The sequence below is a fragment of the Chionomys nivalis genome, chromosome 21, assembly GCF_950005125.1.
Source record: "Chionomys nivalis chromosome 21, mChiNiv1.1, whole genome shotgun sequence".
In the NCBI taxonomy this organism is placed as follows: domain Eukaryota; kingdom Metazoa; phylum Chordata; class Mammalia; order Rodentia; family Cricetidae; genus Chionomys; species Chionomys nivalis.
The window spans coordinates 30,250,328-30,322,416 of NC_080106.1; positions in this window are offsets into that span (position 1 = coordinate 30,250,328).

A 72,089-nucleotide genomic window follows, 5' to 3' on the forward strand; every position below is an offset into this window, starting at 1 on the left:
GCTAGAGTCTAAAGACAAAAAAAGCTGCAACAATTACTTTCTATGGGCAGAGAAGGGATTGCAACCTAATTATGATCGGTGGCAGAGCAGCGCCCACTGACCAATGGAGAATGAGCACCACATTCTCCCACACAAAACAATGGTGAAGAATGATATCATAAATATAGTGGTGATGGTTATATCATCTATACTCTGAAAAAAAATGTAAGCTTTATGAAAAATAGTCCCTTCTCCCCAATTGATCATAGATGGCACTTATTGAGCTTCATATGGTTAATAATTACGATGGCTTTTATTGATCACTCACCGTGTCTCTATCTTAAGACTGTCACATTCATCCCTTTGGCAGCCTGATAAACTAGCCCATTAGCTCTGTTTATATATAGCATAACGGGGACTGGAAAATGACATGCGAGTCATTTGGAGAGCCAAATGGAGAGCTAGTGCCAGGCGGGCATTCTAAATCCTAGTCATGCTCACGGTAACTGCCTTATACAGCTATGGGGCTGTGAGCTTGTATTTGCCCAACCCAAAGGCGTTGCTTCCAGTCTGCTTCCTTCTGGATGAGCAAAGAATGCTGTTCAACAGTTGCCTTGTTAGAAATGAGCAGCTTTGGGGTTCCAAAGGCTGTGACGCTGAACCCACTTCCACTGGTAATCCCAAGGGAGCTTTCTCCAGTGACGAGCATTGGCTGCCAGGTTTTTTGCCAAAGTGTGTAGTCATACTGCCCGAGAGTGCCACAGTCTTTCTGTGAAACCTGCAATTCTGTACACTTATGTTGTATGGTATTACTTCTAAGCGTGCTCGATTTTAAAGCATTTTCTCCAAGAAAGGGGGGAGGAAGCAAGCTCAGTAAATCCCAGTATTTCTATTGCCTTTGCCAAATTTGACATCTTTGAAAGTAACTGTGAGAAGCGTGCAGTCTCTGCCAACTGCATATGATTTAGCAGCTATAAAATCCCTCTGAATCAAACCCATTCGAAATAAAAAGGAGCCTGCTTGAGAATTTCATTGCACTGTTGGATGCCTACTCAAAGATCAATCACCCCTCTTCATTCCGTATTCCTGGTATATTTTTAAGTTTAATCTTTTTTTGCAGCTCACCCATTTAGTTAAGGGTAGACTTTTAAAAGACGAGAGATTGAGCAAGAAGGAGGAGGACATCAAGAGCGAACAAAGGGTTTCTTTATATTCTGCACAATAGAACTGGAAAAGATGGTCTATTTTCTTTTCAGTTCTTTCCCCAATGGTACAGTACCTAGATTCTCAAAACCTGAGTGTCCTTTCCCCTCCAGGAAAATAGTCTCTCTCTGCAGGCTGCCTAGTTGGATAAAACAGCTGTGTTTCCTACTCCACGGGGAATTTCTTTAAATGAAAGTCTTTTTTTTCCTTTTTTTTTTTTTTTTTTAGGCTGAATATGATTGGGTGAGCAGAAGGCTAAATACATTGCTTATGGTTTGGCCTCCAATGACAACTGAAAAAAAAATGTATTCACGAAATGTGATACAAAAGCAATTAGCTATCTTGAAACTGAAATAACATTGTAAATCAAATGCTGGCTATAAGCAAATAAAGGTGTGAACAACACTGTGTCTCAAGAGAACAAAAATAAAAGTGCCTGAATCCGAGTTCCTGACATTCTGTGGTAAGAGGAGAGGTGCCTCTTGGATCTCGTTTGGAGTTTTGCTAATGCAAATATTTTAATTATGTCATATGCACTGGCTCTTCATTGACATAGTACATGCACACTACATGTTTAAAGGCGAAAACAAGTAGACATTTTTCCACAATAAAGATATTTATAGAGAACTAATGTATGTTCACTTATATATTTACTGAGAAAATGTTGTCATATATGAGCCAAAGTCTGCTTGTAGAAATTTCTATGTTAAAAAATATTGCCATAGCTTTTAACTTTTCTTTTCCCTCCTTATTTCTCCCAAAAGAAGCACATCTTGAAATGATTAATAGGCTCTAAGTTCCTATGATTTCTAAGTAGAGCTACAGATAGCATCTTCTCAGTAGGCCAACCTGCTCTCAACACGGTGAGTGGCTGTGTCGCTCCACTCACTGGGAAACGACATGGACCGCCCACCGGGAACAGATTTGAATTTATGTTGGTAAAAGTAAGATCATGGGAGTAACTAGCGCGTTCACCAGGTTACTGAACTGTGTTCAGTGTTGTGCAGACAAACTCCATCAATTACAACACACTAAATAAACTGGAGAGAGAGAGAGAGAGAGAGAGAGAGAGAGAGAGAGAGAGAGAGAGAGAACATGTGTTAGGGAGAGATCAGGCGCCGTGGGAAACTTTAGAAATACAAGTAATTTCGGATTGAAACATAAACTTAAATGTGAATAATATTAGTGAAGAGATCATACAGTTTATCTTCTGAGACAAATATTCATGAAAATCCAAAGACCATTATTAGTAATTACCCTGAGAGAATATGCATAAGATGGGATGGATGGCTATACTTTTATGTATTTGCAAAATACCCCGTATCTAAGCAGCATATAAATAATAGGAACAACCTGAAGGGGAGTCACTCTGAAAACAGCTGTACCTTGACTCTAATCTTGGTGGCATTCTGGTTATGTGCTGTCTCCATACCCCTCATCTTCCTGATCTGAGAAACAGGGGCATCTAACTTGGATCAAGTATTATCAGTGCACCAAAATACACAGCATGGGTATCACAGATTCTGTCAGCTTTGTGCTCCTATAACTGAATACTTGACATGGGCTACATTCATGTAACCAGAGGTTTGCATTGACTGATGGTCCTAGATGTTCTGATCCAAAATCAGGCAGCACCATTGCTTGTGCCTCTTCAGGGGGGCAGTGTACCACAGCGGAAGCATGTATTGGGATGAAGGCTCAAATCTCGAGCCAAGAAGTAGAGAAGTTAAAGCCAATATCCAACAATCCCTCTAAGGGCAGTCGCTAAGGGATTCCCTTAAGGTTCCAACTCAGAAAGGCCTGCTCTCCACAGTGGTGCTGCTGGTGGGGGGTCAGGGATGGCTCTCCCACTGTTATGACCACAGGGCCAACTCTCCCACCTGCCTCAGGCATTGGTGGGTAGGAGGAAGCGCGGAGGAAAAAGTGTTATTTTTATGTTTAAGATGCCACAATAAATGGGCTTAGGAACATAGAAGACCCATGACCAGGGCTCATAGCTCAGCTCTATCACTTGCTAAATGACCATGAGCTGTCTCACTTCATTCTCTGCTTTATGTTCAAAATAGGAAACAGTGACAGCACACCTGAATTTGGGGCTTTAAGTAAAACTCTTCAGTATTTGCAGTGGTTGGCGTGAATATGCCATGGTGGTCCCTGTGTCTTAGATGGCAGTGTGGGACAGTTTTGCCGTGTATACCATCCTTGGTTTGCAGTTTTTACCTTTGGAATTTGAAATAGATCATTGCATTCCCTCCTGGCTTTAGGGTTATTGCTGAAGGTTCTGGGGTTATTCCTGCCTTTGTATTTTTGATTTCTCAATGCCTCCTTGCTTCGATGTCTACTTCATTCTCTAGGTTTGAAAAACTTCCCGCTGTAATTCATTTAAAAATCTGTTTCTTTTTGTTTTAACTCTGCCCCTTCTGCTACACTATGAATTTTCAGTTTGGGTCTTTTCAATGTATCCCAGATTTCTTGGAAAAACGGTTTGCATCCCTTAGGTTTTTTCTTACATGTGTTTGTTTTAATTATTGACTCCACTTTGTTCTCGGTCCCTGAAATTCATCCATCTGCATGGTCTTTTCTGTTGATGATACTTTCCTATATGTGGGTTTTTTTTTCCTTTTACTTAACTATTTCTTTTATCCCTAGCAGTTTGTTGTTGTTCTTTCTCAATGTTTCAATTTCCTTGCCAAATTTTCCTTCCATACTTTATTTTTTTAAGCATCTGCTCTTTAATGGGTTGACTGTTTTTTTAATTTTTTATTTGAAAAATAACTTCATATAATACATTTTGATCATCTTTTTTCTCCCCTAACTCTTCCTAGAATTACCCTAGCCATGCATCTTTATGTTCTCTCTCTCTCTCTCTCTCTCTCTCTCTCTCTCTCTCTCTCTCTCCCTCTCTCTCTCTCTCTTTCTCTCTAAAGAAAATGGAAAATTCAAAATGAACAGGCAAAACATCAATAAGATTTAAAATGCTAAAATGAAACAAAAAGTTTACAAAAATATGAATCCATTTTGTATTGGCTTACTACTTCTGGACATAGGGCCTGCTTTGTAGTGTGGTTGATATGCCCAGTAGCACTTCATTTCAAATAGAGTCTTGGTTAGGTATGGAACCTCTCAGTGCTGGAACCCTTTCTAACTTGAAGCTGTACATGTCTTGGGTATGCTGCTGTCATTGTGAGTTCATATGTCCGTCAGTCCTGTTGCATCTGGAATACACTGCTTTTTGGAGTTACTTATCATCTCTGGCTCTTACAATATTGCCACCTCCCCTCCTCATAGATCTCTGAATCTTGATGAGAGGGGTTGATGAAGACATCCCTTTTATGACTTAGTGTTCCAAATTCTCTCACACTCTGGACACTGTCCAGTTGTAGGTCTCTGTGTTAGTTCCCATCTACTTCTAGAAGAAGCTTCTCTGAGGATGGCTGAATGAAGCACTGATCTATGGGTATAGCAGTATGTCATTAGAAGTCATTTTACTGCTAAGTTCCTTTATCAGAATAATAATATTAGGTTTTGTCCTAGGCTCATGATCTATCTAATCCCAGGTTCTTGACCACATTAGCAGTATCAGTATCCAGTATGGGTTCTGTTTCATGAAGTGGGCCTTTAACAATTAAAAACTGGTTAGTTTGGGAACCCTCTCCTCTATTGCTTAGGGTCTTGGCTGGGGTCATCCTTGTGGATTCCTGGGAGTTTTTCTAGAGCCAGGTTTCTGCTAACCCCCTAATGGCTCCCTCAATCAAGATATCTCTTTCCTTGCTCCCATAGCTGTCCTTCCTCCATCTCAACTATCCCATTCCCTCAAGTTCTCCTCAACCCTGCCCTTCTCCCCTCCTCCTCCCCTTCTCCCCTTCCTTCTACCCCACCCCCACGCTCCCAAGTTTGTCAGATCTTGTCAGTTTCCAATTTCCAGGTTGGTCTATATATGTTTTTCTTTGGGTTCACCTTATTACTTAGCTTCTTTATTGAAGTATATGTGTGTTGGAGACCATGAGAGTATACAACAGGTGACAATTCGCATTTAGATGTCAACCCACCAGAGGAATGATTCTCTGATGGAGGACAATCTTGTCCAGACAAGACACATGAAACCACCGATTCTGAAAACTGTTACTTCCTGTTTGTAATTTCACATATGCAAAAACAGCTGTGGTGTCTCCCCAATACCTGCATTGTAGTGTGTAATCTCATGTGATGTGTATATGTAATCTCAATCTTATGGGCACATATGATTGTATCTCAATGATGTTATGGTCACATATATCTGTGTGTGGCCAAGATGATGACTTTTCACTAAGTTGTATAATTTTGATATATAGAAAACATACTAAAATATGCTTCATAACTGGATCTACTGTCCCTCAAAGACTGTAAAACACTTTGTCACTCAAACACCATAACTACTTTGTTCCTTTTACTCAAACTACACACAATTAGCTCATTTTTACCACAAAACAAGTTCAAACTAGGCTGAATGTTTCTGTAAATGGATCATAAGTTAAAAACTTTACAGATATACACAAGGTCAGAGTTGCAGATTTCTAACCAAAGTTATTAGCACAAGGCAACCTCAAAAAATCATGTCAATTCTTTGCCTGCCAAGTCTGACTGAAAACAATGCATGACTCACAGCTTGTCTCGCTGGGTACTGTGCCCTCCTCCTTGGCCTCTGGTTCCAGTTTTACACTAGAAACCTTGAAACCTTGTGTTGCCATGGTATATGACTCTGTCTTTATTGCTTACCCAAGGAATGTGCTATGACCAATGACAAGTAATTCTTATAACTTTTTCTTACTGCCTCAAGCTTCCTTTTAAAAAATTGTCTAAGCTAGGTGAACAAAGAGGCAAGAGAGAATAGAAACAGAGAATTAGAACTAAAGAGAATTAGAGACAGAGCAAGGGAGTTAGAACTGCAGAATAAAAAAAGAAAATGATCCTCAAATTGTATGTGTCTTTACCCCTCAGATAGAAAACCCTTAAGTTCAGTTTTGCTATAATATGGACATTTTCTCCAAACCCTGGTTAGAGTCTTGAGAACTGGTCTTTCAGGCTACTAATAGGTGTGTCACTGAGGGAGGATTCTGAGGTCTCAGACACGCAAACCACACCCAGCGTGACAGTCTCTGCCTGCAGCCTGCCTATCTGAATGAACTCTCAGCTCCTTCTCCAGCACAATGTCTGCCTGTGTGACTCCATACTTCCCACCATGATGATAATGGACTAAACCTTTGAAATTGTAAGCCAGCCTCAGTGAAATGTCTCCTTTTACAAGAGCTGTTGTGGTCATGGTGTCTCTTCACAGCAATAGAAACCTTAACTAAAGAGAAATTGGTACTGGAGACTGGGGTATTGCTGTGATAGGCTTGATCATGCTTTTGCTTGAAGGAATGTGGACTTTGGGACTTTGGATTAGAAAAGCAGCTGAATGCTTTAATGTGGCTTAATGGGCCATATTCGTAGGATTGTGGAAGACTGTGGTGATGAAGGTAATTTGAAGTATGGGAGCATGATTTAAGAGGCTTCGGAGGAGAAGAATATTAATATGAGGCCTAGAGACTGTTATTACATTTTAGCGAAGAATGTAGATACTTTTGCCCTTGTCTAAAAAGTCTGCCTGAGGCTACAGTGAAGAGTTTTGGATTAGTTGTGTTGGCAGAGGAAATTTCAAAACAACCTTGCACTGCCTCTGTCATGTGGTTATCAGTGAAGATTTATAGTGAAAAGGAGTAATCTGAGCAAGGAAACATGTTAAAATGTACAATTTGAGGAGAAAGGGGGACACCAGAAAGTGTAATGGAGCTAAGTCCTGTGTTCAAGGAGATAAACAGATTTAAAGAAAAGCCTGATGTTAAATGGAATAAAGGAAATGGTGACCTCAGGACAAGACCCCACCCAGTTAAGCTTGTGAAAAGGAATTAAAGAAAAGCTTAGAGCATGCACTCCTTTAATCCAAGTATTCCAGAGGTAGAGGCAAGCAGATCTCTGAACTTAAGGCCATCCTGATCTACAGATTGAGTCTCAGGGCATTCAAGTTGTCTTAGTTAGGGTTTCTATTGCTGTAACGAAACACCATGACCAAAAAGCAAGTTGGGGAGGAAAGGGCTTATTAGGCTTATACTTCAGATTATTATTCATCCCTGAAGGAAGTCAGAACAGGAACTCAAAACCCTAGAAGCAGGAGCTGATGCAGAGGCCATACAGGGGAGCTGCTTACTGATTGGTCCACCCTGGCTTGCTCAACTACTTTCTTATAGAACCCAGGACCAGAAGTCCAAGGATGGCACCACCCACCATGGGCTGGGCCCTCCCCCAATGATCACTAATTGGGAAAATGCCTTACAGCTGGATCTCATCAAGGCATTTCCTCGGCTGAGGCTCCTTCCCTGATGACTCTAACTTGTGTCAACTGGACACATAAAACTAGCCAATACACAAGCTTAGGCAGTGAAGGAAATCTAAGAAAACAGAAAGCTGGTAAAGATGTAATTGAACATGGGGTCCATGTTCCAACCAAAGTAAGCAACAGAACTTGACAGCTTCAGCCACATGGGTTCTGGCTTTAGAGTCAAGGATAGAATAAAGAGATTATGGAATTTGCCTATATGTCTAAAGAAAGTCACTGAGGGCAGGCATGTGTCAGGGGTGTCCCTGAATGGAGGCCTAGTAGAGATGCCATTTTGTGAAGCTGTGAAATTAAAGCCTGATTGCCTTGGAGAACCCAAGATGTTTGAGATGCCAGAGTTGTGTGATACCTGCCAAGGAAACCTGTTAACAGGGAGCAGAATGAGGTCAAGAGAAAGAAGTGTCTTGTAGTTAACAAAGCTGAACAGAATTGGAGATCTGAAGAGTATTTTGACACCAGACATGAAGATGCAGAGTTTGGAGTTTGCTCCACTAGTTTTCAGTCTTGCTTTGGTCCAGTATTTCTTCATTATGTTCCCTTCCCTGTGTTTTGGGAGGGTAATGTATATCCTGTGCCATTATATGTTGGAAGTATGTGATCTGACTTTTCATTTTAATTTTACCGGGGATTACAACTTAGAAATTACATGAGTCTCAAAAAAGACTTGAACTTTGGACTTTTAAACAATGTTGGGACTATTACAGACTATGGGGACCTTTGAAATGCATTTTGCATTATGATATAGCTATAAGCCTATGGGGGCCAAGAAGTGGAATGTGGCAGATTGAATGAACATAGCCCTATAGACTCATAAGGATTGGCACTATTGGGGCAGGTGGCCTTGTTGGAGTATGTGTGGCATTCTGGAAGGAAGTGTGTCACTGTGCGAGGACTTCGAGGTCTCAGAAGCTCAGTCCAGGCCGATTGTGTCTCAGTTTCTTCCTGATGCCTGAGTATCAAGATGTAGATCTCTCAGCTCCTTCTTGAACACCATGTCTGCATACATACTGTCGTGCTTTCTGCCACTATAATAATGAACTAAACCTCTGAAACTGTAAGCCAGCCCCAATTAAATGGTTTCCTTTATAAGGGTTGCCATGGTAATGGTGTCTCTTCACAGCAATAGAACCTAACAAGGGTATCATGCTTTCTGTATCTGTCACCATGCACTTGCTTTCCAGTTTTAGCTTCCCCTTTTTCTAACTCTATTTGATTGTTTTGTTTTTGAGTTTTTTAAAAGGATGTCTGTGTGCAGTTAACCTATGAAAACTAAAGAATCTTGGTGTCAATTCCCAGGTGGGTCACTGAGGTAACCTGGTCTTACTTTGGTGGCAGTATGACCATGGATATGACCATGGGTGATCAAATGGAGTCAAAACCCTAGTCACACACTTATCTCTGTGAACCCTGTGGGAGTTGGAGTTAAAACACCGTTATAGCTGAACTCTGAGAATTGGGGGTGAATTCAAAACCCTAATCCTGCAATAGACTGTGAGGGAAGGGGGGAGGGGAGGAGGAAGGGAGGGAGGAAGACAATGTTCCACAAGCTTGTGTACAGACTGACCTTATGGATGTTGTCTTAGTTAACATTTCTGTTGCTGTGAAGAGACACCACGAGCATGGCAACTCTTATAAAGGAAACATTTAATCTGGGTAGCTCGCTTATAGTTTTAAAGGTTGAGTCCACTATCATCATAGCGGCATGCAAGCAGACATGGTGCTAGAGTCGTAGCTGAGAGTCCTACATCTTGCAACCAAGAGGAAGTTGACTGTCATACTGAGTGAAACTTAAGCAAAAGATCTCAAAGCCCGCCTTCACGATGACATACTTCCTTCAAGAAGACCATACTTACTCTAACAAAGTCACAACTCTCAATAGTGCCACTCCCTGTGGGAGCCATTTTTGTTGTATCGAGGAGCGGGTCATGCCCCACTGCCCAGCTAGTTTAACCCCTGAAACAACCACGTGGAAATTGTATTGATTAAATTACGGCCTGGCCCATTAGCTCTAGCCTCTTATTGGCTAACTCTCACATCTTGATTAACCCATTTCTATTAAATCTGTGTATCACCCACATGACTGTGGCTTACCGGCAAGAGTCTAACCTACATCTATCTCAGGCAGGAGATTCATGGCATCGGCCTGTCTCTGCTTTTCTTCTTCCCAGAATTCTGTTCTCTCTTCCCCACCTACCTGAGGGCTGCCCTATCAAAAGGCCAAGGCAGTATCTTTATTCAACCAATAAAGGCAACACACAAACAGAAGAACCTCCTACACCACATTTTCTTTCAAGCCACCACAAAGACATTTTCTCAGTTGAGGCTCCCTCCTTTCTGATGACTCTAGCTTATATCAAGTTGACATAAAATTAGCCAGCACAAAAGAAGTTAAGATCATACAAAATTGTGACTATACTAAAAATCCCTCGGTTGTTCATTTGGGGACACACATGTAAATATGTGCAGTGAGAAGGAACACATGCATGTGTACATGCATATAGACGCCAGACAAGCACACCACATGTCTTCCTTTATAGCTCTCCACAACAGTTCTGACATTTTTTTCTCCCTCCAAACCTTTCCATCTACTCATCCTTGCGCTCTTTCAAATTCATAGCCCCTCTTTCATTATTTTTTTTTGATTTATGAGTTGGATAAATAGTCTTCCCCAAGAAAGAACACACCAATTGGTTGTCCAATACCAAATGGTCAGCCATGAAAACATACATACTGGTAACATTAAACAGACTGACCAGATTATATTTAGGAATGTATATGTATAAACATGTTATTTGTTGAAATAAAGCCTCTCACTGAACCTGAACCTCACTGTTTCTGCTAGACTGTCTATCCAGAGAGTTCCCAGGATCCACATATCTCTCCCCACCAGCTCTGTGATATAGGAATACAAGGCGATGACCAGATTTTTATGTGGGTCCTAGGGATTTGAACTCATTTTAGCAAACACTCTTATCCACTGGATAATCTCCCCAGCCCTCAAGTTGTTCATTTTCAAATGGATAGTGTTTAATAAATCACATTTCATGAAATAATATAACCAAGTGGAGTTTATTTGGGGTATGAAAAGCATATTTAACACTTGAAAATTGATGTGATTTACCATGTTAATACAATAAGTGAGAAAAATTATACTTTCATCTCAATAGATGGAGAAAAATTGACAAAATCCAACATTCATTCTAGTTTTTCTCAATCTTTAAACAGTTATCTAAAGAAGAAATACAAATAGCCAATAAATACTTTTTAAAATGTTTAACAACCTTAGCCATCAAGAAATGTAAATTAAAAGTGCTTTAAGATTCCATTCCACCCTAGTCAGAATGACTATCACCCCCTTCCCCCCTCCAAAAAATGATGTCAGATGGTTCTGGCACACACCGTTAATCCCAGCACTTGGGAGACAGAGGCAGGGAGATCACTAAGTTCGAGGCCAGCCTGGTCTACAGAGTAAGTTAAAGAACAGCCAGGGCTACACAGGGAAACCCTGTTTCAAAAAAAAAAAAGAGAAAGAAAGAACAGAAAATAAATGACAAGTACTGTGAAGGATGTGGAGAAAGGGGAGGTTTTATTCACTGTTGATGGGAATATAAACTTGTGTAGCCACTGTAATAATCAGGTATGGAGATTCTCCAAGAAACCAGAATAGAACTACCATCTATAGCACTCTGTGCAATAAACCCAAAAGTCTAAGTGTCTAAATAAAGAGACAACATCTGAATTTGTGTATATTGCTGCATTAGTCTCATTATCCAGGACACATATTAAGAAAGAAAATATGGTACAAATACACAATAAAAGCTAATGCAGGTGGGGCTGTAGAGATGACTCAGAGGTTGAAAGCACTGGCTGCTCTTCCAGAGGTCCTGAGTTCAATTCCCAGCAACCACAGGGTGGCTCACAATCATCTGTAATGAGATCTAGTGCCCTCTTCTGGCCTGCAGGCGGACATGGAGGCAGAACACTATACATAATAAATAATTTTTTACAAAAAAAGTTAATTTTTTTGCAGCCACAAAGAAGAATGAATTCATGTTATTTTCAAGAAAATGGGTACAATTAGAAATGTGTACAATTAAGCAAAAAAAGCCAAATTCAGGAAAACAAATACTGCATATGTCTCCCACATGCAGAGCCTAAATTATATGTGTATATATATAAAATCTCTATTGGTGCATGGTACAATGGTACATACCTATAATCTTAGCTTCTTGGACGATTACAACAAGAGGATCTTGAGTTACAAGGCAGTTCGGACCACATAGCAAGCTCAAGGCCAACCTAGACAGCATAAAGAGAGCTACCATCTCAAAAGCAAAGAAAAAAAAATACATTTTAAAAATAAATAAAGTATAGAAATTTCAACCAAATAGAAATAAAAGGAATATCTCACATCAAGCAGCTCACAACCACCTGTAACTCTAGCTCCAAGAATATCAGAATATTTTCTGAACTTAACACCTGCATACATATGCACATTCACAAAGACATGCAGACACACATATACACACATATACACATTCAAATAAAATAAGTCTCTTTAAAAAGAGGAAGAAGAATGAAATCCTGTCATCTGCAGCAAAATGGATTAATTGGAAATCAGCATGCAGGTAAAAAAGATGGAACACAGACAAGTATCCTCTTATGTTCTAAAAACATAAAAGTAAAAAAACACTCACACCAGAGACTGAATAGAGTTGGAGAGGGAGATATGACTGGATTTGATTGATAGCAAGATCCATGTCTATGTGTGCATCACATCAAAGTATCACACAGAGCCTCAGCAATATGCATAACTAATGTGTTAGTAAAGATGGCAGAAGATTTGGGCAGATACTTCATCAAAGAAAATACAAGGATGGCAAATAAGTATAAGAATGATGACGGTGGTTTGAATGAGAATGACCCCCATAGCCTCTTAAGTTTGGGCAATTAGCCCCTGTTTGGTGGAACTGTTTGGGAAGGGTTGGGAGGTGTGCTTTGTAAATGTCATTAGGACCCAGCTTTGAGGTTGCAAAGATCACACTGCCATTCCCAGTGTTCTCTGTCTCCTGCTTGCAGTTTGAAATACGAGTTCTCAGCTGTTCTGCAAACATGCCTTTTTCTCCCACAATGGGCTCTAACCTTCTGGGACCATAAGCCAAATTAGATGTTATGTTTTGGTTTTGTCTTTGTTTTTATTTGCCTGGGTCATGGCATTCTACCGCAGCAACAAAAAAGTAACTGATATGAAGCCCAATACTATTATTAGTCATTATAAAAATGAATTCAGGGAATCCTGGAGAAGAGTGAGAGAGAAGATCACAGGAGCTAGGGGGGTCAAGGACACTGCAAGAAAACCAAAAGAATTAACTAACCTGGGCTCACAGGGACTCACAGAGACTGAACCGACAATCAGGGAACCTGTATGGCCCTGATCTAGGCATTCTGCATATATACTACAGTTGTGTAGCTTGGTCCTTTTTGGGGGACTCCTAACAGTGGGAGCAGGGGCTGTCTCTCACTCTCTTACTGATTTTTGGAACCCTAATGCTCATACTCAGTGGCCTTGCCCGGCCTTAATACATGGGGAGGTGCTTAGTCTTACTACACCTTATATGCCATGGTTTGTTGATATTCATGTCTGCCTTTTCCTGAGTAGAAGTAGATTAGGGAGTGGGAACAGAGATGGGATTGGGGAGAGAGACTAGGAATAGAGGAGGGAGGGGGAAACTGCAGCTGGGATGTAAAATAAATACATTATGTTTGGATTTAACTGACAGCAAGATCTATATCTATGTGTGTATAACATCAAAATATCACACGGAACCACTTGTCATGTTTCTAGTTTATATGTAGATACAAGGACGAGATACAAGGCCACTGTGCTGGGAATTCTCACGCATTGTTAAGAATTCTAAGTGATGCTGTGTTTTGGAGAAGTTTGGTGGCCTATAGACTAAACCCACATGCCATGTGACCATGTAGTTAAGCTTAAGAATTCACTCATGAGAAATCCAAACTTCTATTCATACAAAAACTTAGATTAGATGCTTGTTGGTTTTCCTTATAATCACATTTTGGGAAACAATTGAACTCTGCAATGGAGATTTCTAACTGTGGCTTTTCTGTAGACTGGGTCACTGCTCAGCACAACACCCATAAATTCTCAGTTTGCTTGTTTGTTTTGTTTTGATAAGCATAAATGCAAAGAGTATTAGGGAAATTTGAACAATAACAAAACTCTTACCTCCTTTTTAAATGGTTTTAGATTCTTTTATTTTATTTAATGTGTATAAATGTTTTGCCTGCATGTGTGTGTGTGTGTGTATATGTGTGTGTGTGTCACATGAATGCTCAGAGCCCAAGGAAGTCATAAAAAGGCATCAAGATCTCATGTAACTGGAGTTACAGATGGTATTGAGCCGCCATGTCAGTGCCAAGAACCAAACCTGGGTCCTCTATAAGAGCTCTTAACTGCTGAGCCTTCTCTCCAGCCCAAAACTCATACAAAGCTGAAATAGGGATGCTCTGCGCCACATCAGAACTCAGAATGCTACAATGAGCAGGTTTTACTGTGATCCTTTTCTGTCTCCTGTGACTTAAATGAATTACCATCTCTCAAATTCTGACTCCTCATCTTCCATTTGCATGTTTAGAAATTGTAATTAAAATCAAGAATGATGGATGCCATTAGAAGAGCTAGACAAAGAGAGAATTATTAGAAATTAACTTGTTGTTTCATTCTCTCTACATGCATAAAGCTGTCCACAGAAGACAGCCAATTAAAATAATGGATTCCACACAGCAATCGCATGACCAAGAAGCCAATAAGTTAATTAAGGTTCATTCATTCTTCCAGATTCTCTCATGAGGAAAAAGTTTACTAAACAGTATAGTAAAAGATTTGGGGATCTAATTTTATTTACCTTCTAAATAAATTTTACATATGTTTAGCTAGGTCATACGCTGACAGAAGATTTAATAACTTGAAAAACATTACAAGGTGACAGGAAGAGATTTTAATAAAAACTCCCTAATCCGACTTTTTGAACCTTGTGACTCTGATTTGAGATGCTAGCGATAGACAAAATTATTTTTCATTACCCATTTAGAATATTTGATTACTAATTTACATAGGCAAAGAATGGAATGAGTGTGTAAGTCACCTTTGAAAGAGACAACCTTTTCAGAATTGAAAGTGATGGCCTGCCACCTTCAGCTCCCGCATCCTAATGATTCAAACAGTATTTCTATCAGACAAGCCCCATGCGGCGCTCATCTTCTGGGAAGTTAGACACTGGCTGACATAAAGCCATGAGGACCAAGAATGCAATCTCTTAGTATTTGAATGGAGTGAGTACCACCTTCACCCTTGAACTTTGGTTTGGTTTGGGGTTTTTTTAAAATTATTTTTAATGACATAATTCAAATGGTTAAGAGAACTATTTTGATTTAAAACAATTCAAATGTCAGTGCCTCACTTAGAGTCTTTAAAAGTTGCAGTCTATATATAAGTACAGGAAAGCTATCTTAAAGCCCAAACACAAGCAATTCAAACGGCCACCCCAGTTTGATCTAACCGTGATTCCTGGGTATTTCTTACCTGGTGGCCAGTGTACTGGTTTCTACTGCACGCATTTTCAGACTACAAAGTAGTGTGAACGTTCAAGCCTGGTGTGCCCCCACGTCTAACACCATATGTTCTATTATTGCCTAATAAAGTCCTTTTCCTGCCAGTCCTGATCATGGCAAACACAGAAGTGTGCGATTTGATTGAGATTTCATTAAGACTACTCTAATTCCATCATTTATATGAACAAATAAATTATGATAAGCATTTGAATATTTGAACTTGTAGGGCTCTCGGCTAAGTTTTGCTATGTGATGATAGATGCTAATGTTAAAAATCTTAGTTAGTTAACTAAGATCAGTTAAAGAAAATAGTCCAGTCCCACCTCTTCCAAACTACATACTCATGAACATACAATCTAGCAAAATACCTAGGGAACTGAATCAATAGTTCGGGGACACATAAGAGCTAACAGGAGTCATGCGCTCTCTCTCTCTCTCTCTCTCTCTCTCTCTCTCTCTCTCTCTCTCTCTCTCGTGTTTTTTGTTTTTTGTTTTTTGAGACAGGGTTTCACCTTGTAGCCCTGACTGTCCTGGAACTAGCTGTGTAGACCAAGCTGGCCTCAGATTCACAGAGATCCACCTGCCTCTGCCTTCCAAGTGCAGAGATTAAAGGTGTGCACCACCACCACCGGTTTAGCTGACCTCTCTTAATGCTGTTGAGGTGAAGAGTACACAGACGTTCTTGCTTCCTGTGACCTCATGATTTCATTTCTTTCTGCTGCCCTTTGCCATAATCCTTTTCAGAAGTCTCAGATAAGAGGCAAATGTGGTGCCTCAGGCCTGTTTTTGTTGTTGTTCTTGTTGTTTTTGTTTTGTTTTGTTTTTTGAGACAGGGTTTCTCTGTAGCTTTGGAGCCTGTCCTGGAACTAGCTCTATAGACCAGACTGGCCTTGAACTCACAGAGATCAATCTTGCCTCTGCCTCTGGAGTGCTGGGATTAAAGGCGTGCGCCACTACTGCCAGGCCTGTTATTTTAGTACTTGAGCAGCAGACAGTGGAAGATCAAAGCTTCCAGACTAGCCTGGGCTAAGTAGGGAGATGCTGTCTCAACATAACAACAATGAAATCTCTGAGACTCTCTCTGTTACCTTCTACAAGCTTCTGTTACCACAGCACTCTGTGTTTTTGGCAGGTGGTACAGAGTGGCAGCAAACTCCTCCAAGAACTGTGTGGATGGCTTCCCATAAGCTACCTTTTCCTCCATGTGACTTTCTCTATCTGATGCTTTCTTTTCTGGCCAGCTCCTAGTATCAATATCACTTAAGGGAGGCAAGATTTCCATTTCAGAATGCTAAATAAACTTGTATTAGGTACTGCTAGCATATAAAGATAAATAGCAATTTTTTTAAAAAAAGGCTTTTAATATTGCAAAATCTAGGTTTTTAGCATTTGATTTGTCAAAACATCTCACACACTCATATTTTCTCATTCCTCCAGTGAGCTCAATTTCTTCTCTCACATTTTCAACTTCTAAAATGCAGTTTTGTACTTAGGAATACACTTTATTACATATTACAAGTTCACAGGAATTGGTGATTGCAATAAAGGGTATTACTTAGATCAAGATATTTTCCACATAATTGAAGAATAAGGAAACATTAGGGTACTTTTGTTCATTAATTTGATGGTTTTTTACATGTGGTTTTTGTTTATTTGGTTAGTTGATTGGTTAGTTTTTTGGCATGTGCATGCAGGACATGCCTATGTGTATGGCAAGCAGGACAAACGAGCCACCTCATTCTCATTCCTCTTGAGTGTGCTTGGGTCTCTGAAGGAGAACCTGGTTGCCCTTTTCTCAGTGGGGAGTCCGAGTTGTCGGACACTACCTGGAAAAAGAGCACTACGCTTTTAAATTCGGGGGCATTCTTTACTTTTAAAGCTTTGCATACTTCACTCAACAGTGTAGAAAAGAAAGAGACTGCTGTGGGGGACAAAAGGGGAGACTGAGAAACTGAGGCTCAAGCTGCTTCTTTCTTCCAAAGCTACCGATGGACACACATCACCTGTTTCTGGCCTCTGTAGTTTTCTCCCCAGTCCTACTGAGCTTCCTACAGCCCAGAGTGGCCTCACGACTCTAAAGTGCTGTCAAGCCTCCGAGAGTCCACACATCTGAGTGGCATGATGTCTCAGCTGGAGTTTAACTTCTATTACTAGCTTTTCTTGTGACCTTTGACAAGGCTCTTAACCTTTCTGAGAATCTCTTAACATTTCTCCGGTTCCAGGCTTTGGAAGGGGGTAACAATAGACAGGACCGCTTGCCTTTCGAAGGTGGCATGAGGATTAATTATCGAATGTTTGTTAAGAGCTATAGAAATGCTAAGTATTATGATTATTCCTTACCCATATTAGCATTATAAAATGTCAGTGTGTTGAGTGGGAAAGGACGAGGAGGTTATAGGACCGTGGTGGAATATGAGTCTCTTACAAGCTTTCCCTCTCTGGTAAAATAACTACAGCCCTGTTTAGTTAGCCTGATTCACAGCTTCGTTGTTACCAGGAGATAGCAATTAACTCATTGGCACACGCACAGCTATAATTTACGGTTCTGTATGGACCTGTAGAATCAAGGAGACCTTGTAGGGCAGTCTGCAAGTCGCTGACTTACAGGGAGCTGTGATTGCTCCTGAGGGCATCATGTCTACCTCTGACTGCTTTGAGTTCATGGTGCTCTATAGGTCCAAGAGCATTAGATTCTAAAAAACTAAAATGGATTTGTTCCACTGATTTTTTTTTCCATGCAAACAGTAAGCCCCACTAGAGGCTCTGGGTTCATTAGTCATTCATAAGTAACACTCTCTCTCCCTTGAACTTACAGTGTTCAGCTATAGACAGAAAGATTTAAACAAATAAATATATAAATAAGCACACAAAGGCAAGGGGGCCTTTTAGTCAATAATCTCTTATGGATGCATACAAATATTTGACTCTGATTGTGCATATATTTTAGTGCTTACTATCTGGGTCCTTGAAAGTCTGAAATCCTAGTTTGTATACATATTTTAATGCAAGGAAGCATTGGCTCAAAGAAAAATATCTCATCAGTTACACCCAGCTTACAGTAATGATTTTTTAATAAATAGCCCTGAGCCTGCACATGGCCTCTAATGCTAATACACTTTCCTTACACAGAATATTCTGTTATGGGCATCTGAGGGCAAGGAGTTCCCAGCTCTGGTAGGTCACTACAGGTTGCTGATATCCCCCCCCCCCCAATTGGTTTCAGTGTTTCACAGTCAAAGACGCTAGCATCTCAGTACTTTCTGATGAGTAAGTGGTCTCTTACTACCCAGCCTTCATTAAAAGATCAAGATCAGATATTCACACCAAGGTTCATACAGAGAAAGGAGGGTGAGGAGCCTTGTGCTGCCTGGCCTGTTTCCCCATCACCTTGGAGAAATTTAGACACATTATTATGCAGTAATATTTCAGTTACTCACCAGGTTATGGCCACTGAGACATGACACAGATGAAAAAATTTTCTGCAGAGATTGAAGACTATCCAGCTGCCAGCTGTGTTCTGTGATGCTCACGATCTGAACTCAGTACTACACCACTAATTGCCTTGGACCTGTATAAAACACCAGAGTAAAGAAATAGCCAACGATTAGCATATAGAGATAAGGGCTGAACAGTAGATATGCTCATAATAAAAGTTCACCATAAGTCAGATATGGAAACAAGTGGCCTCGGCCTGAAGAGTTCTTGTGTAGCTACCGTACAGCTATTTAGATGTCAACGGCTTACTATGTTTGGATAAGTGATTCTTTTGTTCTTTCTCAGAAAAGCAAATGAATCATGTTTGTTATTTCCTTCCTCTGCAAGTTTCCCCGACTGTTTTAAGAGAGCATTTTATATAGGTGAGTATGGTACACCATTTGAGACACAATTGTATCATCATTTTAAGCTCAATAGATACAAAATGTCTCTCACTTGGCAATTCCCAACTTGCTATCAGGAAATGGATACAAATCAATTGGAAAGCTGGTATTTATTCATACCTAAGAGATTTTTCTTATCAATAACTATTTATGAATTTTTCCCTACTGAATTTAAACAAAAGGAAGACACAGAAATGTTTGGGTAATTCATTTTTGTCTTCACTTATATCTCTATGGAGCAGAATTAATATTATAGGGTAGCAATACATTTTGAACAGAGTAATACTCTCAGTACAGCTATGACCTTTCCCCCTGTAATTAGCTCTAATTGAAATTAGATTCGGGGAAAGTGTGGCTCCAATTAGACCTAAATCAAAACAAAGCTCAAGACTTCATTTCATATAACAAAATTGCTTAGAAAAAAAGTGGGGGTGGAAGAAGAGAGGGTCTTGTCAAATTTAGTTCACCAGATTGAAACAGATGATAAAACCTGCCAAACTCTGACCAAAATGTACATTGATATCCATATTTCCTATGACTCATATAGATTTTGTAGTTTTAGTTAACCAGTTTCCATTGCTCTTGAAACAGTAAATCAAAAATCTTCACAGGTTTGGTGGAAGGAAAAAACTTCATTTTGTCTACAAGAAAATAAAAGTAAATCTTCAAGCCCCACTTTGCTATAGCATTCCAAATCAGAAATTGAGGTGATTGTGTTGTTGGAATGCCAGATCCTAAGTAACTCCGTACGTCTTCCTAACATGCAATGCAGCTACTGCCTTAGTCAGGCCTCTGTGACTATAATAAAATATCTGTCATTGAAAGAACTTTATTCAAATCACAATTTTAGAAGCTGAAAGACCATGTCAGAAAAAACCTGGCTGCTTGGGTCTCTAGGGCAAACCTAATAATAAATGATATCACACCATCACAAAGATGGGACCATATGCCATGGAGAATAATCACATGATGAAATAGGAAGCCGGGGCGGCGGGGAGGGGAGAAGGGGAGATAGCCGGAGCTTTTGCTTTTTTTTTTTTCAGATCGATTATTTTATTTTTTTTATTTTTCTTTTATTAAAAATTTCCGCCTCCTCCCCACCTCCCTTTTCCCTCCCCCTCCCCCCACTCCCCTCCCCTTCCCTCTCCAGTCTGAAGAGCAGTCAGGGTTCCCTGCCCTGTGGTAAGTTCAAGGTCCTCCCCCCTACATCCAGGTCTAGGAGGTGAGCATCCAAACAGGCTAGGCTCCCACAAAGCCAGTACATGCAGTAGGATCAAAACCCAGTGCCATTGTCCTTGGCTTCTCAGCAGCCCTCATTGTCCGCCTTGTTCAGAGAGTCCAGTTTTATCCCATGTTTTTCAGTCCCAGTCCAGCTGGCCTTGGTGAGTTCCCGAAAGATCATCCCCATTGTCTCAGTATGTGGGTGCACCCCTCGTGGTCCTGACTTCCTTGCTCATGTTCTCCCTCCTTCTGCTCCTCATTTGGACCTTGGGAGCTCCGTCCAGTGCTCCAATGTGGGTCTCTGTCTCTATCTCCATCCATCGTCAGATGAAGGTTCTATGGTAATATGCAAGATATTCATTAGTATGGCCGGAGCTTTTATAAAGGGCTACTCTCTGGTGACAGTAGAAATGTGTCACACTTGGCACCTGGCGGTGAGGTGGCTGCTAGCAGTACCACTGAAGATGCTCGGGTAGCCCCTGGTTCTCGGTTTACCAACACAGACTGCATCTGCTGTGGCCGGAAGGAACGCTGTAAACAGCTAAGATGAACACACCCTCCACACCTGCTCATACGCAAGAACTCATTCTCCTCGGGAACAGCTTCTCCGTCTGGTGTAGTTCTGAATGCCTCTCCATCTCTGGGCGGTTTAGAAATCATAGGCCCCACTGCCCTGTGAGGTAACATAGATGCTAAGTGCTGCTCCTCAGAACTTCAGTAAGTGGTCAGACAGCCACAGTCTTTTGCACTTGTGAAACTTCCACCATTTGACGATTCCAACTTTTTCTGCCTTTCACTCCATGACCCGCCAACCACTACAGAGGGAAATGGCTCAGATAAACCTGCCATTCTCCAATATCGGCTTGGGTCACCCCATTGAAAAAGTCCCAGTGTCCTGTTATTTCAGACAAAGAAAACTTCATTTTATTTAAGTCAATAAGGACTGGCCTGAGGAGAGACTTTCCTAGTCTCTCTCTCTCTCTCTCTCTCTCTCTCTCTCTCTCTCTCTCTCTCTCTCTCTCTCTCTCTCTCTCCTCTCCTCTCCTCTCCTCTCCTCTCCTCTCTTCTCCTCCCTTCATTTCCATTATTTTTCTGAACTTCAGTCTGTGTAGAGTATGTTAGGATTCTGCATCAAAAAGAAAGAACTGCCTTCCTTCAAAGCTTATTAACAAACGAAAGCCATCTTTTCCAGCGTGCAGCATCCCTTAGATCGAATCCTTTGGGAACAGATCCACAAGTCATATTTCATCTTTATGACGCTGGAGCGCCATCTCTTCTTCTCCGGCCGCTTGAGAGAATGAAACAAATTCCTGGAATTCTGTGCTAAAATATTACCAGGAACAAAGGCAGCCTAAGAAAAATAAATAAACGCCTGAGAGTAGACAAGGAAAGGGGTGCTTGCGGAAGCCTTTCGAAGGCAGGAATCGTGCTTCCAAAGGCTTCGAGTTGTTGGACATTTATAGGAAGCCTGAGAGATTAGTTTTCTTTTCATTGTTTCCAGGTGGGAAGCACAGGTTCAGAAAGTTTAAGCAATTTACCAACAGTCATATGGTTCGAAGATTAAAGAGAAGGGACCAAAAGCAGATCGCTACATCACTGAAGAACACCATAGCAGAGCTTCATTTCCAGTCCCCCTTCAACATGGCTCTTATCCCTAGGCGGTCATTGAGTACAGGAAAAGATTAGGAAGCAAATTTGGTACAGCCTCCATATTGAGTGGTCAGATGCTGCCTCACTGCAATGGCCAGCGGGCCAACACACCCACCCAATAAAAGAAAAGGATAGTTCAAAGGCTAAATATTGAAGATTGTGTAATGGCTACAATTGTGTATGTGTGTTTGTGTGTGTGTGTTGAAATAGAAAAGTTTATGTCCACAGGCAAGAACTAAAGTTTATTGAATTCTGCTTTGTCCTTTTCTTTCTTTTTTTTAATTGATGTTTATTGAGCTCTACATTTTTCTCTGCTCCCCTCCCTGCCTCTCTCCTCCCTTTATACCTTGCATGCTCTATGCTGTTCAGTCCTAACCATACTCATATTCCAAGTATATCGCCCTCAGTTTTGTAGATCAGCAGACTGAAGCCCGAAGAGAGTTCAACAGTTAAAGCTGCCAGGTACAAAATCAAAACACACAGTCATGGTTTGAGAAAGTAAAACATTTTTGTTCATGCAATAGACAGAGTAGGGTGTAAGAAGACGCCAGCATAGAGTGTCAACATTGCCGTCGGAAATACAGTCTCTGAAGACACCAGCCCCAGCCCATACCCTGTCCTTCATGCTGTCTTCTGGACCCCGGGGTTTGTAAATGCATTCTAAATGGGAAAACAAGAGTTTAGAAGAACAGGAAGGATGCATACTGGCCAGGTCTGTCCCTTATTCTCACCGGCACAAGATGATTTCTGGAAAGCCTACCTTGTTTGCCTATAACCACATAACATAACCACCTACATTTGTAAGGGACGCTAGTGACCTGAGCATTCCAAACTCAAGTAAACCCTGAATGAAATCCGAAGCAGCTGTGAGTTTTATTGGTAGGCAAATGGAATGATGTGACAGAGATAGATGATTTGACTGAGTTGTTTAGCTAGCAAATGTTAACGCTGAAGTTCTCTTCTAAGTTTTCTGCCTTTAAAGGTTTCCTTCTCTTCTTATTACTATGTAATGCAACAAGCATGGTTTTAAATCCCAATGTGAATGTCTATGAATAGCATAGAGTTGCCATGAGCTCAGCTTACCACAGTAGCATCACAAGAGAAGACTCCAGTTGGAGAAAGCAAGCATGCCAGCTTAAACAGTCTCATTCTCTAGCGGTCTCTTTGCCTTTGCTACATACAACTACCTGGATAAAGACAAGAGTAGCACTGGCTTTCATAGACATATGCTCATTCTTCAAGATGAAGAACTTTAGACTTTTCTTGTAATTCTAACCCTTAGCCCGGAGCCTACCTTAAAGAAACCTCACTTACAAAATTTTCTGTGCCTTATGCCACCGCTGATGTGCATGGCACAGGGCTTTTGACAAACCAACTTACTGTGCACTTAGGTAGGTAGAGCCACTGATAAAAACGGAAGTGAGAGAAGTAGGCAGCGAGAAAGGAGCTCTCTGCTGAAAAGACACCTTCTGTTAGGTGCTCCCTGGCGCTCCTGGGTATGGGTCCTGTGGTTAGTAACTGATCTTAGCAATGTGTGTCAACTATTGACAGTATCCGCATGTGTCAACCAGTGAGTAACCTTCTTTAGTTGACCTTAGAAGTCCTTAAATCTCAACTAGCATCTTCCACATACAGACATATGAGGTCGACGGGGGTTTGTCCTAGATGTCAGAAAAGGGACTCAAAGATCAGCACTTATAAAAATTCATTACTGATGAATATTGAAATATTGCTGGAAAATTAATCAGTATTCTTAAGCATCAAGAGATTAATGCCAGCTTATGCTATGAGAGACAGACACGGCCACTAGAGAAAAACTATTAAAAGTGCTGATTGAGGGTTTTAAATATATATGGATATGGATATGAAAATGACTAACTTTCTGAAGGTCAGTCAGGGAGACAAAGCAGATGGGAAACGGTGTGAGACTTCCGCCGTGCAGGGGGAAGGCTGACTGTGGCCCGCTCGATAGTCTGGCCACATGCAGAGTTCATATTGACTCTACCTGAAGTACCTCTTTACTAATCAAAGAGAAGCATTTGGCCTTTTGCTTTAGAGTAGGTCCACCGTGAAATCAGTGGATATCTCTAGACGAGGTCAAGACCTTAAGAACCAATCCAATAATGAAATCTCATGTGCTACCCAAGAAAGAAATGACTGTTTTCTTTTCATGCGAATTATGACTTGTTTAAAGCCCAGCGACTGCTCTGTTTCTGCTCACAGAAGACAAATACTTGCTAATTAAGGATAAGAATAGATAAAAGCAGAAGGTCAGTCTGCTATTCCTTGCAAGAAATCATGCGAGGGGTTGATAGCTTCTGAAAGTTGTTTCACAAGACATTTAGAAATTCTTGCCTTGCCTTCTACACGCTGTGACACTGTTACCACATTCAAGCCCGCCTTCCCAGGGAGACTGTTATTATGAGCTCCGAGGTGAGAACAAAGATTTCTGTCTTAGACACGCTTGAACTACTTCACCCAGAATCACGGCTTATCCTCCGTTTGCCCTCCACACCCAATCTGCTTGAGCACAAATGTGGGTTCCCCTACTTACTTCTAGCACAGTCTCAAACAAGGGTTTCAACCTTGGTTTTCATTTTCTCATCTGCAAACTAAATGATATTGAAGGTATGTGTACCATAGACTTATGACTATATAAAAGGTATCTTACATGAGAAACTTGTAGACTAACACCTGAGTAATTACCAAACATTATTTATATAATTGGATTTCTTACTTAAAACAAAAAAAGGAAACATATCCTAATTTTAGCACTCTGCCCTTTCAAGTCACGAATGAACTACCTAACCATGAAAATAATTATTCTTAAAGTCTCATATATATTTTAATGTAAAACCAGTTCCCTGACACTCAGTGGTCTCAGTGCCTAACAAATGGCTTACTTCCTTTCCTTTTCTTTGAAAATAGAGTGATAGCATAGAAGAAAATAAAGACCACAAAGGCTATGGTGATGGAACAGTGAGAAGAGAATTAAGGACTTTGGGGAATGTCAGATTCCTCTGCTCCTAAGCTCCAAAAGATGAGCGGGTATGTATCAAGGTGTCTCTCGTTTGCCTTAGCAAAACCTTCCTTTGAGGGACATTAATTAAAATATTTAGAATCCACAACTGGGCCTACAGTTTGAGGAGGAGCCAGGTATTGAAGAAGGTCTTACTTCTGTGTTATTTATCGTGGTATAAATGGTTCAGCTGCTGTTTGGAATGTTAAGATGAAGCTTCAAACACACCATACCTCCCATGAGGACAAGAAAAGGAGTCAAGATCTAAGAGAGTTCTCCTGAAGGCATGCTAGGCTGTCTGCGGTGGAATGTAGGGAAAGGCTTGGGCCAAGAACATACAAGGTCCCAAAGAACACAGAGACACACTGGTCCAAAGGCCAAATTATTGTGTCTACTGACCACCATCTGTGAGCTTTCTGGGTATTACTGTTCCAAATGCACCAATAACCTCTGATGAATAATTTCACTCCTAAAATTCTACGGATAAAATGATCAGATTAGATGGAGCTCTCACTCCCAAACCTCTGTTCTGTTCCTTCTCAGTCTTCTTTTAAGCTTCCCTTAGTAAACTGTCGAATCTCCAGAAAAAAGAAAAAGGAAAAACCCTCACAACTTTTCAACTGTTATACTGGGTGTTCCTCCTTGTTGCATCTCTAAGCCAACAGTATCATCACAAGTTAACCAAAAAGCATCTTTATCCATCCTTCTCCTACACATGCTAAGTTGAACTACCATGATTTTCTCCATTCTAATTCTTCTCCTGTCTAGGTCCACCTGCTATCACCCACATTTGGACTATGGAAATAACTTCCTGAGCAGCTTCCCTCCCTATTGACTTTGCTCCTAACTAATACAAGCTCTGCAGAATCTCCCACAGTCTTCGCACAAGGCATTCTCATTACGTTGCTCGCTGCTTACGCCATTTTAAGGACTTCCACTGTCTTTGGGGGAGCAAAGACCTCATGAAAGTTTTCGGAGGGTCCTATCATGATCTGGACAGTGCACCATGTATCCTTTCGATCGATTTATAGTCTTCCTATTCAAGGAGACAAGTGTATTAAAATACACTTGCAGTTTTTCAGACTTACACTCTTCCCCCTCCCTCCCCATGGGTCACTGTATTCATTAGTCAGGTTTTTTGGTTCTTTTTTATTTATTTTTGAGAAAGTCTCTCAAATGCATAGTTCAAACTACCTCGAAAGGGACAATCATCCTTCCTCAGCCTCCCAAGTACCAGGAATTTACATGCATGTGCTCCCATATCTAACAGTTCATATTTCCTAAGTGATAATAGGATTGTTTGCTTTTTCTGTTATGTTCTAGTTTATTCATTTCTAAATAATTTCAGCAATTGTTGTACTTTAATATTTTAATGTATAAAACAGGGTTTCGTTTATAATAAATCCTCAATAAAAAAAAAAAAAACCTGATGTGCCCAACGACATTCGGTTGCCCAAACAATAGAACTAATCAAAACACCTAAAAAATGAGTAAATACAGCTTTGGCACATTTATACAGTGTGTTTCCTTTACAATGTTAAAAAGTTTTGAAAATTTTATAGATAAGAGCATAGAATGATAAAATACTGAGTGACAATCACAGATATAAACTATACTAGACAGAGAATCTCAAAGTTTTATATAAATAAATTCGTAGAAGACAGAAATACTATATGGGAAAGTACACAAACATGTTAACAATGTTCATGTGTGCAATTTTCATATCACACTTTGGAGTACATTTCTGACTTCCTAGAATGAGTAAAGTAAAATAATAATAATAGAAGAGTTAGAGAGACGGTGAATCCTGGCTTCATCTTGACCAGCCACTATGAGTGAAGAAGCAAACAGCAATGAGCAGAGCTGGCGCATCAGGCCTGAACTTGCAGGACAGAGCTCATGTTTGAGGTTAGTGGGCAGCAACACTATAAACACTAGAATTCACGGCAACACAGAAAACCAGTGAACCAAGAGCAAAGCCAGAAACTATGACTTAATGAATAGTCGGGGGCCTCTTGAAATTCCTGGAATAGCTTCTAGGGTATGAATTCCACTGACAAACCTCCCATGCACCTGAGTAGACCAGGAAAGCTAAAGAGAACGTTAAATGAATTAACCTCAGAACTTAAGTAAACTACTTTATAAAGATTTAATGCATATGATAAAAACTAGGATAATTGCAGTATTTGGATGTAAATGTTAATATATCTAAAATTATTTCAATAAAACTTATATAGGACCACACTAGCTAGAAGAAATTGTTCCCCACACACACATACATACATACAAGCTTATTTTTCCCCAAAATATGCACAAGACATACAGAGTAGTTTAAATCACATAAACCATCAGATGGGGGAAGGAAAATGGAACAAAAGGAAAGTCATTTTTGTCACTATTCTTGGATAAAACAAAATTTCCAGCATTCCTGAGTGGTTTTCAAAGTGGCTTTAAATAAAAACTGTTCCTTTTAAAGAGAACAATTGCCTAGTTAAATTAGAGAAGGCTTTCTTATGAGGGCTGCAATTAGAAATAAGGGGCAAAAGAAACTGGCCTCCGATGCTCACCGTCACTCTAGGGTTTGTTGATCAACTTTACACCCCATTTATGGCTCCATAATTCACCCGCGGAACTAGAAGTGTGTGGCTGACATGAATATGGTCCACTCTGCAAATGAAAGCCAAGGAGAAGGAAAACTTTATGCAGAAGCATGCGGCTATCATGCAAAAATTCCTCCCAATTATTATCTCTGCTTCCCCACAAATGTTGAGAATACTCTCGGTGGATGTCATGGAATTGAGGCTTTGAAACGGAGATGCCAAGCTGTAAATTACATTTCTGAATCAATTATGCCTCTATCAGAAAGGCTATAAATAACATGCAGAATTACCAGATGTGTAATTTTTTGTTACACTTGAACATTTGGCATTTAGAATGCCTGAGTGAGGGACTTGGGTTAATCTGCGGATTTCACGGATTCATCTGACAAGACGACAGAAAAACGTGGGTGACAATTATGATGACCTTGCCTCAAGGAGACTTGTCAGAACAAAGTCGACTCAGAAATTTGCCTGTGTTTCCTCTTAAAAGGAACTTGGATGGGAAATGATGGCTGTAGCCTCTAGTTCCACCGGCTGAATCCTCCAGTATGTGCGGTAAAGGGCACCTTTGGTTTCAGATGGGTGAGCGGAGCAGAGCAGAATTCAATGGTGAGCCTTTCCCTTTGACATTTTAACAATGATTTTGTTTTGTCACCTTCTTGCAAAGCCTAAGTGAGACCCTGTTGAAGGGTTGATTGTAACCAGCATAAGCAGCCAACTTAAATGTCCCGCAGTAGATACAAAAAGAGACTGGAGCTTTTCAAGCAGCCTCAGGCAGTAACGCTCCCTGTGAAAACCGCTTATTCCAGGGTCTGTTATGAGGTAGAGCCTCGCCGTGTGGCAAGATAAGTGTTTATTCCCCTTATTTGTAGGTGAGCATTTGTGTTATTAAATTCAGAAGCTGTTAGTATTAGGACTAAGGGAGATAGATGAGGACTCTGCGTAAAAGAGCACCTCCATGTTTTCTTGAGAATTACTAAAGGAAGCGCCGTTACCTCTGCAGAAGCAGGGAAATGCTGCGCAGCCAATAAACAGGTCTTCTGGTTGTGCCTTAAGTTGGCTTCCACTTTTAAAATGTGTAAATTCTCCTATTGGCCCAACATAATAGAATAAGCAAGGCATTCAAAATCGGGTGACATCAAACAGATAATGTTAATTGAAGGCCACAGTGTTGAGAAGGCAATGGGGACATTCCAGCCAGGCTCAGATTTCTTGTCTGTAAAGTGAATATGACGGTTTCTAATTTCTATTATTATTTTGAAAATTAAATTGCTTAGTGCTTCCAAATTATTTAGCATAATTCCCAACTTATGATTGATAGTATACAAAATATTTCTCAGTATTATTTAGGGTTTAAGTATGTGGTAGATATACAGAGATATATAGAGATATAGATATTTAATTTTCATAATAATAATTTTGCACAATGAATATATATTAATAAAAAATACATCTTTCAAGGGCTGGAGAGATGGCCTAGCAGCTAAGAATGCTTGGTGCTCATGTAGAAGATGCAGTTTTAGTTCCCAAGTGATGACCCACAATCATCTGTTCAGTTCCAAAACATTCCAAGTCATCTTCTGGTCTCTATAGACACTGCACACACTAGGTGCACACACCATGTAAGCAAAGCACTTGCACACATAAAGTAGAAATAAGTACTTTTAAAATTTTAAATTATGCATAAGAAATAAGCCTCTCTCCACCTTCCTTTTCTTTTCCCTTTAATATCATTTCCCCAAGTCATAGCAGAGCTATTAAGAGCCTATAGTGAGTTACTTAGCTGTGGTTTGCATTCAACTTCATTCGCTCATCAACTGCATGAGCTTCAGCAAACCATAGAACTTCTGTCCCCTCGTCTGCATGAGTGTGATAGTGACCACCTCACAGGGGTGACGCTCTTCTCACCTAACTAGTATTTACACTAGGGAGAAACTACAATAAGACAGGTAAAGACTTGCAACATCACCTACCAGGAAACATTACAAAAGAAATCCATTTTAATTACGAATGTTTAAAAAAATAATAAAAACTTTGAATCCATAATTTGTATCCACTTGACTCGATCCTTTAGGTACCAGACAACTAGTGAGGTGTTACTGTTGGGTTGAAAACCTGAATAGAACAAATATGCTGGTTAATAGCTGGGCTAGAACAGTTAGAGCAAGACCTGTTCTTTTACCCTTGGAAAGTAACACACGAGCCGGGCGGTGGTAGCGCACGCCTTTAATCCCAGCATTCGGGAGGCAGAGGCAGGCGGATCTCTGGGAGTTCGAGGCCAGCCTGGTCTACAAGAGCTAGTTCCGGGACAGGCACCAAAGCTACAGAGAAACCCTGTCTCGAAAAACCAAAAAAAAAAAAAAAAAAAAAAAAAAAAAAGTAACCCACGATGGTGCTCTACGGTTTCCAGCTATTGACCTTGGCATTTCTCCACTTCCATCACAGTATGAAGCAAATTCTTTTTTTTTTTTTTAATATTTATTATGTATACAATATTCCGTCTGTGTGTATGCCTGCAGGCCAGAAGAGGGCACCAGACCTCATTACAGATGGTTGTGAGCCACCATGTGGTTGCTGGGAATTGAACTCAGGACCTTTGGAAGAGCAGGCAATGCTCTTAACTGCTGAGCCATCTCTCCAGCCCCCAGCAAATTCTTATAATGCAGAAAGGTAACTAAATAAGTAGACAGATGATGGATAGATAGATAGATAGATAGATAGATAGGATAAATGTCTTAGTTTGGGTTTTTATTGCTGTGAAAAGACACCATGACCATAGACAAGTCTTACAAATAAAACATTTCATTGGGGTAGCTCACTTACAAGTTCAGAGGTTCAGTTCATTATCATAGTGACTGGGAGCATGGCAGTGTGCAGGAGCTGGAGCTGAGCATGCTACATTGTCGGGTCCAGCCTGACTGGTCCGTACATTCCTAAAGGGGAATGTGGATTGAGTAAAGAAATAAACAAGAGACAGAAGATAGAGTTGGGAGGGCTTCTAGTGAATACGGTAACAAAAGCCCCAAATTCATTACTCACAGTCCTTATATGCCCCAATCAGAAGGGGAGGACACAAGACCTCCATGATACAAAGAACAAGCAAGCATAATTACCTCCTTATATTTTAAAATACCTAGTAACCATGCCCTAAGTCAAACATCCTGTTGTCTGGCTTTTGAGGAACAAAGTGTCTAATAGCCACACCTTTAGTCAAACATCCTGTTGTTTGTCCTTGTGGAGCAAGAATAGGTTTGAATTCTGATCTTTCTTTAGTCAAGATAGAACAGATCCAAAACTGTGAGCCTTCACACTACGTCTTGCAGGCAACAAGAAGTCGACTAACTGTCACCCTGAGGGATGCTTAAAGAAAGAAGATCTTAAAGCCTGCCCCACAGTGACACACTTCCTCTGGCAAAGCCATGCCTCCTAATAGTGTTACTCCCTTTGGGGGCAATTTTCTTTCAAACCACCACAGATTATAGATAGATAGGTAGATAGATAGATAGATAGATAGATAGATAGATAGATAGATAGATAGATAAATAGATAGATAGATGATAGATAGATAGATAGATAGATAGATAGATAGATAGATGATAGATAATCTATCTATGTAGAATCTATGTCTCTATATATCTGTATAGTGGTCATGTCTCTCTAAAGAACTGTGAAAGGTACCTCCCCTTTCAGCTTCAAGCTTCCATTGTATCTGTAGTAGTTACTCTTTTCACTGCTGTGACAAAACACCCGACAAGTAGCAGTCTAAGCGTGAGAGAGTTTATTGTGCTTTGCAGTTCCAGAGGATACAGTCTAGAAAAGTGCGAACACATGATGGCAAGAGCATGTGCTCAGATGCTCACCATCTGGAAGCAGAGGATGAACAGGAAGCCAAACCCAGCTGTCAGGCACACATAATGAGAAGACTTTAAAGTAAGAGGGGACTTGTGGGGAAGAAGGGTTTCATCAGGATGGGGTATAAAGGAGGTAGGATCTTATCTCTTAAAGGTTCCACCACCTTCACACACAGTGCTACCAGGTTCAAGTGCTACCAAGTGTTCAAACAGTTGAGCCTATAGGGGACACTTCACATTGAAACAATAACAAGGCCTAAAGTCTCTAAGGTAAGAAGCATATTTACTCTTCCCAGTTACACTTGAGTCGTGGAATAAAACCCAGATGGTCAACTCAAGTTAGAACAGTATTAACAGATTTCAAACCTAACTAGTTTTTCACAGAAGAATCAAGATGAAGTATCAAAATGAGATGTTCTGAAGTAAGGGCTACGCCAAAGAGCTGGAGCAAGTCCTCCACAAATACAAACAAGAGAAACAAGGAAAAGCACAATCACAACCATGTGTGAGCGGTTTCATAGAGAGATGCTCTTCAAAGTCTTGACCTTCAGCCTATGAGAAATGGGAACCTAGAACCCTCACCATCCCTTATCTTGATTTCCAGGTTTTGGAAAATTAATACCTGTGTATTTTCAGGAAGCCCCAGACAAACTGCTTTTGATGCCAAAACCATCATTTCTTTGTTCTCATGCACAGAAGTATTAGAGTTCAATGGATGTCACCTCAACAAGTACAAAACGACCTGGATTTAGCCTTGCGGCCTCTGAAAGAATAATCATAGGGTTGATTGTGGAAGAAAACAATACTGAAGAAGTTGTCACACTGAAACTTGTTGTGGCACTTGCTGTCATAACAAATACATGAAGACATGTCATGCTGAGAGTTAAACAAAGTTCTTAACTAAATCCTCAAGATCCTGTACTACTGGGGAGCAGCTTGCATATGGTTGCCCTCAGAGTGAAGCCTGTCTTCGCCACTTAGAGGAAAAGCAGAAAGACTTGTGTCAAGTTTCTGCATTAAAATACAGCTGTCATCCCACATCACATTTTATTGGTCATTTGCACACTGAACACTCTTATTTGCTCAAAACACAGTGTTCTGCTCCTGTCTAAATGACAGCTCTGGGATGAGAGAGGAGAAAAAAAATTAAAATCTTAGAATTTACTCTTTAAAGCAGGCAGTCATCAGAATCGAGTCATACAAAAAAAAAAATGATGGGGTCAAATCTTCTCCTATGCCACAATGATGTGTGAGCAAATAGAAAAGGAAAAGGACAGGATTCTCCAAATAAAACAGATGATACACGTTCAGTCAGTACAAATAGCTGGAACCTGAAGCCAGGAAAGGATGCCACCAAGAAATGAATTCATTTATAATTCAGTAACAGTCAGATGTGGATCAGCTAGCTAGGAAGACAAAAACAATTATTTTCACAATTTGAATATATTTAAAGATGTGGCCTATGTGGCATGAACGGTTCACACTGGTTTTGCATTTCTGAGCTAGTCTTTGGGGATTTTTTTTCTTTTATAAGATAAGGGTATTTCTTCCTGTGTTTGTTTATCTTGTCTTTTTTCCTTTCCTTTTTTCTTTGCAACCATAAGATAAGGGATTAACCCTTCATTGCAGTACTTGCACACATGCATTTTTTCAAGTTATTCAAACATTCCTTTAAAGGGCAATTTTATTGGTAATTCTGTGAAGGAGTTAGTGCTTATAGATAGTTAAGTGTATAGATTTGCCCAATCAAAAATCAATGACACAGAGCTTTAGGGCATGTGCTGAACTATTGACATTTAAAAGAATATTAATCCTGTCTATCCTCATTTATATGGCATAGTATCTCATGTTTAGTATTCTATCCAGTGAGTTTTCTAAGGTATAGCTAAATCATGATGCTAATCCACACTCTGACTGGCTTGTCTATTCCGATAAGCCTATAATATGTCTTTCACAGTTAAAGAATAATTATAATTAGGCTAATAAGCCAGCAAGGATTTTTTTTTGGGGGGGGGGGTGTTTCAAAACAGGGTTTCTCTGTAGCTTTGGTGCCCGTCCCGGAACTAGCTCTTGTAGACCAGACTGGCCTCGAACTCCCAGAGATCTGCCTGCCCCTGCCTCCCGAGTGCTGGGATTAAAGGCGTGCGCCACCACCGCCCAGCACCAGCAAGGATTTTTAAAATAATTTACATTACAAGGTATTCACCAATGCCATGCAGTGAGCTGTTTAATTTGCATTTTTTAATTGATCACATTTTCTCTCAGCAATTATCTTATGAGATATATAAGCTTTTAAAACATGCTCTGAGTTCCTCTGGTACCCATTCCCCATCCCTACATTCTCTGATCTGAACTAGACAGTCTCTAGGGAATTTAACAGAATCCCCTAGGGATTCTGGCAGACAGGGAATTTCAAAGAGAGAGGGATAAAAAACAAAGCACACCTACAGAATAATCCCTCATTGCCCATGGGCCTCAAGAATACTATCAGCCACCTGTGTCACGCATTTATGGCCCAATTTTTGAGCTGTCCTTTTTTTCCCTCAGTTTCTTACTCATGCTTAAATGGTAAGAGCTGAAATACATGGTTTGGCTGTAGTAGGATGGAGAGTATAAATTGTTCAGGTGAGAGGTGACCTTCAGGTGGAATTAGTATGCGGTTTGCCCTAAACCTCCACTGATAAGAATGTATTTTCTTCCTCTCACTACACTAGCTATTTGCAAGAAATAATTTAAAGGAGGGTGCATTTCTAGAAGTTCCTACCACTCTAATTCTTTCTGTGTGAATACAGAATTCCTAGAGATTCCTTCCCTGCTTTGTTTTCAAATAGGAGAGAGCAGCCTTCAAGGAGCTCCTTGGTTGTCTCCACATCTTGCTTTGGTAATGACGCTGTATCACAAAAGACCCCTTCCTGCCAGCTGGATTACCCAAACAATGGGTGCACACTCGTAGGATCATATTAACAGCACAGAAGCTTCCTCGCCCCCTGTTCATGGGGCTAAATTAACCACACAAATTGGTTCTCAGGGCATTCAGGAACGCCTACTCACAATTTCACAGGTTGCACACCGAATACTGGCGTAACTGAGGAAAGGAGAACAATCTCCTCCCGAAACGATTCGTGCAAATAGATTGCCATGTCTGAAAATAATTTAGACAGGAAATGGATTCCAGTCAACAAACATATAAACGAAAATCAGCAGTGACCAATTGATAATTTCACTCAGCAGCTGCTGGGACATTCTGAACTGGGGTGTGAGTGTCATTATTCCTTGACAGGCGCCTTCCCAGAGCTTGGGTACAAAGGTTTAACAAGGTAGACAAACACAAGGAATTTCTTGTTCTTCACCCTGTCTCCCAAAAATATTTGTCTATTTTTTCCTTCCTTCTTTAGTTTTGGCAAAATATAATGGAATAGCCTCTTTTAGGCTAAATAAACCTGAGCTCAGTTCTGCTTACTAAATGTTTGCGCCTCAGTAACTACATTTTAAATTTCTTCACTTATGCAATAAAATGATGCTTTCATACAAGGTTTAAGACAGTATTTTCCTAATGCATTAACAATATTGTAAGTTACTCTCTTGGAGAGCCAATAAACAACTGTAAACTTCCATTTTCTCTATATAAATTGGTGCTGATATTTTATTATCATAGCATTTTGGAGACTCAGTGTAACTAAATGAATAGTTTACTGTTCCCTGAAGGTGCTGGACAAGTGCTGGGTTCATCCTGCTTATTAAGTGAGCATTCCCATTTAAGAGATGAAAGTTTACTAACGTCTACAAAAATCATCAATACTGTTAGCATCTATATAGTTCTCATAGTTCTTCAGAGAAAGTATTGTGTAAGACATGAAATAAATCTGCAAAAATATTTAGGGAATGCTTTCTATCTTTAAATGATAAACTATAGCAACACGATGTATTCAACAAATTTAGTTTTGTTTTTTTTTTCCAGATATGACTGTCACTAAAATATGAACCTTGACTTTTGCTCTTCGGGTGTATTGACACTGGATTGCTCATGGCTACTCCCCATCTCTGAAAAGACACCCTTGTTTTTAGCCTTGCTGATTTACATCATCCTAATCTGTGTTCTGAATGTGTGTTCTCTGTTCAGTAAGAAACAAGACACTCTGAAAGAATCAACTAAACAGTAACATTTTTGAAGACAGAGCTTGTATTTTGTTGATTATTTTATCATCAGAATGTTATAGGTATGTCAATAAAGTTTAATTACATGAACAAAAATTAGATTTATTCCCAACTCCCTACTAAAAGAAATGGACCTGATGATCTCTTAGGCAACACCTCCAAATACCTTAATAGTGAACTAAGTTTGTTTGCTTTATTTGTTTTTGAGACAAGATCTCTCTGTGTAGCCCTGACTGTTCTGAAATTCCTATGTAAATTAGGACAGCTTGGAACTCACAAAGATCCTCCTGCCTCTGCCTCCTGAGTACTGGGATTAAAGGTACGTGCCACCACACGGGGCATTGACTGTGAGCTACAAAAAGCACTTTACACAGAAAATGAACAGAAGCTTTAGAAATGCTTATTGATTAGCTGACATCCTTAAAGATGGGGTTCATATTTATTTCAGATCTATGCAACCCAAATTTCCTGTGCTATCTATTTTAGCACTGTCTCTCACTGTATGAGGTGGAATTAATCACAAGTAGAAAAATTTACTGTCAATGCCTTAGTAAACTGCTTCATCATTGCCTGCTCAGAGAATAATGATGATGAACTGAGTGTCTCCACTTAGGAGATGGAGCATTTATAATAACTAACATCCACAGTCATCAGCATCAAAGGATTTTCAACTTCTAAATGGTTCCAATAATTTATACAGTGGATTTAGAAAATGTCAGGGATTTGACCAGCATCACATGACTAAAGAGATAGGGGCAGTATCCTCTGCTCCCAAACCCTTCCTGGAATGACCCCCAAAAGACCAGAAATAACAGGAAATCTGGCTGCATGTATTTGAGTTATCTTAAGACTTTCCTCCCAACCGTTCCTCTGACTACAGGAGCAGGAGGAAACCAAGCATTTCCTTCACCCCAAGGGTCACAGTGAACAGGTCTGATAAGATCCACTTCAACACTGGATTCTGTATAATCTCCACCAGCAAGTGCATCTTATAATCATTTGTCGTGTGTGTGTGTGTGTGTGTATGGTGTGTGGTGTGGTGTGTGGTAGAGTGTATTGTGTATGTGTATGTTGTGTGTGGTATGGTATGTGGTGGAGTATATGTGTGGTATGTGTGTATGTTGTGTATAAATGTGTGTGTGTATGTGTGCCTGACAATGTGAGTGCATGTGAGATTGACCTCAAGTGTTGCTTCTTGGGCGTCACTCACCTTATTTTAAGACAGGTTCTCCCATTGGACTAGAATGTGCCAAAGAGTCTAGGCTGGCTGGCCAGTGAGCTCTGGGGGAATCCACCTATTTGCAACTCTCCAGCATTAAAATTACAATACCAACACCATCCTTGGCTTTTTTTTTTTTAATGTGGACTCAGGAGACCAAATTCATGTCCTCATGCTTCTGTGGCGAGTAGTCTACTGGTCTAGAAATCCAGACCCAATTTTCTGCCTTTTGACATCAATAAATTTTCGATGGAAATATAAGATACTGGTGCTGGAAAATGTCTATAAAACATATTTCATCTAAACTGTTTCAGATTGAAAATTCTAATAGAATCATACTAACTTTCCCAACAGAAAACCAAGATCACTGGATTCAAGATTAAAGAGGGAAAGTTTCTTTCCTTCTTAAACGTCTTTGCTTGCTTGCTTTGTTTTGTTTTTATTTGATTTTGTTTTCATTTTGAGAGGTTTGAGTTCAAAGTCTCAGGCATGCTAGGTGAAAACTATATCTCTGAACTACACCCCTAAGCCCCCTACTTGCCTTCACTCTGCGATAATTAGTTGAGTGCCTGTTAAATCAATTCAGAATATTAATTATTATTATCCTATAGATCTGTGTATGCATTCAAATTGTTTCCTTGACATTGAATATGCACAGTGATCCTCCCGGAATATTTACTACCTATTGAACAACAAAATCTCAAACACACACACACGGTGAGTGTCACGATAATGACATTTTCGAGAGAGAATACTGCAGTTGAATCAAATCATCTTGTTGGTGTCTTCTATTTCTTAGTCTACAGCTTGTTTCTTCCCTCTAAATTGATTCTTATAGCCTTGTCAATTTCATATCTCCTAGGAGACCACAATGGATAACATTATACACACAGCACAGACCTTAGGGACCAGCTTCTTAGCCAGGACTCTGACACTCTCCTTCCATTAACCCTGACTGAGTACTAAAGATGGAACCGTTTGGCTTACAATTCCCTAAACACCACTTGTGTTCAGCTTGCCTCAAGTAGGACCATACATCAGAATTACATTTTTCCTGCCTCGGAGCCTTCTATTTTAGTTAGTTCCAGAGAATTCAGGTTGTAAGAATCAGACTTTATTCTTAAAAGCTGCCATTTAAAATACTCAGGAAGGTGGGCCGATTTGTTTGTTCAATCTGTGTCTACTCAGACTAAGCATGATATGTAAGAAGGAGCTAAAACGAAAATCTTATTGAAAGTCATACATTTGGTGAATAGAGAACGTCTGCTTAGGAGAATGCTGATTTCTTATGCCACCAGCCTTCCCAACTGACACTGGTCACTGCTATCCATTTTGTAGTTAGCAAATAATTTAGTAGAGATTATTTAAAAGTTTAGCCTACATAGTCTTTCCGCCTTCTCAAAATAAAAGTATCCATATTATTAAAAATATATAGATATAAATTTTAGAGACGTCAAGAATATACCATATCAGCCAGACATTAGTCAGTATTTTTAAGGAGCTGGTGGAACCTGGTACGATGGTACACCCCTGAAATCCCCAGCACTCAAGAGACTGAGACAAGGAGATCCTAAATTTGAAGCCAACCTAGGCTACATGATGAGTACCAGGTCACGTAAAAATACTCTCCCTTGATGAGAAAAATAGAAAGAGGATGGTAATATAATAAAACCACAAAATGAATTAAAGAAAGACAAAATACATCATATTCACTCAAATCAATCACAGCCTGACTGTGCCCACATGAGCCACTTATTGCCATGAAAGATGCGGTTTTATCAGGTTGCTGTCCTTGACATTTTCAATCACAACTAAGCAAGATCTTGGAACACTAAGATCTAAATAGAATACCTTCATCAAATCCCTTCCAGGGCTTGGGGAACTCTATGGAAGAGGAGGCAGAAAGAATGTTAGAGCCAGAGGGGATGGAGGACACCAGAAGGACAAGCCCTCTCAGTGAGCATGCTCAAAGTTCCTGTGAACTCATAGAGACAGAAGCAGCATGCACAGGGCTTATACGGGTCTGCACCAGGTCCTCCGCGTATATATTATGGCTTCTAGTTTAGTGTTTTTACAGGATTCCTGAGTGTGTGAACAAGTATTAGCTTTGTTTATTGTTATTATATTTTATTTCGTTATTATCCCTTAGAAGCCTGTTCATTTTTAATGAGTGACAGACACAGGGTGATTCTACATGGGAGGGGATGTGGGAGGAACAGAGGGAGGAAAAACAGGATATGTGAGAAAAAAAAAACTATTCTTAATAAAAGGGAAAAATTTTAAAAACACATACACACACAAAATTGTTCTAGGTCCTATCCACACTTAGATCCCAAAATAAATTACTCTGTCTCACCTCATAAAATAACTTTCATTTTTGAGAGGAAAAAAAAGAAACATCGCGATAGCAGTTCTAATTCTTTGCTTGTTTGCTTTTGTTTTTCTATTTTTCCATATTTTTTGGTTCTTTGAATTTCACACCATACACCTCAATCCCACTCATTTCTCAGTCCTTCCATGTCTGCCCTCCACCCTTGTAGCGCCCTACCCCCAAAAAAAATCAAAAAAAAAATATTTCACTTCTTCCCAAAAGAAAGAAAAGAAAAAGACAAACATTTCACTCCTTCTTTTTCATCTCCCCATCATCTATTCTTTCCTCATAATGGCCTCGGGGGCTATGGTGAGTCACACAGTATACCCTTTGGACCTAACAGCTTTACTTGCAAATGTTCATTGCAATGAGTTGTTGGTCAGGTTCAAGGTTCAAAACTCCTCTGGGATATCCTGCTATTTCCTCAACTCAGGGAAATCCTGTGGCTATGATTTTGCTGGCCCAATCCCTTCATGCCTACTGCACAATTTCTAATTGGTAAGAAGAAGAAGAAGAAGAAGAAGAAGAAGAAGAAGAGGAGGAGGAGGAGGAGGAGGAGGAGGAGGAGGAGGAGGAGGAGGAGGAGGAGGAGGAAGAGGAAGAGGAAGGAGAAGGAGAAGGAGAAGAAGAAGAGGAGGAGGAGGAGGAAGAAGAAGAGGAAGAAGAAGAAGAAGAGGAAGAGGAAGAAGAAGAAGAAGAAGAAGAAGAAGAAGAAGAAGAAGAAGAAGAAGAAGAAGAAGAAGAAGAAGAAGAAGAAGAAGAAGAAGAAGAAGAAACAGAGTCAGATATTAGTGGGTAAAAGCTGAAAGATCAGGGAAGCAGAGCATCCAGTCACTAGATCTTAACTCTATGAAATCCTCAGACTGAATGGGATATCCTGTCTCTACAGCTCCTCAGACTGAATGCCATCCCTATGAAATCTCAGACTGAATCCTGAGCTCCTGTCTCCTCTCGCCTTACATTCCTCTATCCACCCAGCCATATCACTTCCTGTGTCCACCTCCTTAGTGCTGGGATTCAAGGTATGAGTCACTACCACTTGATTCTGTTTCTCTTTTAGACTGATTCAATCTTGTGTAGCCTAGGGTGGCCTTGAACTCACAGAGATCTATCTACCTCTTTCTCCTGAGTGTTGAGATTAAAGGTGTGTGCCACAACTGCCTGGCCTCTATGGCTAACTAGTGTGGCTAGCTCTGCACTCTGATCTTCAGACAAGCTTTATTTGTTAAAGAACAAACAAAATATCACCACATTTCCCATTTTTTGTCTTAAATGAAAAAGGTTATCATTTACACATTAGAGTACTACTCAACAGGAAAAAAAAACACGATGACATCTTGAATTTTGCATGCAAACGGATGAAATTAAAAAACACTATCCTGAGTGAGGCAATTCAGACCCAAAAAGATGAATATGGTATGTACTCACTCATAACTGGATACTAGCTATAAACAAAGAACATTGGGCCTATGGTTCATGATCCTAGAGAAGCTAAGTAATAAGGTGAACCCAAAGAAAAACATATACAGATCCACCTAGAAATTGGAAACAGACAAGATCGCCTACCAAAATTGGGAGCAAAATTGAAGATGGATGCTTAAAAGAAATCCCACACCAACTCAGAATTGAGAATAATAGACGGTTATTTATTTAGGGGTAGACTCACAAATCAGAATCCTCTGCTGGAACGGAAAACGGAAACCGAATCCTGAAACCAGAAAAGAGAGGACTGGAGGCATGCTTTACATCTGCATTAATAGTATATGAGACCACGCCCCAGTGGGTGGGTAACTTAAAGGCTATTGGCTGTATGATTTCCTACAGCAGGGGTTGGGAGAGAAGGGAGGGTAGAAGGGGAAGCGATGGGGAGAAGGGGAGGGTTGAGGAGAACTTGAGAGAATGGGATAGTTGAGATGGAGGAAGGATAGAGATGAGAGCAAGGAAAGAGATATCTTGATTGAGGGAGCCATTCTAGGGTTAGCAGAAAACTGACTCCTGGGAAATTCCCAGGAATCCACAAGGCTGAATCCAGCTGAAACCCTAGGCAATAGAGGAAAGGGGGCCTGATCTTGATTTGCCCTGTAGTCAGACTGATGAATATCTTAAATACCACCATAGAATCTTCATCCAGCAATGGAAACAGAGACAGAGACCCGCATCAGAGCACTTGACTGACTGAGTTGCCAAAGTCCAGTTGAAGAGTGGGAGGAATGAGAATATGAGCAAAGAGGTCAAGACCATGATGGGTTTACCCATTGAAACAGTCTACCTGAACTAATGGGAGCTCACCAACTCCAGCTGGACTGGGAAGGAACAAACATAGAACCAAACTAGTCCCTCTGAATGTGGTTGACAGTTGTATGGCAGGGGCAGACTGAGGGGTCACTGGCAGTGACACCAGGATTTATCCTTACTGCAAGTACTTTTTGGGAACCTATTCTCTTTGGAAGGATACCTTGCTCATCCTAGATATAGTAGGGAGGGCCTTGGACCTTCCCCAAAGCAATGTGTCTTACACTCTCTGAGGATTGGAGGGGGTGGGTAGGAGGTAATGTGGAGGAGATGGGAGGAGAGGAGGGAGTGGGAACTTGGATTGGTATTTTTTAAATCTAATAAATTTTAAAAATGTTATAAGAAAAACTATATACATAGTAAGTAAAATAACTATATACAATATATAGGCATTGAATACATAAACAAAGTCTAGTCCATTTGCATTTGACAAGTTTGGAGAAAATACTCCATTATCTATCCTATTTTGGTGTGTTTAAAGTTTTGTACCTAATTCATTTTCTATACTGATTTGTATTGCCAAAACTATCTTTTAATGTCTCTCAACCTTATACAATTTACCTCTCTGGTAAATTTCTTTTCTGAATTTGATAACAAGGAAAACTATAACTATAAAGTCTTCAACTTCATCAAAGACATAAGAAGGAAATACTATTATCTAAGTAAGCAGGAAGTGCAAGCAAGTTATTTCCAAAAAAAAAATGTGAGAAATGACAGAAACAGTTGAGTGCCTGGACAGCCACCCAAGATTCCTCCGTAATGTTGGGGTATCCATTTTTAGCCTATAGGCATACATGACTAACAGACTTTTCTATGAAGTAGAATTTTTGAAGACTGTCCCACCTTGTCTTGGCAAGGTTTGGCAATAACTCTATTTTGTGTCCTGTAAAACCTTAGTAAACAAATCAATTTTCTTTCCTACTTCTTCAATTCTGTTCCAAGCATTCAAAACTGCTGTATGGCATAAAGCCAGGGTGTAGTCATTATATAGAGATTGCCTTTGTACAGTAACATAATCTCCCTCTCTAAGATGTTGATCTTGGAAATTTCCATACCTCTAGCCCTATTTCATTGTCCAACAGTCTTAGCCTCATCTTTCCACTGGGTCCTCCATTGTTATTGAGGACAAGACTCTAAGACTGCTGTAACCAAGTCTCTCTGGTCTTGAGGGATAATTCTATTACAAGTTAACCATGAGTTTAACATCTGCTTCACAAAAGGTGGACATACGTCATATGAGACACATGCCATCTGCAACAGTTCTCCTATTGGAGCAGCCCATGGGGGTGGGAAAGAACAATACCTGAGGGCCTTCAAAGGTTGGGGCCAGCTCTCCTGAATCTACGCTGTTGAAGCCAGTTCTCCCAGGAGGGGACAGCTGTCCTGCTGAGGCAGCCAGCAAGGGGTAGGACCAGCTCTCCAGTACCCAGGTCACCAAGGGCCAACTCTTCTATGGCCATGACCCCCCATCAGTAACCCAACTCACAAATATCAACCTGGCCCTGGCTGTGGTGGACCAACAAGCCTAGACATGGCTCTCAGTGGTAGCACAGGCCAGGACATTATCACTTGGCCCCAGGTGACAGGGTAGGCCACCCTTGTCAGCCTGTTCCTTGCTGCTTTTGCATCTTCAGTTCTGTTGCTCTCCTCAGTGTATGAACCACTCCCGCTTCTCCTTCTCTCTCATTTCTCCACCACATATCTGTTCAACTGAGCCAGGCTGTAGCTGTCTTCCAGAGAAGGACCATCAGTATTTCTAATTCTAATACACCTTCACGAAGTAGGAATCTCCCCATTGTATTCTTTTTAAAAAAAAAAATATATATGCTACATTATTTATCTGTTGGAATACCTTGGAATGTATGTAGGTCAAAGTGCAATCACTTAGTTCTCTCCTTCTACCTTGTAGGACCTGAGGATTGGACTCACTTCGTTAGGCTTAGCATCAAGAACCCTTAATTACTGAACTATCTTTCCAGCCTTACATCATGTTATCTATTTTTATTTCATGTGTATGGATGCTTTGCCTTCATTTGTGTCTGTGTGTGCATGTATGTACATGTGTACATGAGTGTTGTGCGTGCATGTGTGTATGTGTGTGTGTTTACCACCACATATGTGCAGTGCATGCAAAGGCCAGAAAAGGGCTTTGGGAATGCCCTGAAAGTGAAGTTACAGACCATTTACGTCACATTCTTAAATGAGGCCAAGTTATTGTTGAAATCAGTGATAATTTTGGAAGAATTTTATCATAAAATATATTGTTTAAGCCTTAATAAATATTTCATCCTCATTATTCCATCATCAATTCAGTACATATTTATCCAGCAGCTGTTTTGTTCTGTTCCCCACACAGTTGCTGAGAATTCTGTGGTAAGACTTGTGCACTCTTTAGGGTCCAATGGTTGTGAAGGAAAGTTAGATGTGCAAACAAATGATTAATGCTGTGGGCTGAGCAAGCTAAGAGAAATAGCTGATTTGGAGGACCACATAGGTAAATCCCAGGTCTATGGTGCAGGGGAGGTCAAGGAGGGACATGCAAAGTGGAGATGAGAGGGCCAGGGTGGGTTTAATGATCTGTGAGTTGCTCAGTTACGATTGAAAGGGCTCACAGAAGTGAAGCAGTCAAGGTGCAGAACAAAGTTCCCCCTGTTCATACGTTCAGTGCCTACTGCACACACGCAGTTTTTCTTCTGGTGAAGAAACCACTCATGAAAATGAAACTGTCACCATTTATAGTAAAAATAATTGCCACTCCCAACCTGGAAACAGCTCCTACCTGTTCCTCTCCTGCTCTCCATCCCAGCTCTCCTTCTGCAGCTCCTCTCCCCAGCCAACACTTCCAAATCCCTTCCCTAGTACTTATTATGCAGGAGGCAAGCAGAATGATGAAAAGTTATTCAAACAGCATACCATACGCTAACTATTTCAAGCGTATCTATTGACTGAAGAGATTTGCATTATGAACTAAGTCTGTGCAAAAAGACAATGGTAAATAGCAGCGAAAACAAAGAAATAGATGATCTAAATAAAGGAAAGCTGCTAACACCAATGTGTATCCATTTCTCTTCAGTTGAAATTTACCCTCGAGGAACTAATATGAAAATATTACTTTCACTGTTTGAAGGAAATCCAGTAGAATGGAATGCTAATTTGGCATCGCCAATAGTCAAACAGGTGAGCTGGAGATGTGTTCAGCTGCAGTATACCTGGTCTCTGCTTTATACGCTCTGTAAAGTTCTAGAGATGTATAGATAAACAAGACACAGCCGTTGTTCTGAAGGCTACAATGATGTATGGGGGGAAGGACACAAGTGAGTGATTGCAGCAAAATATGACAATATGCAAAGGATGGAAATACATATTATTACTGGGGAGAAAGAGAAAGAAAATCCTCCCATATGGACTTGATATTTAGGGCATGAAGGGAAAATTTGTTATGAAAGCTTTGGCCAAGAGGTGACATTCAAGCCACAATGTCAGTGAGTAGAAACGGTGATCAAGACTACAGATGGATGGCATGGGAGATACCTTGGCCTTTCAAGAAAAAGCTCACAAACACAAAATAATAGGAACATAGTGTGGCATTCACATCCAGAGGAGTGGAGCTTAATGTCAAATGTGAGGTTTTGTAGCACAGAAATAAGAATTAAAGTGGGAATTTTTAAGGGAGTGGGCTTGTTTTAAAGGGCCTACTTGCTGCACTAAGAAACTGTACCAAGTCAGTTAACAGAGAAGGGATGCTTCACGTTATCAGCTTTGCTTTTCAAGAATGGGAAAGTGAAGGCAAACTGAGACAATGGGATTTTAGTCAAGAGAGCACTAAGAAGAAAACATTTAAACAATTCAAGGTGTGAGATGCTGTAACCCAAATTGGGATTTAGGTTGAAACTAAAGAGTAGTTAATAACAACACAGGGAAGTTCTCTGAAAAAACAGAAGTGTATGGAGTGTCAGAGAAACAGGGGTCTTGCCTTTAGGGACCTGTAGTCAGAAGGTGCTTGTTTGTTTCCTGGCCACCCAGACCCAAAATAATCACATAGAAATGCAATACGGTTTGGCCAATAGCTTAAGCATATTTCTAGCTAGCTCTTACATCTTAAGTTAACCTATTTCTATTATTTCATATTTTGCCATGAGGCTCATGGTTTACTGGTACCAGCGCACCAGTGTCTTTCTCTTCCAGAGGCGACATAATATCTCTTTGGCTCGGCCTTTTTCTCGCAGCATTCAGTTTAGTCCTTCCCCCCAGCTCTTTTCTGCACTGATGCAGGCAAAAGCAGCTTCCTTATTAACCAATGGTATTCACAACATACAGAGGGGAATCCTACATCAGGGACCTCAAGAACCTCCTTTTCTTCTCTAGACCTTGAATATTGCTTTGTAGACAGCAGGTGTTTGATACCATCCAGTGAATGAATACACGAATAAAAAAATGACGTTTTGTTGGGTTCCTATATTAATTAGGTCCCCTAGCAACTAGATTAAGAGGCAGAGCCAAGTCAGGAAGTGCTCTGAGATGCAGTGTCAAGAAGGGTATTTGTACAATAGTAAGAGAAACAAGACTGGAAGTAAAGGAAACCAAAGAATCCTTAGTCAACCATAAGTTTCTGGCCATCTATCAACTCATCACAGATAAGCTCCCATTTAGCCACAGCAAATTCCCAGAAGAACATGCAGAGCCAAGCTTCTACCAGCTAGCAGTCCCTGACATTGGAGAAAAAAATGACTCATAAGGGGACAGTGGGCACAGTGCAGCAGCATCTAGTGCATCTGTTCTCAACCTGTGGGTCGAGACCCCTTTGAGATTGAACCACACTTTCACAGAGGTTCCATATCAGATATCCTGCACATCAGATATTTACATTACAATTCATAACAGTAGCAAAATGAGAGTGATGAGGCAGCAAAGAAAATAATTTTATGCTTTGGGATCACCCCAACATGAGGAACTGTATTAAAGGGTCACAGCATTAAGAAGGTTGAGAACCACTGATCTTGAGCTTCCCAAAGCATTTAGATGACCAGTGACTGACTCAAGCTGATGCCAGGGAAAAGGCCATGGTGTGATATCTGCATCACCCTCTCCCACTACCCCAGTACCCTTACAGGAGCTGACATATAGACAGTAAGATCCAGAATTGTTCAAATTCAAATTGTGGGTACAAGGGAAAATATCCCAGTCCTTCTATGACTGCAGGCAACACAGGGTTTTAATCCGCCTTCCATCCATCTGTCCTTCCCCATTTGGGATCTTTACTAGTCTCGCTACGCATTAGGTTCCTAACACAGAAACTGAAATAAGAACAGTGTTTGTCTCACAGCAACTCCTAAGGACTAAAAACAGTTGTGTATTTCATGGTATCTGGAACATAGCGATCATTCACTACATGATTACATCTTTATGGTACGAAAGAAGCTTGAGTTATTAGGGCATTTCCAAGCCCCTTTCCAGTTAGTCTTCAATATATTATTTCCAGGATGTAAACTTTCTGAGTCTCAGTTCAGCAAAAGTCAAAGTTTTGGGAAAATAAGAACTCAAACTCTCCTCTACACAACTGCATCCCAAAAAGTGTGCATCAAAATCAACAGGAAATAATGTAAGCCAATGAGCACGTAGAAAGGGTTAATCCCCAGCATCAGCACAGAACTCCTTTTCAAGCCACTAGAGCTTCAAGGACTCACAATTCCAGACTTCTGATCCGACTCCAGAGACAAAGACATGTGGTAATGTTTACTGAATCTATAGGTTCAGAGAAATTGTTCAATCTTGCTAAACCTATACTTGGCACTGACAGGAAGATCTCCTTGGAAAGGGCTGAAAAGGTGGTAATGGAGCAAAACAGTCAACCAAATTCTGTGAAACTGCAGCACTCAAGGACTTCAAATGTCTCTTAACAGCTTCCAGTTTTGTTCTTTGTCTCCACCTAGTCTTAAAAGGCATGGCCCCAGCTTGAGTACCTAACCATTCTTTCTGCTTAGTTCTGTAGAACTTTACCCTTTCCGTTTCAAAATCAAACAAAGTATCATAAACCTGGTACATCGTATGATAATAAGGTTGGGACTTTTTCAGTTCCACCCAAAAGAGCACACATAAATCATGTGACTGGGTTCACGTTGTATTATACTGCCTATAGCATGGAGCACCATAGCCATGGTTTTTCTACATCAGTTTTCCAAGAACCTAACTTTTTGTGCTGTTATGCTGTGAGACTAATGTGGGGGCAGCAGTTAAGGGCAGGGGGTATAAAGTCAGGTAACCAGGCCAGTGAGATAGCTCAGCAGGTGAACCCACCTGACAACTGAAGGTCCAGCTCTAGGGCCCACACGGAGAAAGGAATGAACCCACCGGTTGTACTCTGACCTCTACTTGTATTCCCATACACAAACAAAATGATGAATACAAAATGCAAATTTAAAGTCAATTAACCTACAATCAAAACCTACCTCTGCCATTTTTCTGGCTACACGATCCATCATTTAAGGTCTTTATACCTCATTTATTTTCCAACATGCACATGAATGGTATCATCTAATTCATAAAAGTACATGGAGAAACAATGAGATAAAACACGCAGTGTACTTAGGAGTTATCTAATGCTCGTCATTGCGTTATCAACATAGTTGCTGTCATTTTCTGGCTGTTGTGTTACTGATTAAGACTGACATAGCCTCAGGTGGAGTCGCTTGACAGCAGAAATCTTTTTCTTGAAGTTCTTCAGGCTAGGCATCCATGATCAGAATGTCAGTAGGTATGGTTTCTCCCGAGACCCCTCGTGCAGCATCCTTGGCTTGCATTCACAAGGCCACCTTCTTGCTATTTCCTCATGTGGCCTGTGTATGTGCGTGTGTTTCCCTCAGGTCTATTTCTCCTAAGAACAGTCATGCAGAGTGAGAGGGCCAACCCAGCTGTCTCATTTCAACTTAATTATGTCTTTAAAAGACATTATCTTCAAATACCATTACTTTCTGTTGTGCTGGGGTTGGGACGTCAGTGCACGATTTCTGGAGAGGACACATGCAGTCCATAATAAACCCTTACCATTTGTTATCTGCCCTGTGTCAGGCAGGAAGCCAGAAACACTTTCTTCTGGACTCGCCCCAAGTGTTCTCAGCATTACCCCATAAATCTCTTTACTCTTGGAGTCAGCTCCCTCAGCAGCTCACTTACCTATATATGTCTTTATTGTCCAAAGTAGAAATAGCCTTTCTCCCAATCATGTTTAATCATAATATGTGCTCGTTGTAAAACACTTAGATGATACAAAAGCATATTAAAAATAAAAAGGAAACCACTCCTACCCCCATCATAAGGAAATAACCACTATTTGACATCTGGAAAGTGGTCAGATTTTTCCCCCTTCTGTTCTCACCTACACAAAGCTTGTTATTTCCCAAATTGAGAGCCATACTCTGTTCTGCCCATATTTTTCACTTAAAATACCTTAGGCATCATTCTATGTCAAATATCATAAATCTGTATCACAACTCTGCTATTATATAGTATTTCATAGTCAGTCTGTTTCCCAGCACTAGCTTTTTTTTAGAACTATTATGAAAATAGTTCCATGAACTACCTTGTTAGAGAAAGCATCCTTGCCCTGGCCTTTTCTTTCATGTACTTTCTTAGATAAATAAAAGAAAACCTCACATTCGTTTTTATGTGTTTCCAGATTGCCCTCCAGAAAGATGTCCCAATTATCCTCCTTCTAAGTGTAAACTGGTTAATATAATTGCCAGAAACATGCTGATTTTGCATCAACCTTCTCCTACCCCCTACCTCCCCCGACCATAACCATCCTTTGGGAAGCCATATCATATTAATTGAACCAATATAACATGGTCCTCTCCCTTCAGAGTGACAAGGCTAAAACAGATGATACAATTTGCAAGGAACACATGGAAACATATATCCAAGTGCTAGATTGCATGTTGTACAGATGCTAAGCACCCCGGGAGGCTCAACTTCCTTCCTTCTACTTTTAGTCCCCAAGCAGGCTTGAAATAAAACATATCCGTGAGTTGTAGTGTGCTTAATGTATTTCACTAAAGAAATGCCTACTGTTATGATTCAACCTTAGAGAAACTGAAGAGAAAATGATCCCTACTTTTATTCTGTCCTCGGTGATCATCTGCTACCATGTTCACAGACGAAACTCTAGCCATGCTAAACTCCAACAATACTTATTTTCTTTATGCTCTTGCTGGAAGAGTTGTGATCTCATAGCCATGATGAGGCTAGTCTGGGCTACATAATGAGACCTAGTCTCACAAAGCAAAAAGAGTGGGGGAAGGAGGGAGACAGGAAGAGGGAGAGAGGGCTATTCCCATACAGATAAGTAGATTAACGTAACAGAACAGGGAGTCCAAAGAGAGGCTCAAGCCTACAGAGACAGCTGATTTTTGGAAACGGCAAAAAAATAATTCAGTGAGCAAGAGACAAACTTTAAGCAAAAACATGGTTTTGAAATATGTGAATATTTATATGATAAAAAAGAAAAGATTATAACACATATAAAAATTAACTCAAAATGGATCATTTACACAGTAGTAAAAACTAAAATAACTTTTGGAGGGAGGGAGGGAGGGAGGGAGGGAGGAAGGAAGGAAGGAAGGAAGGAAGGAAGGAAGGAAGGAAGGAAGGAAGGAAGGAAAAGAAAGATCAGATTGTATGCTTCCAAGTGCATAAAGGGTGATGTGTACATTTACTCGGCCACACATATACAGGCTCTTGGAAGTCCAAGAAAATCAAGACAATGTAACCACGTGCTTCTGAGGCAGAGAATGGAAAAGTAAAGAAGGCAAGGGGAAATCTTGTCTTTCACAGGCCCCCTGCTGTACTACACTTTTGATACACATATCACTGCCTATTAAAATTATTCTTAAGAGAAAGAAAATGTTTAGCAAAGTTTTCATAGCTCTTGTTCAGATTATCAACCTTAAACCATTAAAAAAAATGGCAGTGACTGCATAACATTGACATCTGTCTCTCCAAACTTAGATAATACACTGAAAGTAATTATTTTTTTCAAGACAGGACTTCTCTTCGTATCCCTGGTTGCCCTAGAACTAGCTCTTGTACACCAGGCTGGCCTCAAACTCACAGATATCTGCCTGCTTCTGCTTCCCGAGTGCTAGAATTAAAAGTGTGTGCCACCACCGCCCGGCCCTGAAAATAAGTTTTAAAGATTCTAATTTGTGTATTTTGATATATTTAGCTGCTGTAGATTGAAAAAAAATAAAGTGATTTATGAAGTTCCCTTGATATGTCTGTGGACTTTTCAAGATATTTTGAGAAACCTATGATCACATATATTTCTATAATGTACATAAACACAATAATCCATGATCCATACTGCAAAGTTAAAAATACAAGCAACACATATTTGGAGATGAGCACATAACTCAATGGGGGAGCACTTGCCTAGCACACATGAGGCTCTAAGTTCAATTCCCAACATCTCATTGTGTGTGTACATGTGTGTGCATGTGTGTGTGTTATTTGAAATTGTAATCACTATATAGTCCTACATTCTAACTTTTTCTCCAACAGTGAATCAGAACACTTCCTCTCTCACAGTATAAACTGATGCTTGACTACTCCTCTACCAGCTGGGCAGCACCATCTGTGCCTATTGTTCTCTGGCTGTTACAGAAAGCCTTGACTTGTAGCAATGGGTACAAAGCTCAATGGTAGAGGACTGGCCTAGAACTTCAGTTCAATAAAGATGGACCAGAAATACGGAGCCATAACCTTTTATTTTATACTTTTAAGATTTGTTTTCATTTTTTATGTGTGAGTATTTTTCCTACATGTAAGAAACTGCATGTGTGCCTAGTGCCCATGGAAGACAGAAGAGGGTATGGAATCCTCTGGAACAGGAGTTAGGGGTGGTTGTGAGGCATTGTGTGGGTGCTGGGAACCAAACCCAGGTACTCTATGAGAGCAGAAAGTGCTCTTAATTGCTGAGCTATCTCTCCAGGCTCCTGAGACACAATCTTAATTCCACTACCTGCATGCCCTTCATCAGTCAGTAGACTAGAAAAACTGCAGTATTTTCTCTGCAGCTTGAAGTCTTTTGGGGTCTACTGTAAGTAGTTGTAGGTCAGCATCTCAACAACTCTTCGATAAAACAAAATAGAATATGTCCAAATGTTATATTTTTCAGGACTATTAGGTTCCAATGTTATTAAGCTCAAACTTGAACCAGTCCTGTAGGGTGAATTGCAAGAAGCACACTCATAAATTCTCCATGAATTCAGTCTTGTTCACTCAGACAGTCTGCAATCTTCGTAAATGTTCCCAGGAGGCTTGTTTCTGCCTTGGATTTCTCACCAACATAACATATTCAATTATGAGTTTTTATATATGCAATTTTGCTCATATATATTGCAAATGCAAATATATATTTTAAAAAATATAACATAAGCATATAGCCATATTTTTAAATAATTTTTTTTAGTTTTTATTCATTTTACATATCAACAACAGTTTCCTCTCCTTCCCCTTCTTCCCCTTTCTTTATCCCTCTTCCTCTACCCCATCCACTCCTCAGAGAGGATAAGACCTCTCATGGGGAGTCAACAAAGCCTGACAATCAAGTTGAGGCAGGACCAAGGACCCTCCCCCTCCCTGTATCAAGGCTGAGCATGGTATCCCACCATAGGAAATGTGGTTTGGTCTTTTTATGGGATCCCTGGAAGTGGGACCAAGATTTATCCCTGGTACATTGTTTCACTCATTGATAAAACAAGCAAATTTATTACCTTACTAAGAATTTGCCACAGAGATTTGCAGGACTGGATTTAGTTCGGCTGGGTTTTTTAGTTCAGACTGGATTTTATTCTCAGTTACTCTGAGAGTTGTTCTTAGTGGTCAGCACAGTTAAATAGGCCGTCTCCCAAAATACAGGAAGGAGCACCGGCTTGTCTCAGGAGGTCCTAACACTCATCTACCGAATGAACAGGATTTTCTCTGTGTTACAGATGTGTCCTTTCTAAACATCTTACTAAGGGTAGTGACTACCTGCCAGCCTTAGCCACTATCTCGAAGTAAAAGAAACAAAATGAAGTGTGTTATGATTTATGGCACGCGTGACCCTGGCAGGTCCCACTGTGGGTGGGAGACAGCAGTGGGTAAGGGACAGACAGATACGCCATGCAGAGAAGCTTGCATATGGAGAGTTTATTTAGTGGGTATTGGGAGGGTGTGGGAGGGTGGGGGTTCTGGTGGGAGAGAGAAAGAGAGAAATAGAGGGACAGAGAGGGAAGGGGAAGAGAAAAGAGAAGAAAGGAAGGCAAAGAGAGACAGAAAGCTGCCTCTTCAGAAGGACTGGGGGGTTAGATAAGGAAAGAGTCAAGACCAGTTTACCTCAGTGGGGGGGGGGGGAGAGAGAGAGAGAGAGAGAGAGAGACAGACAGAGAGTCAGAGATTGGGAGTGGGTGGAGCTTGTCTCTTAAAGGGACAGGGAACTGACAGGGAAGGCCAGCAAAATTATAATAAAGTGTGGTACTAGATTTTTTAGTCATGTCTTCAATCTATGCATCAAATCATTTCATAGCATCTTTCTTCTCTTTTTTCTGACTGAGTATTATTTGACCCCACTGTCTTGTTCTTAACTCGGTGGTGTGTACCAGGTTAGCGGCTGGGAGAATTGTGACTCTGACATGTTCTTGTATTGACTCCTTCTGGCATTATTGATAGTTCTTGAAATTTGGGATCTCTCAGCAGCAATCATTTTTAGCCTCTTTATTTGGGGATAATTGATACACAATAATCTGCACATATTTAAAGTGCATGGTCTAATTAGTTTTGACATATCAGTACACTTGAGAAATCATCACACAGTCTCTATGCTGTCTGACTACTCAGCGTGTTGTCTCAAAGTCAGGGCCTGTGAACTCAACAACTTTATTCTTTGTTAGAGAAGCTAGGGCTATTCAAACTTTTTCTCTTTCCATATAGATTTTAGAATCAGTTTATCAGTTTCTACACACACACGCATATACACACAGCAACTGGTGTGTCTAACCTTCATAACACATAAGGCACAATAAAAACTGTCTTAAAGTCCTTGTCTGGTCATCCTAAGGTCTGTCAGTTCCTACTTGATTTGATTTATTGATCCCTCATTAGGAATACTGTTTCCCTGATTATCTGCATGCCTCTGAAGTGTGTGTTGACAACCAGAGTTTGAGAACTTATCATGCTGAGTGTTGGGTATTTGTGTATCCTAACAAGTATTATTGAGCTCTGTTCTTGGATGCAGTTAAATGGCTTGAAAGCGAGAGGATTTTTGTTTGGTTTGGTTTTTGCATCTTTTTATGCATTCCTTCAATGACTCTGTAGCAGTGATTTTGAGACCACTGGAGTTCTTTATGTAGTTTCTTCTACCATCATTCTTTATACCCGCAGCTATGTTTCCTTGGTTTCCCTTAAGCAGACTGAAAGCTTGACAATCCAGCTCATTTCTTTGTCATCTCACAGTGACCATTGCTCTTTGTTGATGGATGTTCAGCATCTTGCAGGTGAAAGGGCAAATCTGCTCCATCTTCTCCGGAAACAGCCATCTTCCTCTCTCTTAAATTGCTGTGATGAGTCATTTTAGGCATCAGCTTGTTGAGGGAGACCAAGAGAGCTGCTGAAACGTTATTTGGGGGCATACCTGTAATGATAATTCTGGACAACAATGGCACTTGAGTCAGTGGGCTGAAGATCAACCCTCAGCCAATGAGAACAAATACCATGCAGTCCACTATATATAGGCTTAGATAGAACAAGGCAGAGGAATGTGAGTTCACTTGCTCACTCTCTCTCTCTCTTTCTCCTCTCTGGTGGGAACTCCCTCTTTTCCTGCTCTTGGATATCAGAACTTTAAAGGTGTCTGCCTTCAGGGCTCTGGGTCTCAAAGCAGCATTCACAACCCTTCTTCTGGGACCTTCAAATAGGCTGAGCCATGCTGCCAGCTTTATTTCTCTATCTTCCCAAACACATATAGCAGGATTCGTCATCCTCCATGATCACATAAGTCAACCCCCTAATAAGCCAGCTCTGATCTATTCATATAGCTATCCCGTTACTTCTGTTTCTCCAGAGAACCCAAATCTATCATATATTGACTAGTTTCTGTAACTGACAGCAAATAGAAAAAAAAACTTAACTGAGCAATTATGTTCTTTTTTGAACATGTGACCAAAGAAACTCACTCATTCACTATATGAAAAACAATTGCTTGAAAAAGTTTGAGGAAGAACTTCTTCATGTGGCCCCGCTATACCACTCTAGGCTATCTACCCCCAAAACTATACCCTATTACAAAAAGGACTTGCTCATCCGTGGTCATGGCTGCTCTACTCATAATAGCTAGGAAATGGAATTAGACTATGTCTCCATTAACTGATGGCTGGGTAATGAAAATGCGGTACACAGTGGAATTTTATTTGACTATAAAGGAAAATCAAATTTTCAGTAAAATAACGGATGGAACTAGAAAAGGTTATAATGAATGCAGTAATCCAGACTCCAAAGGACAATCTCTCTCAGATGTGAATCCTAGCTTTTAATTTTTAATATATGTGCATTGAACTGGGAATATGTGTGCACAGAGGCCAGGAAACTAAAATGGGGTCCATCGGGGGGAGGAAAGGGAGACTTTAAGAGAAGAGGGGACAGATGGTCATAGAACACACGTAACATGAAAGTGGAAATGGAAATATTGGTAATGAAGGGAAGCAAGCTGAAAAGGGGCCGGAGAGATGGGGGACACAAGTTGGGGGTGTGAACCAAGCAAAGCTAAGTACTATGAAAATGCCACAAGGAAGTATATTCTAGTAAAGATTTAAAATAATAGAATTAGTCAAAGTTGAGTTAGAGACAAAGAGATCCCTTTGATTTGAGGGTGAAGATCAAACCCTATAAGGATAAACGTAGCCAGGAAGTGAACTATGTATGTTCTGACTTTGGTGCAAAGTCTAGTCTTTTTTATTTTTCTTTTAATTTTTATTTTAATTATGTGTATGTGTCTGTGGAGAGAGCTATGCATGTGAGTGTAAGTGCCTGAATAGGCCTAAGGTGTTGGGGCCCCAAGGACCTTGGGCTTGAACTCAGGTCCTCTGGAAGAAAAGTTCATACTCTTAACCACTGAGCCATCTCTCCAGCCCGTCTACTGCTTCCATAAACAAATCACATACAATCAAAAGCTCACCCTGTTTGTAATCAACATCCCAGTCTGTAATATTGACATAGTCTCCACTCTGTCAATGCTGCCTGAGTACTTGAAAAATCATCTTAAAATATATTTTCAAGTAGCAGACATAATTGGCATAACACAAATTAGTCTAATATCCAGACTGGTCGTGTTTATTTTGATCTCCTTCAGACAGCACACTCTTGCGGGTGATGCTGCATAAGGAGATGGCACTGATTAGCAAGACCACGGGTCTAACTTGCAAGGTTGACCCTGACTCCTGAAGCTTTCTTTTAGTTTAGAAAAAGTGATGCCTGCTCTTTAATTAAGCATTATAAAACAGGACTGTTAGTTATACTAGATGTGTTTTGAGAAAGTTCCCAGGTGATCAAAATCACATCAATAACAAGATGTGTCCCTACCATGGGGTAATATAAGTCTAATCAAAGGTCAGTTTCATATATTTTATAAGCCTCATACAGGAAGATACACAACAGTACGCCAGCAAGGATATTTCACAAATTAGAACTGGAAGTAGGCAGAGAAGTTTTATCCTTTACAAAGATTTCTCAGGTTTTAAAAACTGAGTTCAAATGCACCTCAATTATTCTACGTAAGTCTTATTGTTTATTATTTTTTATATTGGCCTTATCATCAGTGTCCACTTATTTCCTTAGTCCTTACAGTCTCAGTTATTGATATAACTTTGCAAATGATATAATGGTATTATATATATTTATGGTTGCAACTCACCTTACTGATGATTCCCTAGAGTATTTACAGTTCCTTAGTTTATAATTCAAAACTGAGCATTTCAAGATCTATCCAAACTCCAAGAGAAAGAGAGAGGTCATGGGCAGTGATATTTCATTTATTTTGACAGAAATGGACACATGGATTACCTCATGTTGTTTACTATTTCAACTATGCTGTAACCCAATGAAATCTAAAGTTCAGCACAGTGGCCCCAGCAAAGAAGAAGGGCGAGTGTGATAATCCCGATAGAAATATATGATCTTTTTAGTGGTGTTGAGAATTCAATGTAAGGCTTCACAAATGCTAAGTGAGTACTCTACCACTGAGTCATACACCTGGTCCTTGTGTAAGATTTTTAATAGGCAAGGTAACTCAAAGTGAGAATTGCTAATCCATATACCATGTCCCTCCTAATTCCATCACAAATTTAAGTTGCTCTCCAAATTATTTTGTATTTCTCTGCCAAGAGTACAAGCAGGTTTGCATTTGATGACAACTTCATGAAAATTTAGTTCTTTCTGATAATTTGTTTGTAGGTTGGTTGGTGTAGTAGATAAAACTCTGCTTTGCTTGTTTGTGTTTTTTTTTTTCCAGATAAGGTTTCTTTGTGTAACCCTGACTATCACTCTGTAAACCAGGCTTGCCTTGAACTCAGAGCTCTGCCTACATCTGCCTCCTGAGTGCAGGGATTAAAGGCATAAGCACTCTCTGCCATTGTGATTTAACTTTCCAAGCCTGAAGGCTTTGATTTGTGACAATACATTTTATGCTTTTACACTAAAAAAAAAAAAAACAGGTAAGCAATGATCAAAGAATCAATTTTGTGTGGCCCTGACAGATTTAATCATGTCATCCCCTGTTCACGGGCCTTTCACGACCCCCTCTTGCATATTAGGCTGAATCTCTTGGCCTTGTTTTCTTTCTAACAATAGCAGATCAAATTTAAGATGACTTTTCAATTCCGTAAGTTTTTGTTCAGTCTTTATTCAATCAATCTTTGCTCAAATTCGAAGATAGTGATGGTCCCCTAAGAATTGGTATAGAATTGAGTGGAGTTTAATAAAAGTCCTGACGGTTACATGGCTGTGGTTTGTAGATCCTTGATTTTATAACCGTAAGCAATATTGAGCCCAGAAAAGAATAGAAGAGGGACACAAAGCATGGACATGTTACTCATCTTTGTTCTAGTTTCCTACTTAGGTAACTCCCCCCAACAAAATCTTAAATTAACTCAGAATAAGACTAAAATGAATTTCCTTTTGAAAAAGCTGTTTCCTTGCCAAGACATTCTGTGTACAATAAAGATGCAAAAAGATACGACAGGCAAACGGACTTCAAAATGAGCACCTTGATAGGTAATAGGAAAGTATAAATATCAACAACCAAAGAGTTTCTGCAGAGTGATTCTCACAAGAATAACCTGGGAGTTTGTGGAGGCCCCTTTTACATACCAGGCTTACTTTTGAATCCCAAGACATGTCCCTGAATCTCTCAAGCAGGAAAACACACACACACACACATTTTGAAGCTATGCTGCCCAGTTATTTCAGTTGAGCACATAACACAAGCAGTTCTCAGGGTAAACTGAAATATCCAAAAGTTTATGGTCCTGCTTTAAAAAAAAAAAAAAAAAAAAAAAGCAAGCTTACCTCTGCCAAATTTTATAAAATGTCATTTCAATTATTTTGCACAATACCATTGGAGAAACAACACTTTCGTGATTAGTTTGACACATGGTAATTTGGGTAGAATTTAACTTTATTTGTCTTTGACTAGAACAAATTGTCTCTCTGCCCTTGTTTCTACCAAGTGCTGTTATTTTGTTATTTTCTCCCCTTTCGTTTGTATAATCTGTGGCTTGGTTTCATTTTAAATGCTGGTAATTGGTACATTGAGGCAGGCTTTACTAAGAAAGCAGAATGGAGTGGGAAAGAGAGGTGAGGATGAATTCAGCACAAATATCGCTGTTAAACAAAAGCCAAGGAGAATGTTTGGGGAAATTCTGACAGAACCATGGATTAGCAGGTTCCAACTTTAGAAATCCAGAAAGGGAAGAGGGAAGAGGCTGTGCTTCCCTCCAGTGTCCTCGTCTCTCTCTCCTCAGCTTTATAATGCAAAATGTTGACTTGCTCTCAAGTCTTCCTGACTAGAAGTTTAGATCAAGGGGACTCTATACTAATTTGATCCCATCCTAATGAGAAAAGTTCACATGTGAAGTTATAAGCCCTCCTTAAAGAGAGCTGGCACACTAAATGATGTTCAGGAATGGCAATTAGCCCTGAGAACGTGTAAACACATACACTATTGTGAATTTAGATGTGAATCTTATTCCCTTAATTATGCTGCATTTAATTGAACCATGCTGGAGTAGGTTACAAAATCAGACAAGAACTGGAGTTTAGAAGTCACCTCAGAGGCTACTTCAAGCCGTAAAAGCTTTTTTCCCCTCTCTCCAACACACTTTATCTTGATTCTGTTGACATAAATTAAAATGTATTCAGTGTCAATTTGGCCCTTGTATGCGATACCTAGACAAATTATTTCCTATAAGGGCTAGGCATGGAACAGAAAAAAATAAAAGAGAGAAGGAAATGTACTTGGCACAGACTATGTAACTGGCTACTCTCTCACTCCTTTTATGTATAATAACCTCTATAATCCTCACAGTCAAAATTTACACTTATTTAGCTTAATAGTCTCATATTTATAACTTTAGCTGTGCATTTTATTTTTAAAGAAGGAATAAGAGCTATTTAGAAGAAACTGCCTTTTCATAACCGATAGTTTCTATAATCACTAATAAGTTGATACTCATTTCCATGAGGGTGTCTTCCATTTCCAATGTAATTGGAATCAAGCCGGCTATGTAGTTTCTTGTCCTTTGATTTTTACTGAAATTATGTTGCCAACATTTCGGTATGTCACTGCAAATTCTCCCTTAGTGATTTTTGAAGGGCCTGTTATGGTTCATCATCTGGATATATCATAATTAGTATAATCTCTCCAGTATTTAGGGGGTCAGCATTTAGTTTGCTGAGGATCCTACTTTCTCTGAAACAGAATGCACCTACAGTAGGAATACTGTGACTCAGTTGAAATCTAAAGGTTGACACACACAAAAGTTATATGCTATCAGTGGATAAAGATGTGGCATGAGTTCAGACAGCTAGAGGGGAGAGTTGCACGATGTATCCCTCTGTTCTGTTATTTGTTGAGCCAAAACTGAAGAGGGCTGAACTCAAAGTGTGTGTGTGTGTGTGTGTGTGTGTGTGTGTGTGTGTGTGTGTGTGTGTCCTGGGCTCCAGCTCTTCCCAAGTCCTAACTAAACTTGTACACATCTCCATAATTCCTAATATAAATACCCCCTCTCTTGCACAAGCGGTAATCTTTTCTTACTTAGATTATTTGTAATTTATAACCAAATGAAGTCTAATTTACACTTACTGAATGAACAGAACCATTTAGCATCTGTAACAAAGACAAGTTGTATGAGTTTGGGTTTTTAGGGAAAGAACCAGTGATGTGTGTGTGTGTGTGTGTGTGTGTGTGTGTGCTATTGTTGTTACATAAAAAGAATAAATGATTCTTTATTACTTCATTATTATATTTTGGTTATATTTATACATACAGAGGAATTTATTAGGAATTGATTCATCAATCATGGGGCTAAAAGTCCTACAAACAGCCACCTACCATCTACTAATATACTAACCCACCACTGAGTCTGTTCTCCCACAAGGCACAGACTCCCAAACACAGGCAGTGTTTAATCAGATCTCTGGCATCCCATCTATTTGAGGGCAAGCATAAAGTTAAGCACCCCCAAGACCCCTTCTTTTCAACTGTGGCACTCATATACATCTCCTGAATATGTACATAATCTCTACATAAAGACAATAGTGTCATAACTTCTCCTAGAACTTCCCAAAATGTGCCCCCAGAATTTACCAACACAGGAGAAAATGTCTTTGAGTGGTGTTTACTCTTCTTCATACCCTGATACTTAAATACTATGCTGCAAAATTGCCATACTTAGATACCGATGAAATACTGTCAATGTGTCGTCTCCCAGATAGTTTTATGTTAATGTGATACAATGTTGTGTCATTTTGGAGGGGGAAATCTCAATTGTGAAAACACTCCACACACTAGATTGCTGTGTGGGAGAGGCCATGGTACATTTTCTTGCTTGATGATTGCTTGATAATGTTGCCAGCTCGCTCGGGGTTGATGTCATCCCTGGGCTGGTGGTGCTGAACGCTGTAAGCGAGCAGGCTGACCAAGCCATGGGAAGCAAGTCAGTAAGCGGCACCCTTCATGACCGCTGCATCAGCCCCTGCCTCCATGTCCCTGCCCTGACTGAATTCCCGCCCTGACTGTCTTTAATGATGAACTATGATATGGAAAAGTATGCAAAATAAACCCTTTCCTCCCCAAGTAAGAAGGAAGCAACACACGCACATGGACAAGACAAGGAGTAGATGTGTGTCAGTCTTCCTCTCTGCAGCTTGTCCTGTGGTTGTCATTGGTACTTGTGACCGTTGCCCACCGTCCCTTAGATCCTCCCCTTGCCTTCAGTGTCATTTGGATATTCATAGGAAGAGACCCCAAGCTATCTTCTTGAAAGGTCTAGGCCATTCATAATCCCACTTGAACTAAATTACAGTTTTTCCATTTACCGCAATCATACGGCATGATAATTACTAAAAGGTGTCTCAAGGTCTAAAGTATTTCATGTACTCCAAATCCATCCTTACTTCTACTGGGCAGTAGTTATCCAACTTCCTCTTGATAATCAAGAATTAGACAGCCCCTTAATGCCTGCCGTGTCTATTGATTCAGGGAAATGAGGACACCACATAGCCTGATGACAGTTTCAGTTTCCAGTTCAGTGAAATCACTGTTGTGGTTCTTAGTGGAAGACGACCTCCACCTGGAGCTAAGCGTTCTCAGTCACCAGGCAATGGAGTCATGGGAACAGGAAATTAAAGTTTTGCTGGCAGATTGCTAGGGGAACAGAAAGTGAATCCGTTCCCATTTCCATACCCATCCATTCTTGAGGTCAGAGAACCAATTAAACACTGAATCAGGGCATGCTTGGCCTTTATGAAAATTTTGCTCCAGCCTTCGGTTTTAAGATTTATTTCTAATTCCCTGTGTACATGTGTGTTTCTGTGTGTATAAGCGCATATGAGTACAGATGCCCACATAGACCAGAGGTCTGGAAGCATTTACTGGAAGTCACCTGATGTGGATGCTGAGAACTGGACTCAAATCCCCTGCAAGAGCAGCAAACATTCTCAACTCCCTGACTGTCTCGCCATCTTCTGCTCTAGCCCTCCAAGTCCCTGATACCCAATTGCTGCTGTGACTGGTCTGTAAAGAGCCACTGCAGCTGAGTGCAATAGGAGATGCTTATTATCCCCACACTTGGAGGCTAAGTCACGAGGAACCCAGTTTGGGGTACATAGCAAGACTCTGATTTGGCGGGGGGAGGCTTGTTTGTTTGTTTGTTTGTTTGTTTGGATGGATGGATGGATGGATGGATGGATGGATGGATGGATGGATGGGGAGGTGGTTCTTTGGAGGCCTCCATTGTTCTATCCAGCCATCCGCTTTGGGGTGGTGGGAAATACGGTGAGAGTCATGGGTTCTGCGACCATGCCAGTAGACTGTGCATACAGAACCGTGTGTAATCCAGACCTCATGCCTTCTCTCCCTCCGTCATCTGAGCATTAAGAATTCATGAGGCCATACATACAGACTGGTGTGAGAAACGAGCTAGTAATACTGAGAGGACAGTAGAAAAATAAAAATAAAAATGTCAGTTTAAAACACCGAGGAGCTTGAGTGACAGCTCAAAGTGCTTGCTGCACATGCGATCCTCGGCTAGATTCCTCCTGGCTCCCATAAGAAATGCTGGGCACAGTGCACTTGGAATCCCAGGGCTGCGGATGTGCGGACAGGAGTACCTCCAGGGCTCTCTGGACACTACTATAGCTTAAACTTGAGCCCAGATCCCCATGAGATCTTGACTCAAAAACCAAGACAGGCACCTCCTGAAGAATGACGCACAGCTTCCACACACCTGTGCACACAGATGTACATACAGACACAGGCAAAATATGTAAGTTGATATAAGAAACATAAAATCAAAAGCCAGATGTGGTAGCCCACATCTTGAATTCCAGCACTCAGGAGACAGGGACAGGTGGATTCCTGTGAGTTGGAGGCCAGCCTTGTCTACATAGTGAGTTTCAGGACAACCAGGGCTACTTTGAGAGATTCTGTTTCAAAAACATAAAATAAAATAATGAAAATGTGGAGATGTTCCAACCTCACAAAACAACAGACAAAGGCATGGAGGTTTCAACAATCAGCTCCTATAAAGAATACTAAAAATAAATGGAGATATTTATCTCACTATACTAAGACTCACCAATAATGTTGAAATAGAATATGTCTAAGAGGAGACAGAGTAGTTCTGATTGGAATTTATACCAATAAAATATAGTTGTATTAAATATAATGAAGAGCATTCCAAAAATAGTGTAATACAAATTAATCAGGATACCTTAGGAAGTATTAGCCATAGGACACTCAAATTATAAATAATAATCATTTGGTGGTCCATTAGGAAGAGAATTCAGGCTATTCACAGGAAATTCAATTAAATGTTTTAACTGAGCTCCAGGTTTATAAGGGTGAGGTCTTACATACACTCAACTACTGTAATACATAGAACGCCCTTTACCACAAGTTACTTCTCTTTCAGAGTGAATGCCCCTGGCTTTCCCTCCCCCCCCCCATCTTTTCTCTCCTCTCTCTTTTTTGAGTGACCAGGACAAAAGCATAATGGTATGTTACTAGTACGCTGACATGCCACCGAGATTATTTTTCCAACACAGCATGAGAACATGTCATTGAGAGCTAACACAAATTACGGCTTAGAGGGAAGGCTGTCAGGATCCCCTGAGACAGTGTCAACTCTACGGGTTAGAAGAAACGAGAAATGTGAGAAGCAATAAGAGAGATAAGGAGACTGAGAAAAAGTCAGAAGGCATTGAAGGACAGGGACACAACAGATGGTCAGAAACACTGCATTGAACACAGAGCAAGTGTGACTTCCTATGAGCCAGAGCTCAGTCTTGAAGCAGTCAGGATCCCAAAACAATAGATAAAATGGTATGCGTTTATGGAGCCTAAGGCCTCAAGCCAGCTTTCTCGTTGTTACATATTAGGACATGCTCTGATAGTTAAATGAGAAAATGAGCTTGCTCTCCTGGTGCAGTTCCTGCAACACTGTAGGTCTACACTCCTCTTAGCTGTGGCTGCAACACTGTAGGTCTACACTCCTCTTAGCTGTGGCTGCAACACTGTAGATCTACACTCCTCTTAGCTGTGGCTGCAACACTGTAGATCTACATTTCTCTTAACTACGGTCATGAATTTTTCATTTGCCTACTCATTAGTTAGAAGTTTATTGACTATCAAAATTTGACCAGATCTATCCAGTCATCACTGTCATGGTACCTAGAGACTTTTCACAAAACCCAAAGGAAGGGTAAAATAGTTGACGGGATCAAAGAAGCATATCCCAGCTCAGAACCTGGACTGTTGTTAAGAGCTCCCTTCCCACCAGAGAAGAGCCAGCATGGTCTTCGTTGTAAACAGATCTTCCTGTACTGCAATGTCATAGTGTAAAGTGATTGATGGTGTTTCTTAGCACCAGCCAAGCATCCCCTAGGACATCCGAGTTTCCCCTACACCATCTGGGTGCCTGTAAAACTGTTACCTATAATTAAGTCAAATAGCGGCCGAAATGATTTAACTCGTATCATTTATTTTGATAAACTATCGTCTAAGTTCAGATTCCCAGGGTTAAGACAGTTGCTTCACTTAATTTACAGCTCTGTTAGCTTGACAGCAGACCAACGATGTAGCAAGACTTGGCAGCTGACCAGGGAGGTTGCGCACATGTCGGGTCAGTTTGAAAAAAAGAATAAAGTTTTCAAATTGCAGTGAAGCCATGGTGTGCCTCCTGACATGAAAATCACTGAAACACACCATAAGCAAATACCATAGAATCAAAGAAGAGTTTTTAAAAGTGGACTGAGATTTGGGGGGGAGGGGGCGCGTGCGATCTAGACTTTCCAAAGAAAGATGGGATGGGAAAGTATGGAATGTTTTGAATTATTTCGACAAGAAAAAGAAGCGTGCATCCAAACTCTCAGCCTTTCACCCCATATAAGCTCTAAACTACTAGAATCATAGCAATAAAGACATAAATCTATAGTTTTTAAATTTTTAAATGGCAGAACTTTTTTTTGATAGAGATTTATGTCATATCTCAGGATGACCTATTTAGCCAAGGTTGGCCCAAAAATTACCACAATCCTCCTGCTTCAGTTTCCCTCCATGGCAGATATGTGACATATTTGTTTATCCATTTATTCCTTTATTTATTTATTATTGTGTGATAGCACAATAGGAGTCCCAGAACAACTTTGTGGAATCAGTTCTCTCTTTCCACTTGTATGTGCATTCCAGGAATTGAATTCACGTAGCCAGGTTTGCACAGCAAGTTCCTTTACTCTCTAAGCCATCTCACCAGCCCTTAGAGGCAGCTTTTTGAAAACAAGTTCTCACTAAATAACATTACAAAACTGTGTGCGGTAGCTCACACCTATATAGCATCAATACTCAGGAAACTGAGACAGGAAGATCAGAGTTCAAGACCAGCCTACATAGACTCTGAAAGAGGAAGATAAAAGAAGGGAGGGGAAAGAGGCAGTCACTCTTCTGACAGAACCAGAGACAAAACTGAGCTGTCTCCACTCGATGTCATTTCCTTATTATGATTTTGAAGTGGTATTGTAGCAAGAAGACCCTACCTTAGATGTGCATCTTCAGAATAAAGGATGTGATGAGAAGCAGACGCTGTGGGGAATGCACGTAAGAGATAAAGCACTGACTCCGTGAACAAATATAGATTTGATATTTGTTGACCATAACCTTTGGTGGTTTGTTTTTCCAAAGGTTCGTCTGGTTTTTGTTTGCTTTGTGTTTCTAGAAAGTTTGTATAATTGTTGGTTGGAGAATGGTTAGAGATAAATATGCCCTCATCTCATCTAGTTTCTGTTGTTTTTGTAATAGTAAATTATACAATAAATATAAAGTACATAGTTCTGGACTGTGAGATGTAGTTGGTAAATGGTGAGTCTTTCATGAAGGTCAGAGTGTTGAATACATGTCCCTAATCAGACCATTAGACCTAGGAGACTGACTTTATTCTGAGATGAGCACTGACAACAAAAGAGGGAAAAGCCCGACTGAATCATGAACCAGATATAGAGAGTTTCACGAAAACAAGTACTTGTTTTCATAGAGGTGAGGTGCTAAAGCATCCTGGATGAAATGCTGGGTAAACAAGTTATACTATAATTTGATTAGCTGACATATAAACAAATAAATAGATTTTAGATATATAAATAGGTAGATGGTAGGTAGGTAGGTAGAGAAATAATTATGAAGGAGAAGAAGGAGGAGGAGGAGGAAGAGGAGGAGGAGGAGGAGGAGGAGGAGGAGGAGGAGGAGGAGGAGGAGGAGAGGAGAAGAAGAAGAAGAAGAAGAAGAAGAAGAAGAAGAAGAAGAAGAAGAAGAAGAAGAAGAAGAAGAAGAAGAAGAAGAAGAAGAAGAAGAAGAAGAAGAAGAAGAAGAAAAGATAGATAGTTGATAGGTAGATAGATAGATAGATAGATAGATAGATAGATGATAGATAGATAGATAGATAGATAGATAGATAGATAGATAGATAGATAGAGAAATCATTATGAAGAAGAAGAAGAAGAAAAGATAGATAGATAGATAGATAGATAGATAGATAGATAGATAGATAGATAGATGATAGATAGATAGATAGATAGATAGATAGATAGATAGATAGATAGAGAAATCATTATGAATAAGAAGAAGAAGAAGAAGAAGATAGATAGATAGATAGATAGATAGATAGATAGATAGATAGATAGATAATAGGTAGATAAATGAGAGAGAGATAAATGGATGGATGGATGGATGGATGGATGGATGGATGGATGGATGGATGGATGGATGGATGGGAAAATAGATGGAAGTTAGGTAAATAGGTAGAAGATAGATAATAGAGATAGTAGATAGGTAGACAGATGACAAATAATAAATAAATAGACTGACAGCTGATAGTTGAAGAAATCACCCATGAAATAATGATGGAAAACATCACCAACAGTTCTAGCCATTGATACAGCTTTTAATCGTGCTTCCCAATGACCACTCAGAAAATCAAAGACCAGAAATTTCCTGGGTTCCTTATGAGCAGTCACAACTAAACAATGCTTAATGCTAAGTAAGACAACAAATTTAAAGTTTCCGGTGAAGTCATAGCTGAGAGCAGCAAAGCCATACAGGCCTGTTGCTCTCAGTGGTGACAAGGTCAGGCTGCTTTGCTTCTTTCACCACAACTTTGAAACGCCAAGGGAAAAAGGACAAAATGTTTCTGTTTTCTGGTTGTAATCTTTTTTTCCCTCATAGTACAATTCTAAAGGAGCTGTATTGGTGTGTTCCCAAGTGAAAACTGCAAGCCATGGAGTACTCAGGAGCTAAAGTGTAATACAGAAGCTTATTGCTAAGGTGAAGGCATGCTTACAGAGACTGTTCTTACCAGTGGAAGAATTTTTATTATTTTCTTCAGTAATAGAAGAAAATGATGCAATAGTTAGACTTTTCCAGAGAGAATTATTAAAGAGAGAAAACAGATAAATGGTAGACCAAGATAGAGATGATTAATTGATGATTGCTTAATTAATTGTTGATTGGGAAAACTAACCCATTATAATAGAAGCCAAGATGTCCCCCAGTGACTCACTGGAAGCTGAATAATCAAAGAAGTGGGCATGTAGCTCTGTTCAAGTTAGAAAACCCTAGGACCAAGTAAGCCAATGATGTAATACTTGGTCCCATGTGGAAGGTCCCAGAGCCTCAGAGGGCCAGAAGAATGAAGCTCAAAATCCAAAGGACAAAAATCTTAATGATGCCTGAGGCAAACAAAAGAGATCCACCTTTATAAGGGAGAGAGAATCTGCCTTTCTTGTGGTTATTTGAATGTGTAAGCTTCCATAGGCATACAAAGAGTGGCACTATTAGGAGGTGTGGTCTTGTTGGAATAGGTGAGACCTTGTTGAAGGAAGTTTGTCACTTTGAGGTTTCAGAAGCCCAAGTCAGGTCCAGTATCACTCTCTCTTCCACCTCCCTACTGATCCAGACTTAGAACTCTTGGCTCTCTCCAACACCATGTCTGCCCACAATACCGCTGTTTCCCACCATACTGATAATGGACTAAACCTCCGAACTGTAAGCCACCCCTAATTAAATGTTTTCCTTCCTAAGAATTATTATGGTCATGGTGCCTCATCACAGCAATAAAATCCTAAGACATTTGTGTATCTTCATTTGGTCCATCTAGGCTATAGTCACTTGAGTAGATAGAGCCCACCCTCACTGAGGGTGAATGTCCCCCTATACCAGTCTTTGTTTATGCACCCTGATATCCTCCAGTGATTCCCTCCCAGACTCACCAGAAGCAATGTTTCACACATCAGATAGGTTTCCTCTGTCCTGTCTAATTGACCCCTGTGGTGGTTTGAATAAGAAATGTCCACATAGGCTCAAATATTTGAATATTTGCTGGAAGATGTATGCCACCAGAAGTTGACTTTGAGATTATATAGCCTCTCTCTGCTTCCAGTTTGTTCTTTCTGCTCCACACTGTAGTTGAGGCTATGAGGTCTCAGTTTCCTGCTCCCAGCTGCCATACCTGCTGCTGGCTTCCTTGCTGTGATGCATCTGTAATGATTCTGCTCACCAGGATAGCACGGCCTGGGAATTTATACCTGGTTCGTGAAAACCAAACTCTGCCAAAGTGGCGAGACCCGGAAAGTGGCGAGACCTACACAGTGGTGAGGGCTGTGTATTCATGATGACCGCAGTTGGATGGTCTGTTTAACAGCTGTGTTCTGACATCTGAAGTAAATTTGCAACGGGCCTGTTGTGATCAAAATGTACCAGCAATCTCTAAAAGTACACACCTAGGTTTATGCCTGAACTTCAGCCATGCTTGTGGTGTAGATGACTATAAATAAAAGACATATTAGGAGACGTCGCAATACTTGTCAAACAGCAAAGCCATTATTTACACAATCCTACATTCATTCAATAAGCATTTCTAGGTTTCTCTGTGCCTTGCTGGGAACAAGACATACCCAGAATTTACAATTAGCCTTAGGGAGATAGGGTAAATTAGCAAATTATTGGGATTACATTAAACTGTTTCGTATTGCTATGACAAAATACTAGAAGCATACCAACTTTATAAAGAAAAGAGATTTATTTAGCTCACAGCTCTGGAAGCTGAAAGAGCAGAATTGAGCAGCCCCACTAGTTTAGCCTCTGGTAGGAGTCTACTGGTGTTTTGACAGGAGCGCATGTAAGAAGGCTCATGTCTGGGCAGGCAGTGTTCTAGTTAGTACTAGACCATGGACTCTTGCAGTATTCAAACACACAGGAGTGTGTGCACATATACACACACACAAACCTATCTTGAGACAGGAAGCCAAAGCAAATGTTTGGAGCCACCAGGCTTGCTCCTTTGACAATTATCTTCTCACGAGAACTAGCTCTATTCATTCTAGAGACAGGACTTTGTGGGACTTCCCATTAGACCCCTACTAGCCCTTACCTTCTAGAGGTGCCACGACTTCAACACCATGCACAGACCTTTGGGGAACAAACCCTACCAGAACCCCGTCAGTGACAGCTATACTCTCACTACCCCGACAAGTCTAAGGAGTTGTTAGTACTGAAGTGTCCTGGATAAAACTATCAAAGCTTAGAGCATATTCCTAGAATATTTGTCATTTTGATATCGCTGTGACCAAATACCCGACCAGAAGCAACTTAAGGGAGAAGGTCCTGACACAGCCCATCGTGTCAGGAAAGACATGGCCCTAGAACATGAGGCTGGCAGTCACATTGTGCCCACGATCAGGATGCAGAGTGGACAAAAGCAAACTGCAAAACTTCAAGGCTTGCTCCTAAAACCTGTTTCCTCCAGCAGCCCCACAAAACAGCACCACCAGCTAGGGACCTAGTGTTCCAAGCTAAAGGAAGGAGGGAACTTGAAACACTGGGGAGTTGCAGATAACTCATCTATCTCAAGCACAGGATGAGGTCAGAGAGGAAGACTCACAGCTGAAATCACAGTGATATCCCAGGCCATTAATGAAGAACTCTCAAGTCAGGGCAATGGCAACTGGAGATGGAGAATCAGACTGACTTCTCAGATTTGGGGAACACATTTCGGGGAACAAATTGAAGAAAGGCAAGAGTAGAGATAGGGAGCACAGAGGAAGACTGCACAGACCAGGGATGAAGGAGTATCTAACCCCTATCTACAGGGCTGCTACAAAACCCTGAAGACGCAGTATCCGTGAAAAGGAAATGAAACAGAGACCTAACGCCAAGGACGATCTCATTAGAGCACCTTCTGACGAGCGTAGGCAAAAGCAGAACAGAAAAGGAACAAGACCAGCAGTGAGGATGCTGAACAAAGAGGAGAGGTAGAGAAGCAGGTCACACACAAGGAACAGAAACTAGCCTCCCTGCAGGACACACTGCATTCCTCTGGGCTAGCACGGCCTAGAAAGAGAACGAATCAAGATGAAGAAGGCACAAATTAATGGTTTCACTGTCACCTGTGTTACTTTCAAAGGGCAATCTGAAGCACTTGGCGAAGTATACATGCAAATGCAGTATCTCGAGGAAATAACTGAAGTTGATGAAAATATGCTAATCTACTGTGGATTCATTTGTCATGGGCCACCAGGACTGGTGAAAAGTCTACTTCTATTATCTGCTTCAACATCACATCATAAAGCAAGAGTGGAAATAAGAGAGTCCACATAAGTGAAGCGTGTGGGAATACTCAATATACTGAGCTGTGGTTAATTTTCCACAGTAAATATAAACTAAGAATTGAATTTTGGACCATGAACTAAATGTTAAGTACATCCTATTAGCATAAAAGACCCCTTATCAATCTTTTGTTATTAGAAATTCCCTCCATTCTCTACCTCACATGAAGATCAATCAGGCTGAAACATGCTAGTGCTCACTTGCTCTCTCTCGCCCTCTCTCTCTCTCTCTCTCTCTCTCTCTCTTTCTGCATGTATATATGTGGTTTATATGTGTGTATGTATGTGGTTTATATTATGCATGTGTTTATGTGTATATATGTGATTGTATGTGTATGTGTGTGGTATGTATGTGTATTTGTATGTGTGTATGTTATCATTGTCAATTACATCAGAGAACAACTGTCTTACACAAGAGTTCTTATAATTTCTAGGAAGTAGATGATCCCCAAATCCAATGCTGTCTAACTTAAAACTAGTCACTATGTATTTTGGTGACATAAGAAAGTATAATCATTGTCCTTTTTTCCAAGAACAATGTGAAACATATTAATTAAACTTAAGAGATAAACTCGCCAGGTAGTGACAGCATTCGCCTTTAATCCTAGCACTTGGGAGGCAGGCAGATCTCTGAGTTCAAGACCAGCCTGGTCTACAACAGCTATTTCCAGGACAGGCTCCAAAGCTAAAACTCATGCACTTGAAGTTGGTGCCACACAGACTTCTTTCCACAAGTTTAACTGAAGAACACTATGAATTTGGACACTGGAAATGTTCCTTAGTAGTATATGTTTCTTTCCAAAACTAACATACGAGACAAATATCATGTTTAGATTAGGTTGATAGTTCTCCCCTAAGTGCTGTTTGCCTATAACCTCAGAATGTGACCTTATTTGTGAAAAGTCTCTGCCAAGGATATTTGTCAAGTGAAGCTGTAGTCAGCTACAAGGGATCAAGACTAACTCCATGGATGGTGTCCTATAGGATGAAGGGAATTTGCCCTTAAACACACAAAGAAGGTCAAGTGGAAACATATAAACAGGGTACCACTTGATGGGAGGATAAGGATTGGAGCAACACATCTACACGTCAAGGGATAGCACAGATTCTTGGTGTCTCCTGGAAACCAGGATGGAGCAAGGAAACAAACCATGTTGGAACCATCAAGTATACCATGCCCTGGTGACAACCCGACTTTGAACTTCCAGCCTCAAGTGCCAGGAAACAATAGATGTCTGCTGATTCAAGCTACCTACCTTGTAGTCCTCCGTCACAGTGGCCTAGGAAACTAATGTAGTGCCTTCTGTTTCTTGTCTCCATTGTCTTTTGCTTGTTTACCTGGGTAAGTTCCTGTGATGGCTAATCTCCATGGTCAGCTTGAACGGATTTTCAAACCAGTCAGGACACACTTCTGGGTGTGTCTGTGAGGGTATTTTCAGGGAGATTTAACTGAGGGGGAAAGATCCACCCTAATGTTGGCTGTTTGACCAGAATAAGAGGGTAAAAGGGAGAGAAAAACCTGGTGGATGCCAGCCTTCACCTCTGCTACCTCATCATGGGTGCCTTGTGCCCAGGTTGTCTGGGACCAACCACCTGCTCTCACTCCTGCCCATCAGGGGCTTTGTGTAGTGACATTTCATTTGTATTTTAATAA